General features: G+C 36.5%; 1 protein-coding gene across 1 annotated transcript; it reads left to right on the forward strand.

Annotated features, from left to right (window-relative positions):
• Positions 1-29484: 29484 nt before the first annotated feature.
• Positions 29485-47660, forward strand: LOC130841467 (zinc finger protein 609-like). Its single transcript, XM_057717619.1, is given in 5 exon segments — positions 29485-29533; positions 44596-45966; positions 46325-46608; positions 46611-46860; positions 46863-47660. Coding segments are annotated over 5 exon segments (2457 nt in total). The 3' UTR covers positions 47366-47660.
• The last annotated feature ends 19763 nt before the right edge of the window (positions 47661-67423 follow it).

The raw sequence follows: 67423 nt of genomic DNA on the forward strand, positions 1-67423 counted from the left end.
AGAACTTTCATTATTGGTGGGAATGCAGAATGGTAAAGCCTCTCTGTAAAATAGTTTGACAGTTTCTTATAAAGTTAAACATTCACAGTAATTAGTCTCTACATTGGACTTATGCTTGAAGAAGCATAAGTTCACACACAAAAAAGCTGAATGTTTATAGCTGCTTTATTTGTATTTGCCCCAAATTTGAAACAATTCAAGTGTCCTTCCATACAATGGAATACCACTTAGGAAAAAAAAAGAATGGACTATTTGTATAATGCAACAGCTTGGTTTAATCTCAAAGGCATTATGCTGAGTTAAGGAAGCCATTCACCAAAAGTTACATATTGTGTGATTCCAAGTATATGATGTACTTGTCATCTTACTCCAGTATAAGATGTATTGGTCTGAAGTCTAAAGGACTGAGAACCAGGAGACCTAAAGATGTAGTTGCTGTTTGAAGGCTAGCAGGCTCAGGACACAGGTGTACCAGTTTGAAGGAAATTAAGCAGGAAAAATCCTTCCTTATTTGGAGGAGTGTCATCCTTTTTCTTCTATTCAGACCTTCAACTGATTCAATGAGGCCCACTCACATTAAGGGTGGTGATCTGCCTTATTCAGTCTACTGATTTAAATATTAATCTCATCCAAAAGCACTCTCACAGAAACATCCAAATTAATGTTTGACCAAATATACAGACACTTCATGGCCCAGTCAAGTTGGTGCATAAAACTAACCATTACAATCCACTTCTTGTCAACTTGGCACCCATATGCATCTCCTTAATCCATACTTAATTTCCAAAAAAAAAAAAAATACAATAAAAAAGTGATGATTCTGCCTAATAGGATACAACAATCCTGTGTACAACTGAAAACTTACTAATTCCTTCCCCAAAAGAGGAGGTAAAATCCTTGAGTGATGTTTACTCTAGTTAATATCCCATAATTTAAATACAATAATGTAAAGTTAACAATATTTAAATATGATGATATAAAATCAACACATTGTATGTAACATGATAAGGTGACAAGAGAGGAAAGAAAACAAAGATATTTGTATACGCATACACATACACAATCATATTCATAAGAAAATAAGGAGGAAACACTGATGACAATTACAGCCTTCATTTCTGTAATTGGTCACCTGTTTATAGCTGGTATTTACAAATACACCAGGTAGATGGCTGATCACAATAAGAAATGAAGCAATGGTGCCATATTCAATGTTGGTCTCTGCTGCTGGCAGATTGGACATTCATCAGTGGTCATAGACAGGTCAGCCTTAGTGAATGAAAGTCCATGTTGCTGAGCCAATGTATAAATCCTATCCCTGCCACTCTGGAGACTGTTCATGAACTCATTGGGTGATGTCATGGGTAGCTAGAGAAAGAAGTTAACCAGTATCTACATAATGGGTCATACTATCCATTTGATTATTAAAATCTTCCTCATGATAATTCACATGAGACACAAATTTTTTTGCCCTTTCAGAGATATCTGTCTACATACCTCTTTCTCCAATTCCCTTATCTTAACTTTTCCAATAATGTCCCCTGCAAGTCCCTGACCATTCAACCAAACCATTGGTCACGGCTCATGAGTCAGTATAAAATTGCACATCAGGACATTTCTTCTTCCAAGAAAAGTCAGCAACCAGGTGCATTGTATGGAATTTTTCCCAGTTGGAGAATTTCCCTTTACCATCAACATTCAAGGATGACCCAGAAAGGAACTGGAGTGCTACAACTGTCCATTTATAGTAGGGGGTGCTTGAATATCACACAGAACGATCTGTAAACTAGGCCTGGGTATTGTCTTCCTTGGTGAACTAATCAGGGAATTTCCCATGAGACCATAGATATAGGCCAGCAGAGATAAAGTAGTGTAGCAGGAGTGGGGACCATGAACATTTGGGCCAATTCTTCAGGTAACTTACTTGTGCCTTAAGGGCCTGCTGGGGCCTGACTGTGTGTGTGTGTGTGTGTGTGTGTGTGTGTGTGTGTGTGTGTGTGTGTGTGTGTGTGTGTATGATTTCCACTTGATGATGGAGTGCTGCTGTTCATGGCCAAATTCATGACTTTGTAGGTCAAATAATGGCCAGTATATGATAAGCAGCTCACGTGGCTTGGTAAATTGGTAACTCATAATTAAATATTCAGTCTCTACTAAGGCCCAGTAGAGGGCCAAGAGCTGTTTCTCAGAGGAGGTAGTTAACCCCAGAGGACAGCAGGGTTTTCTCAGAAAACCCTAAGTGTCTGTGTGGTGATTTACTTATTGGGGCCTTCCAAAGGTTCCAAACAACACCCATCTGCCACTAACGCTTCAAGTACCACTGAATCTGTTGGACCATATGGCCCAGGTGGCAGAACAGCTTTATAGGCAGCCTGGATCTGTTGGACAGCTTTCTTTTGTTCTAGGCCTCACTCAATGTTTGTAGCTTTTCAGGTCATTCAGTTAATGGGCTGGAGTGATAGACCCAAATAGGAATATATTGCCTCAAATATCAAAGGGTCCCATTAGGTGCTGTGCCTCTCTTTTGGTGGTAGGAGGAGCTAGATAAAGCAACTTATCCCTCACCTTAGAAGAGGCACCTTGCCATACACCACACCTCTGGACTTCTACAAATTTCACTGAGGTAGAAAGACGCTGAAGTTCTCTCAGATTTAATTCCCACCCACTGATGCACAAATGTCTTCCCTATAAGTCTAGAGTAATTGCTACTTCTTGATCACTGGTCCTATCAGCATAATGTTATCAGTGTAATGGACCAGTGATCTTGTGGAAGAGAAAGGAGATCAAGATCCCTGCAAAATACACTGAGATGTAGATGTGGAGAGTTAAAATATTTCTTTTTTATTTATTTATTTTTATTGAAGTATATTTGAGTCATAATATTATGTTAGTTTCAAGTTATAGAACAGTGATTCAGTGTTTCTGCAGATTATACTCCATTATAGGTTACTACAAGATAATGGTTATAATATCCTGTGCTGTACAGTATATCCTTGTTGCTTATCTATTTTATACATAGTAGTTTGTATCTGTTAATCCCATAACCCTAATTTGTTCATCCTCCCTTCCCTCATCTCTTTGGTAACCACAAATTTGTTTTCTATATCTGTGAGTCTGTTTCTGCTTTGCATATACATTCACTTGTATTATTTTTTAGATTTCACATATAAGTAATATCGTACAGTCTTTGTCATTCTCAGTCTGACATTTCACTAAGCATAATATTTTCTAGGTCTATCCATGTTGCTGCAAATGGCAGCATTCCATTTTTTTGTGACTAATATTACATTGTGTACATATACCATATGTTCTCAATCCAATCAACTGTTGATGAGTACTTGGGTTGCTTCCATGTATTTGCTATTGAAAATAGTGCTGCTATGAACATTGGGGTGCTGCTATGAACATTGGGGTGCATATACCTTTTTGAATTAGTGTTTTGTTATTTCCAGATATATACTCAGGACTAGAATTTCTGGATCATATGGTAGCTCTAGTTTTAATTTTTTGAGGATCCTCCATAGTGTTTTGCATACTGGCTGCAACAATTTACTTTCCCTACCAACAGTGTACAAGGATTCCTTTTCCTCCACATCCTCACCAACATTTGTTATTTGCAGACTTTTTGATGATAGCAATTCAGAGGTGATGTTTCATTGCTGTTCTGATTTGCATTTCTCTAATAATTAGTGATGTTGAGAATCTTTTCATGTGCTTGTTAGCCATGTCTTCTTTCAAAAAAAAAAGTCTATTCATGTCTTCTGCCCATGTTTATTGTTCTTTTTATTGAGTTGTATGAGCTGCTTGTATATTTTGAATATAAACCCCTCGTTGCTTGCATCATTTGCAAATATTTTCTCCCATTCCACAGATTATCTTTTCATTTTGTGGATGGTTTTCTCTGCTCTGCAAAAGCTTTTAAATCTAATTAGGTTCCATTTGCTTATTTTTGCTTTAATTTCTTTTGTCTTAGGAGATGATCCAAGAAAATATTGCTATGATTTATGTCAAAATGTTTTCTGCCTATGTTCTCTTATAGGAGACATGATTTCAGGTCTTACATAGTCTTTAAACCATTTTGCATTTATTTTTGTATATGGTGTGAGATGTTCTAATCTCATTGTTTTACATGTATAGCTGTCCAGTTTTTTCAGCACCACTTATTGAAGAGACTGTCTTTTCTCTATTGTATATTCTTTCCTCCTTTATCATAGATTAATCAGTTTGTAGGTTTGTTTCCAGGCTCTCTATTCTGTTCTGTTGATCTATGTGTCTGTTTTTAAGCCCATAGCACACTAATTTGATTACTGTAGCTTTTCAGCATAGTCTGAAGTCAGGTAGTATGATATTTCCAGCTTTGTTCTTTTTTCTCAAGATTGTTTTGGCAATTCTGAGTCTTTTGTGGTTCCATAAGAATTTTAGAATTCTTTTTTCTAGTTCTGTGAAAAATGTGATGGATATTTTGATAGAAATTGCATTAAATCTCTAGATTGTTGGGTAGCATGGCCATTTTAACAATATTAGTTCTTCCAATCCAAGAGCACAACATACCGTTCCATTCATTTTTGGCATCTTTAATTTCCTTCATCAATGCTTTATAGTTTTCAGAATATGGATCTTTTATCTCCTTGGTTAAATTTATTACTAGGTATTTTATTCTTTTTGATATAATTTCAAATGGGATTCTTTTTTTAAATATTTCATTTCTGATATTTCAGTATTAGTGTATAGAAATGCAAGAGATTTTTTTATATTAATCTTGCATCCTGCTATCCAGCTAAATTCATTTATTTGTTTTAATAGTTTTTGAGTGGAGTCTTTAAGGTTCTCTATATAAAGTATGTCCTCTGCAAATAGTGACAGTTTTACCTCTTCCCTTCCAATTTGGATAACATTTATTTATTTTTCTTGTCTGATTGCTGTGGTTTCCAATACTATGTTAAAGAAAACTGGCAAGAGTGGCCATCCTTGCCTTGTTCCTGAATTTAGAGGATAGACTATCAGCTTTCCTTGAGACTATGATGTTAGCTGTGGGTTTATCATAAATAGCCTTTATTATGTTGAGATATGTTCCTTCTGTACCCACTTTGATGAGAGATTTTTATAATGAATGGATGTTGAATTTTATCAAATGCTTCTTCTGTATCTGTTGAGATGCTCATGTGATTTTTTTACCCTTCTTTTTGTTAATGTGCTGTATCACATTGATTGATTTGCAAATGTTGAACCATAGTTGTGACTCTTGAATAAATCTAACTTGATCATGATGTATGATCTTTTCTGTGTGTTGTTGGACTCAGTTTGCTAACATTTTGTTGAGAATTCTTGCATCAAAGATATTGGCCTGTAATTTTCTTTTTATGTAGTGTCTTTTTCTGGTTTTGGTATCAGGGGAATGGGTGTCTTGTAGAGTGAATTTGAGAGTATTCCATCCTCTTCAACTTTCTGAAATAATTTAAGAAGGATAGATATTAGTTCTTCTTTATATGTTTGGTAGAATTCCCCTGTGAAGCCATCCAGTCGTGGACTTTTGTTTGAGGGAAAATTTTTTATTACAAACTTAATTTTACTTCTAGTGATAGGTCTGCTCAAATTGTCTGTTTCCTCTTGATTTAGTCTTGGAAGATTGTATGTTTCTAGATATTTGTTCATTTCTTTTAGGTTGTCTAATTTGTTGGTATATAACTGCTTATCGTAGTCATGATTTTTTGTATCTGTTTGGTATCTGTTGTTATTTCTTCTCTTTCATTTTGTATTTTGTTTATGTAGGACTTTTTTCTTTGTAGTAAGCTTGGCTATAGGTTTACCAATTTTGTTTATCTTTTCCAAAAATCAGCTTTTGATTTCCTTGATCTTTTCTATTACTTTGATAGTTGAAAATGTTTCTTAAATAGGACAATAAATGTGTATTTCTGAACTTGTCACCTGAAAGCAAAGTGTTTCTGGTGGTCTTTCTTTATAGGAATGGAAAAATGTATTTGGCAAATGAATAGCTGCATAACAGGTATCAGGAGATATATCAATTTGCTCAAGCAATGAGACCACATCTGGTAAAGTAGCTGCAATTGGAGTAACCACCTGATTAAGCTTACCATAATTCACTGTGATTCTCCAGACTCATCTGTCTTCTGCACGGGCCACATAGGCCAATCAAATGGAGGTGTTGAGGGAATCATCACCTCTGCAGCTTTAAAGTCCTTGATGGTGGCACTAATCCCTGCAGTCCCTTCAGGAATGCAGTGTTGCTTTTGTTTTAAACTTTCTTAGATAGAGACATTTATAATGGTTTCCTCTTGGCCTTTTCCACTGTGTAACCATCACTCCACAAGTCAGGAAACCAATATGGGGATTCTACTTCTTGCTAAATATGTCTATTTCTTCTTGTTATTTCTTATTGAGGTATAGTCGATGTACAATATTATATGTTTCAGGTGTGGGAATCAATTGAGGAGTCATGCTCTTGTTTTTATTATTCAAGTTAGACTTTTTCCTCACTTGACCTTGACACTTCCACTATGCAGATTAAGAAATGATTTAGTTGATTTTTCATCTATTTTACTTTTAGGAACATCAAGATAAACTAGCCAATGTCACATATCTCTACTACTCAGACTATTCTGATTGCTGTTTTGATTCTGATATCTAATCAAACAAACTATTATACCCCTTTCTAAGCCCCTGTCCTGCAACATTACACACAAGATTGCTGTTCATTGGACCCATGTTAATAAATTGGTCCTGGTGCAGTTTTATGTTTTTTTTAATATTGTCCACATCCTTAATATCCACTCCCACACATCGTCCCCAGATTTCCATCCATATAAATTGGAAAATCATGTAGTTCTTTTGGAGTACAGTGTACCTCCTTATGGGTAACATTTTGTACTTTACTTTTCATAGCCTTCTTGGACTTGAATATAGCTATAGTTCCAAAAACAAAAAAGGGTTTTGTGGATGGGTTATGAGAAGAATCCTCATTGTGTTGCAAGGCAACTAACTCAGTGGAATCTATCACGGTTTCCTCAGAAAAAGCAGAGTTATTCTCCTCAGGCAGGGGTGGAACAGCTGCTTCTACTGGCAGTGAAGATTAATCAGAATTTAGGGGTTCAGTGTCCTCAGCTTCATTGGTATCTTTCCATACATCTCAACTTTAAGGATCTCATTCCTTCCCAGTCAATGCCTTTACTTTAACATCACACAACTTGAGAATGGAAATTAAATTTGTTTTAATTTAGATACTCACAGGATGAGACTCTGGGTTTGGTTTTCAGCAATCTCAGTGCTATAGTTAGATAAAATAAGGGTTTCTTTTGAGCAGACATGGAACCTTTTATATTACGTATGGAGCATTTGAGCTAGAAATTAGAATTCATGAGCTCAAACTTTTCTTTCCTCACTTTATCCAGCACAATTAGGAGCAAATATCCAATCTCATTATATTCATAAGTTTGAAAAAGATGTTATAAAATGTCAAATGCACGGTGACTCTGAAAATTGTTTTTTATTAGGAGTATACAATTGTAATATTTTGTGTACCTCAATAACCACATCATGCCACAGACTATCAGTGCTCTCTTCACTACTAAAAATAGAGTCTGAGTGCCTTTAAATCTAATCAAATTAGAGAATTAATATCAGAAATCCAAGAATAAAATCAGAAAACTCATCTATATCTATATCTATAACTCATCTATATCTGTATCTTTATCTATATATGTCGAGAGAGATAGAGAAAGAATTTAACTTAAGGAATTGGCTCACACAATTAGTGGAGTTGGCAAGTTCCAAATCTGCAGGGTAGGCTGGTGGGCTGGCAGTTCTGGCAGGTATTGATGTTGCAGTCTTGAGTCCAAAGGCAGTCTGCAGGCAAAATTCCTTCTTCCTCAAGAGATCTGAGTTTTTTCTCTTAAAACCTTCAATTGATTGGATGAGGTCCATCTACATTATTGGGGGTAATCTGCTTTACTCAAAGTCCACTGATTTAATATTAGTCATATCTAAAAAATACTTTCCTGGCAACATCTAGACTGGTGTTTGACCAAGCAGATGGGTACCATCATTTAACTAAATTGACACATAAAATTAATCATCACATAGCTTTAGAAAAGAAGAAAGCTATGACTCAGGAGAAGAATGAGTTTTAATAAGTTAAATAAGTCACTAAAGCCTACTGATGCCTTTAAGCCTCAAAATTTAAAGGTCTGCAGGCTGCAGTGATCCAGGTCCAAACAACAGATAGCTTCTTACTGGGATATAGGTACTCTTTGAACAACTACAGCAATTACAGAGTGTTACCTCCCACTTATTAGCCACAAAATGGCACTAGACATTAAAATGCCACCTTAATATTGTTTTTGACAAGAGTGTAAGAGTTATTATTTTTACAGAAATGTATAAAACTGTGCATTTATGAAATTATATGATGCCTGAGATTTACTTCAATATAATATGAGACAGGTGTGGGGAGGAGTGGAGTATAGATAAAAATAGTTTAGTGATATGTTGATAATTTTTGAGGTTGCATTATAGGTACATATGCTTTTTCATTACTATTCTCTTTACATTTTTATGTTTAAAATTTTCCATATTTAATGGCCCCCCTCTTCCCCCACCCACAAAGAAGAAAGTAATCTGCTTCTTACTACATGTTTTTGCTAAAGCTAGCCTCTCTGTGAGAAATCTCTAATATCAGGATCCCTTTAACTCATTAACTTCTAGTTATGGTTTAAAGCTCAGAATTTGATACATATGTCACCTCCTTTAGGAAGCTTTCCCTGACATTATTTTATGCTAGGTTAAGTGCCTGTACTCTCTATTCCCAGAAGACAATATTCCTTTATATTTAGCTATTGATTTAGTGCCCACCCTCCAATTCTACCTGCTAAACTGTGAATTCTTTGAGGAGAGGGTAGATACTCAAAGAGTTCTGAATAAAAGAATAAACACACTGGGAATCTACACTGATGTAATTGTTATAATTACTAGGTGTGCCAAAGGAAATAAAAATTAAATTGCCTGCCTTCAAAGAGTTTACAGCATAGTGAGGGATTACATGTGAAAGTATATAAATATATAATTGTAATAAATGAGACGAATGCAAGTTGAAGATAATTAGTTAAGCTTTGGATGTGCTGAGTTAACAGAACCTACTGAAAACACAGAGAGAAATGTTCAATGTGTCATATTGTACATATGCAGGTACAAGGGTGAGTCAAAAATTATCTGTGCTCTGGCTGTAGAATTTATTTTAACTTTTAGAAAAAGACAAATACATCATTTTTCAACATAATCTCCTTGCTTTTCAATACACTTTGTCCATCTGTCAACAAGCTTTCGTATTCCCTCATTAGAAAATGTTTTAGGCTGAGCTATGAGCCACGAATAAACTGCTGTCTTCACTTCATCAGAAATGAATCTTCGTCCTTGTAGCCTGCTTTCAGGGGACCAAATAGGTGAAAGTCCAATGGAACAAGATCAGGACTGTAGGGAAGGTGTTTGAACACTTCAAAATGAAGTTTTTGCAGATTGTCAACAGTGTGGGCAAAAACCTGTGGATGTGCATTGTCATGCAAGATCACAATGCCCTCGGATAGCAGCCCTCTTAGTTTAATCCAAAGTTTAGGCTTCAGCTCTTCAATAAGCATCTCACTATAATGAGCACTGTTGATTGTTAAACCTTTTTCCTGATAATGTTTCAATACTGGCCATTGAGAATCCCAGACAACTATAAGCATCAATTTTTCAGCTGATGGTTGACTTTTTAACTTTTTTCTTAGTTGGTGATTGAGGATGTTTCCATTCCATACTCTGCCATTTAGTCTCAGGCTCATAATAATGTATCCACATCTCATCACCAGTAAAGACTCTCTTTAAGAAACTTTCACCTTCCTTAGAGTCCAAATGTTGCCTGCAGATATCCAAATGTTTCTGTTTATGCTCTTCCATAAGTTTTTTTTTGTTTTTCTGTTTATGCTCTTCCATAAGTTTTTTAAGTACTCATTTCACACAAACTTTTGGAAACCTAAGTCTGTCGTGGATTACTTCATTTTGAGGTGTTAAAGCAGCCTCCCTATAGTCCTGATCTTGCTCCATCAGATTTTCACCTCTTTGGTCCCCTGAAAGCAACCTTACAAGGATGATGATTCACTTCTGATGAAGAAGTGAAGGCAGCGATGCATTCATGGCTCTCAGCTCAGCCTAAAACATTTTTTTAATGAGGGAATATGAAAGCTTGTTGACAGATGGGCAAAGTGTATTGAAAAGCAAAGAGTTTATGTCGAAAAATGATGTACTTGTCTTTTCTAAAAGTTAATTAAAATAAATTCTACAGCCAGAGTGCAGATAATTTTTGACTCTTGCAGGAATCAGCATTTTATTATATCATCTAATCTAACACCTGACATTAGCATGATGGGTATTTGACAAGATAGCAAGATAGATGAGTTTTGGGGGGAAAGTCTGGTTTGTAAAGAGAACAATTCAGAGCAAGAAACACAATCTCAGAGTGTAGATGTGAGTGGAGTACTACAGTGGGGTTTTCTTTAGTACTCTTCCTTAGTCTCTGTTTTACTATCCTTCCTCATTCCTATTCCCTCATCCCATGTATGTGTTTTGGTGGTCTAGATTTGTTTTCCATTTTTCTGTAAATAGCCTTCTTCCATGGCTTAACTTGGATCTAAGAATTAATCTTTCTGAATAATAAGTGATATTTAATTTCCACGGTATATTTTTGTCTTGTCTTATTTTCACCATGTATATACGTTTATTTTCTAATTAAAAATGCAAAGAATTTAAAATAACAACAACCATGAAGGGCAATTTATAACAATATAACTTGAGATGTTTTGGAAATGAGAAGTAGGTTTTTCTGGCAGTGCTCCTGTCATTCTATTTAGGCAACTGCTTACTTTCTTAACATATGGAACACTGCAAACAAACTTTGCCTATATTACATTTTAACTTCAGGCTAAGTCAGCTGTGATTAGTAACGGATGCCAGATCTTGTAACTCTGAGTCACATTTTTAGTGTCAATTCCTTAAAAGGAAAATATTGTATAAGAAGTTTAGAAAAACTTAATTGTGAAAAGTAATTTCCTTTCCTTTCCTGAACTTCCTTTCCTGAATAAAGTCAATTTTATAGTATAGTCAGTTAATATGTAAGTAATAATTGTATATACTTATTGATATCACAATAAATTAGTTAAAAAGCAAATAATTTTGCTGTGTGTATATACATTCTATCTTGATCATTAGATACAATTCTTCACAGGAGTGTTTTCAAGATTCGGAGAATTATTTGTAATCAAAAGGTTGTGACTGATTATCAGATATCATGACGTTTAAGAAAAATCACTTCCTGAAATTTTAGCAAGTAAGTGCATTCACATGTCTATAACATTTTTGTGCCCATGGCAAACTTAGATTATGTTTTTTCAAATACTTGAAAGCTAAAACTTCCTAGCTCTACCTCATATTATCAAAGTGGCTGGAACCAAAGGAAACTAAGGTTCTTTAACTGTCAGAATATGAATTATTCTCTATTAATATGTCATTTGTGGTATATGAAGTACTTTGAAGAATAATTACATATGATTTCAGTCCCCAGGTATCATGAGAAATGAACCTTCTCATAAGGCTATCTTATAAGATATATCTTACTGCACAAAGTATTTAAATATCTTTAAATATTTTTCTTAAAAAAGCAAACATTTGGGCAATCCCATTAAAACCATGAGAAATACCACAAAATGAACTAAGACAACATCATTAAGAGAAAATCTACCTATATTAGATCTCATATAGGTATATCAAAATAATATTATAGAAGTGTGTTATTTGATATGACCCACTAAAAATCAGCCAAGTGTGTGTGAACTACAAAGGAAGACACAGCTCTACAGAGTTACATTTAAATAGAAGCTTTACTCAGAATGTTAATATAATGTACTTATAATGTGAAAAGCATGTGCAATCTTTCCTTTTATTTAAAAACAAAAGGAATGGTGAAGTAAAGCTTTCTGAAAAATTAAGACACTATGTCAATATGACAACTCAGTAGGGTAAGTTTAATATTATTTAGATGGATGTATGTAGTTAAACGCACTCATGGATGTGTGAGTAAAATTTAACTACTTACTTAAACTCAAATTCATTACTTGAAAAACAGTCTTTCTTGAAATTTTCACTTCATACAAAAGCATGTAGTTTTTAAATCATAGTCATGTCCCTCTTTATTTGTAAACATATGAGCATTTATGATTGAACAGAGAGAAGCTGAAAGGAAATCTCAGAAGAAAAAAAATCATCAATTTAAACAAGAAAATTATAATATATAAAAGGCATTTTATAACATCAAGCCTTATAAATCATGACTTTAGTTTTATTCTTCTTAATTGGGTGCCTGCAGGAAAAATAATTCCAGACTGGCTAAATGAGTATGATGTGAATTTTCTTTAGAGATTAAACAGTGCAGAGAAAGGGTTCTCTACTGACAGATACATCAGATTCCAAATAGTAAATAACAATAGTAAAAATTCTGAAAGTAGCTTTGGAGAGACACAAAATCCTGCTTCATCATTTCTGTGACAACTTGGAGAAATCTAAAGTTAAGAATATGGCTGCTTAAGACAGAGAAAGACAGATACACTGTAATATCACTTATACATAGAATTTTTAAAAGCTGAACTCACAGAAACAGAAAGAAGAATGGTAGTTACCAGGGGCAAGAGTGGGATGGGAATTGGAGAGATATTGATCAAAAGGTACAAACTTGCAACTAGAAAATGAATAAATTCTGGAGATCTAACAGCCTTGTGATTAAAGTCAATAATACTGTATGATATATTCCAAAATTGCTAAGAGACTAGATCTAAGTATTCTCACCACCAAAAGAACTAATTGTATGACGTGATGGAAATGCTAGCTAATGTTACAGAGGTAATCATATCACAGTGTATAAATGAATCAAATCAACTGGCTGTACACCTTAAACTTAAATATTGTATGTCAATTATATCTCAATTAAAAACACACAAATATAATAAAAATGGTTATAAGAGTAATAAAAAGAATGGGGCTGCCTATTAAATATACAAACTTCAAGTCCTTTTATAATTCAACTCAAAACCAAACTCAAGATTACTTCATTTTAATTCTTGATATTTGTACTCTCAAATTAATAAAGGTAGTCTAGTCTCCCCAGAATAAATGAATCACCCATGGAGTAAAGTGGCTTCACCTTGGAGTCAAATGGTGTAAAAATAGTGGCATACAAGAGTGGAGTTACAAATTAAATGAACAATTTACAAATGACACATCTGGAAATGACATTATCTTTTTTTTTCTTTCTATGTTTTATTGAACCATCCTCATGTAGTCTCCAGGATATATAAATAAATAAACAAATTTGTTAATGTTGTCCACAGACCACTGTGTGTTCTGAACATACAATCTTTAGCATCCTACCACATATTCCATAAACATTTAACTTTGATACTTTGTTCTTGAATTTGTTTAAGCTCTTTATTAGGATATAATTGCTTTACACACTTGAACCAGTTTTTGAGGTATACCAAAGCGAATCAGCTATATTTATACATATATCCCCTCCCTGTCCTGGCCATCTAAGGTATCACCCATCATTGAGTTGATTTCCCTTTGTTATACAGCAAATTACCACTAGCTATATATTTTAAATGTGGTAGTGTATATACGTCTATGCTACTCTCTCATTTCATCCCAGCTTCCCCTTCACACCCCCCCCAACCCCGTGACCTCCAGTCCATTCTCGGCATCTGCATCTTTATTCTTGCCCAGTCACTGGGTTCATCAGGACCATTTTTTTAAATTCCATATATATGAGTTAGTATACAGTATTTGTTTTTCTCTTTCTGTCTTACATCGCTCTGTATGACAGTCTCTAGGTCTATCCACCTCATTACATATAGCTCAATTTCATTCCCTTTATGGCTGAGTAATATTCCATTGTATATATGTGCCATATCTTCTTGATCCATTCATCTATTGATGGACATTTAGGTTGCTTTCATGTCCTGGCTATAGGAAATAGTGCTGCAATGAATATTATGGTACATGTTTCTTTTTGGATTATGGTTTTCTCTGGGTATATGCCCAGTAGTGGAATTACTGGGTCATATGGTAGTTTTACTTTTAGTTTTTTTAAGGAACCTCCAAATTGTTTTCCATAGTGGCTGTACTAACTTACATTTCCACCAACAGTGCAGGAGAGTTCCCTTTTCTCCACATCCTCTCCAACATTTATTGTTTCTAGATTTCTTGATGATGGCCATTTCAACTGGTGTGAGGTGCTACCTCATTGTATTTCTCTGATGATTAATGATGTTGAGCATATTTTCATGCATTTGTTAGCCATCTGCATGTCTTCTTTGAAGAAATGTCTATTCAGGTCTTCTGCCCATTTGTGGATTGGGTTATTTGCTTTTTTGGTATTAAGCTGCATGCACTGCTTGTATATTTTGGAGATTAATCCTTTGTCAGCTGTGTTCTTGGCAAGTATTGTCTCCCATCTGAGAGTTGTCTTCTTGTCTTGCTTATGGTTCTTTCACTGTGCGAAAGCTTTTAAGTTTCATTAGCTCCCATTTCTTTATTCTTGATTTTACTTGCATTATTTTAGGAGATGGGTCAGAAAGGATCTTGTTTTGATGTATGTCATAGAGTGTTCTGCCTATGTTTTCCTCTAAGAGTTTTATACTGTCTGGCCTTACATTTAGGTCTTTAATCCATTTGGAATTTATTTTTGTGTATGGTGTTAGGAAGTGTTCTAATTGCATTTTTTTAGATGTAGCTGTCGAATTTTCTCAGCACCACTTATTGAAGAGGCTGTCTTTTCTCCATTGAATAGTCTTGCCTCCTTTGTGAAAGATAAGGTGCCCATATGTTCATGGGTTTACCTCTGGGTTCTCTACTCTGTTCCATTGATCTTCCTTTCTATTTTTGTGCAAGTACCATACTGTCTTGATTGCTGTGGCCTTGTAGTATAGTTTGAAGCCAAGAAGCCTGATTCCAGCAACTCCATCTTTCCTTCTCAAGATTGCTTTGGCTATTTGGGGTCTGTTGTGTTTCCATACAAATCATAAGATTTCTTTTTCTTGTTCTGTGGAAAATGGCATTGGTAATTTGATAGGGATTGTGTTGAATCTGTAAATTGCTTTGGGTAGTATTGTCATTTTCACAATGTTGATTCTTCCAATCCAACATCATGGTATGTCTCTCCATCTGTTTTTTTTATCGTCTTTGATTTCTTTCATCAGTGTCTTATAGTTTCCTGCATACAGGTCTTTTGCCTCCTTAGGCAGGTTTAGTCCTAGGTATTTTATATTTTATTGTTGTTGTTGTTGCAATGGTAAATGGGAGAGTTTCCTTAATTTCTCTTTCTGCTCTTCCGTTGTTAGTGTATAGGCATGCAAGAGCTTTCTGGGCATTAATTTTGTATCCTGTCACATTACTAAATTCATCGATTAGTGCTAGCAGTTTTCTGGTAGAGTCCTTAGGGTTTTCTATATATAATATCATGTCATCTGCAAAGAGTGACAATTTTACTTCTTTTCCAATTTGGATTCCTTTTATTTCTTTTTCTTCTCTGATTCTTGTGGCTAAAACTTCCAAAACCATGTTGGATAGTAATGGTGAGAGTGGACACCCTTGTCTGTTCCTGTTCTTAAAAGGAATCTTTTCAGTTTTTCACTATTTAGAACAATGCTGGCTTTTGGTTTCTCATATATGGCTTTTATTATGTTGAGGTAATTTCCTTCTATGCCCATTTTCTGGAGAGTTTTTATCATAAATGGATGCTTAATTTTGTCAAAAGCTTTTTCTGCATCTATTGAGATTATCATATGGTTTTTATCCTTCAATTTATTGATATGATGTATTACATTAACTGATTTGCATGTATTGAAGAATCCTTGCATCCCAGGGATAAACCCCACTTGATCATGGTGTATGATTATTTTAATGTGCTGTTGGAGTCTGTTAGCTAGTATTTTGTTGAGGATTTTTGCATCTATATTCATCAGTGATATTGGCCTGTGAATTTCTTTTTTTGTGACATCTTTGCCTGGTTTTGGTATCAGGGTGATGGTAGCCTTGTAGAATGAGTTTGGGGGTGTTCCTCCTTCTGCTATATTTTGGAAGAGTTTGAGAAGGATAGGTGTTATCTCTTCTCTAAATGTTTGATAGAATTTGCCTGTGAATTCATCTGGCCCTGGGCTTTTGTTTATTGGGAGATTGTTAATCACAGTCTATATTTTCATACTTGTGATTGGTCTGCTCATATTTTCTAAGTGTCCTGATTCTGTCTTGGAAAATTGTACTTTTCTAAGAATGTATCCATTTCTTCCAGGTTATCCAATTTATTGGCATATACTTGCTTGTAGTAGTCTCTCATGATCTTTTGTATTTCTGCAGTGTCAGTTGTTACTTCTCCTTTTTCATTTCTAACTCTGTTGATTTGCATCTTCTCCCATTTTTCCTGATGAGTCTGGCTAATGGTTTATCAATTTTGTTTATCTTCTCAAAGAACCAGCTTTTAGTTTTATCAGTCTTTGCTATTGTTTCTTTCATTTCTTTTTCACTTATTTCTGATCTAATCTTTATGATTTCTATCCTTCTGCTCACTTTGGGTTTTGTTGTTGTTGTTGTTGTTGTTGTTGTTCTTTCATTGTTTTAGGTGTTAGCTGAGGTTGTTTATTCGATATTTTTCTTGTTTCTTGAGATAGGAGTGTATTGCTATAAACTTCCCTCTTACAACTGCTTTTGCTGTGTCCCACAGGTTTTGGGTTGTTGTGGTTTCATTGTCATTTGTTTATAGATATTTTTTGTTTTCTTCTTTGATTTCTGCAGTGATTTCTTGGTTGTTTAATAGTGTACTGTTCAGCCTCCATGTGTTTGTATTATTTACAGTTTTTTTTTCAGGTAATTGATATCTAGTCTCATGGCATTGTGCTCAGAGAAGATGCTTTATATGATTTCAATTTTCTTGAATTTACCGAGGCTTGATTTGTGACCCAAGGTATGATCTATTCTGGAGAATGTTCCATTTGCACTTGAGAAGAAAATGTATTCTGTAGTTTCATCACCATTTATTAAAGGGAATATCCTTTCCCCACTGAGTGTTCTTGACTTCCTTATTGAATAGTAATTGACCACATACCCTGCAGTTTATTTCTGGGCTCTCTATTCTATTCCATTGGTTTATGTGTTTATGGTTATGCCAGTGCCATACTCTTTTGATTACTATAACTTCGTAGTATATTTTGAAATAAAGAAGTTTGAGGTCTCCTTCTTTGCTCTTCTTTCTCAGGATTCTTTTATCTTTTTGGGATCTTTTGTTTTTCCATACAAGTTTTAGGATTTTTTTCTATTTCTGTGAAAAATGACGTGGGAATTTTGATAGGGATTTCATTGAATCTATAGATGGCTTTGGGTAGAATGGGCATTTTAAAAATATTAATTCATCCAGTCCATAAGCATGAGATATTTCCCATTTGTTTATATCTTCTTCAATTTTTTTAATCAAAGCCTTATAGTTTTCATCTTGTAGCTATGAGAAAGAAGGAAATTCTTCCATTTGCAACAACATGGATGGAATTTGAGGGCATTGCTAAGTCAGAGAAATCAGACCAAGATAGACTAATACTGTTTGATATCACTTGTATGTGAAATTTTAAAATTTTGTACTCATAGGAAGAGAGTAAAATGTGATTATCAGGGCTTGGGAGTATGTCAATTAAGGAGATGTTGCTCACAGGATACAAACTCGCAACTAGAAGATGAATAAGTTGGGAGACCTAATGCATAGCTTTGTGATTATAGTCAAAAATACTGTTATATATTTCAATGTTGCTGAAAGTCTAGATCCTTACCCCAGAAAATAAATGATAATTATGTAACATGACAGATATTTTACCTAATGCTGTGGTGATTATTTTGCAATATATAAATGTATCAAATCAACACATTATACAACTTAAATACAAACAACATTATGTAAATTATGTCTCAGTAAATAAAAAGGAAAGGAATTAATTGACAATGTTGGGAAACTGATCAAAAGACACACACAAAAGCTGGGATTTTAAAGGAAGTTAAAGTGGCCCCAGGTTTGTACCATCTGACAACCTTCCAGTAGCCCAGAGAGAAAAATAAAAGCATCCCCCAATGTGAAATTCTAACATATTAAGAATAATTGAATATGCATTTATCATCAAAAATCACCAAAAACATACAGACAAAAAATCTACACATTTATACCATCAGGACTTCATTTATTAGAATTATTAGATGCAGAACACAAAATAACTATGTAGTAAATATATAAGTAATAAATGAAATTCCCAAAATGAGTAAACAAAAATAGTCTAAACAAAAAGAAAAAGCATATTAGGAGGAAATAATGTCTAGACATAAGAAATATGGAATTGATAAAAATAAATCTATGGGGTGAGTTAAACAAAATATCAGATACAGTGGAAGAGCCAACTAGAAGACAGAACAAAAAAATTATGCAGATTCCAAAAGTAGATAATAGAAAGAATTTAGGTGAAACAACATATTTTTATGGAGATATGATTGACATATAACATTATATTAGTTTTAGCTGTACAACATAATGGTTTGATAGATATGTATACATTGCAAAATGATTATCACAATAAGTCTAGTTAACATCCATCATTACACATAGTTATGAATTTTTTTCTTTTGATGAAAAATTTTAAGATCTATTGTCTTAGCAACTTGGCAAATATACAATACAGTATTATTAAGTATAGTCACCATGCTGTTGTGTAAATACCCAGGACTTATTTATTTTAGAACTGGAAGTTTGTACCTTTTGACCACCTCCACCCATTTCACCCCCACCTCCCACCCCATCCTCCACCTCTGGCAGCCAGCAATCGGTTCTCTCTACCTATGAGTTCCTTTTTTTTTCTTTTTTTAGATTCCACATATGAGTGAGACCCTATGATACTCGCTTTTTCTTTATGAATTATTTTACATAGCACAATGCCCTCAAAGTCCATCCATGTTGTTGCATGTGCAGGATTTCCTCCTTTTTAAAGAATGAATAATATTCCTCTGTGTGTGTGTGTGTGTGTGTGTGTGTGTGTGCGTGCATGCATACACAAAATGGAATATTATTTGGAGATATATATATCACATTTTCTTTATCAATTCTTCAATCAATGGACACTAGGGAAGCAACGTTTGGTATAGATATATATAGATATAAAGATATCTATATCTATATATAGAGAGAGAGACAGTGACAAAGAGGAGACAGAGAGAGAGAGAGAAAACTACAAGAAGAAATTTGAAAAGAAGTGTAACAGATATGCTTAGAAAGAATAGAAAATGAAATGAATACAATTCTCAATTAAAACCACAGAAGGCAGTAAAAGTGTGAATGACAAAATAAGCACAAAGAACAAGGGCAACACATAGAAAAGAGTAAAAAATATCAGAGATATTAATCAACTATACCAACAATCACTTTAAATGACAATGGACTAAATACACCAGGTAAAAGATGGAAATTTTAAGAGTGGATTAAAAAAAACAATTATATATAGTCTACTAGAAACCCACTTTAAATATAAAGCCACAGTTTGATTAAAGTAAAGGGATAGTGAAAGATACATCATTTTAACACTAATGAAAAGAAAGTTGGAATATCTATATTAATATAAGATAAAGCGGACCTGAGAACAAAAAACGTTATCATGCATAAATAAGAGGATTACATACGAAAAAAAAAGGTTCAATACTCCAAGAAGACATAATAATGCTTAATGTGTATGTATCTAACAAAAGAGTGTCAGAAGATGTGAGGCAAAAAAATGTTAAAAGTGCAAGGAGAAAGAGATGAATCCACTACTGCAGTTGAGAACTTTAAAACCTCTGTATCAGAAATGGACTGATCCAGCAGGCAGAAAGTAAGGATATAGTTGAATTTAACAGCACCATCAATCAACTGGATAGAATTGACATCTATACACTACTTTACCCATCAGCAGCTGATTACACACTCTTCTCAAACTCCCATGGAACATTAACCAAGATAGAACTCATTCTGGGCCATATAACAAAACTTTACAATTTTAAAGAATAGAAATCATACAGTGTCTGCTCTCAGAACACAATGGAAATAAAATAAAAATCAATAACAGAATGATAGCTGTAAAATTCTCAAATACTTGGATACTTTAAAACATACTTCTAAATTAAACATAGGTTAAAGAAGAACTCTCAGGAGAAATTTTAAAATATTTTGAACTAAATGAAAATAAAAATACAACCTATTAAAATTTGCAAGATGCAGTAAATGCAATATCTAGTGAAAAAATTACAGTACTGAATGCATATGTCAGGAAAGAAGAAAATCTAAAATCAATAATCTAAGCTTTTATCTTATGAAATTAAAAAAATAGTAAATTACATCCAAAATAAGAAGAAAAGAAATAATAAATTTAGAGCAGAAATCAATGAAATTTAATACAAGAAATCAGTAAACAAAATCAACAAAATTAAAAGCTGCTTCTTTGAAAAGTTCAGTAAAATTGAAAAGCCTCTAGACAAGGTTAACTGAGAAAAAATATATGTTATTAATTTAGAAATCAAGGAAAGAAAATTACTGCAGAGCCAAAGAATATTAAAAGGATAATATAAGAAAGATAAAATGTTAAAAGGATAACAACTCTACACCTACAAATTTGATAACATGGATGAAATGGACCAATTTCTTGAAAGACACAACCTGCCAAAACTCAAATAGAATCAAATAGAAAATTTGAACAGACCTACATCTATTAAAGACATTGAATCAATAATTAATAACTTTCCAAAACAGAAAACACCATGCCTGGTTGGACTCATTGGTGAATTCAACCAAATATTTAAGGAACAAATTATACAAATTCTCTGCAATCTTTTTTTAAGAGAGAAGCATAGGCATACTCTTACTCTAAGAGGTCAGCATTATCCTAATATCAAAATTGAACAAAGACATTATAAGAAAACTAGAGACAACGATTTCTAAGCATAGATGTAAAAATTCTCAACCAGGCATTAGCAAATCAAATCCAACAATGTATAAAAATAATTATACACCACTATCAAGTGGGATTTATCATAGTTATGAGAGAATGTTTCAACAACCAAAAATCAAATAATATAACCAAACATATCAATATGTTAAAGAAGAAAAATCACACAGTCATGTCAGTCCAGAAAAGGCATTTGACAAAATCCAACATTCATCTATGATAAAAAAAACTTTCAGCAATCTAAGAATAAAGGAACTTCCTCAACTCAATAAATAGTATCTACAAAAAAACCTACAGCTAATATCATCTGTAATGGTACAGAACACCAAACTTTCCCAATAAGATCAGGAATGAAGCAAGAAAATTGCTTCTCACCATTGCTTTTCAACATTGTACTGGAAGTCCTAGCTAATTCAGTGAGATAAGAAAAAGAAATAAAATGTATACCAATCAGGAAGGAAGAAATAAAACTGTTTCTGTTTTTAGATGACATAATCATCTGTGTCAAAAATATGAAAGAATCAACCAACAACACTCCTGGAACTAATAAGCAATTATATATCTTCCTTGACTTACAATGGGGTTACATCCTGATAAACCCATTGTGAGTTGGAAATATTGCAAGTCTTACATGCTTTTAATACAGTTAACCTACCAAACATCATAGCTTAGCCTAGTCTACCTTAAACATACCCAGAACACTTACAATAACATACATTTGAGCAAAATCATTTAACACAGAGCTTATTTTATAATAAAATGTTGCATATCTCATGTGATTTACATGAGATACACTGTACTGAAAGTTAGAAAAAAGAAAAACAGAACAAGAATGGTTGTCTGGATACAGAAAAGGTTGTAATTGTATCAGTTGCTTACCCTTGTGATCTCATTGCTTACTGGGAGCTGTGGTTCACTGCCAATGCCCAGCATCACAGGAGAGTATCATACTGCATATCACTAAAACAGGAAAAGATCAAAATTCAACATTCTAGTATGGTTTCTACTTAATACATATCACTTCTGCAAAAATTATAAGTCAAAACATCATAAAAATCAGACACTGTCTGTATATCAAGGATGCAGGATATAAGATTGATATACAAAGTCAATTGTTTTTCTATAATGGGCAATGAACAAGTGAAATATACAGTTCAAAACGCATTTACACACACCAGCTTTTTCATCACTGTTACTCTTATTATTGTTATAGGAAAAAATATAATTACCACGTGAAAAAAAGTCCAGTTAAAAACAGTGTATACAGGGTCATTCCCCTCTTAAATGTATGTTGGCATAAATATCTGGAAGGCTATAAATAAAAATTTTAAGTGTTACCTTCCAATGGTAGGATTCCAGATGAGTTTTAATTCTATTCTTTTTGCTTACCTTTATTTTCAAAATGAATGCCTATTGTCTATAAGAGAAAAGTTAAGGTTGTACTAAAAAGTGAAGGGAGAGGGCAGATACAGAGGAAGAAAAATATGGAGCTGAGGGAAGAAGACAAAGTTTTTTGAGGTCTGTGATAATCCAGATATTTAATCAAGCTATACATTTCCCCATATTAACTGTCTGCTCTTTGCAAATCAGGGTAGCTATTTGATTACTAATTACAAGTTTTTAAGGCCTCTAATTTTTAATCTGTAGATCTGTTTTTTTAAAACAGAAGTGTACATGGGAATCATCAGGAAAATTTTTTTCAAAAAGCCTTTCTGGGTTCCACCCTAAGAAGTTCTGATTCAGAATGCAAAGGTAGAGCCTAGGTAGGAGTTATTTGAAAAACCTTCCCAGGTGTTCTGATCCTCAACTCATGCTGGTTGAGAATTCTATGGCATGCAAAATGATTTTCTGGGGTACCTAAGAAAAATATTAGAATTTCTAATTCTATCTATTATCCATTTCATGCTTAAAAAACACTACTTGCATATGTATTAATAGTGTATATAGGACACAGATCAAGATGGCAAAGTAGGAGGACATGTGCTCACTCCCTCTTACAAGAGCACCGGAATTACAACTAACTGCTGAACAGTCATCAACAGAAATACACTGGAACTCAACAAAAAAGAAACCCCACATCCAGAGACAAAGGAGAAGCCACAATGAGATGGTAGGAGGGGCACAATTGCGTTAAAATCAAATCTCATAAATGTTGGGTGGGTGACTCACAAGCTGGAGAACAGTTATACCACAGAAGTCCTGAGGGTTCTGAGCCCCACATCAGGCTTCCTAACTTGGAGATCCAGCAACTGGAGGAGGAACCCCCAGAGAATCAGACATTGAAAGCCAGTGGGATTTGATTGCAGGACCTCCACAGGACTGGGGGAAATGGAGACTCCACTCTTGCAGGGCGCACAAAAAATGTGCTCACCAGGACCCAGGGGGAAGGAGCAGTGACCCCATAGGAGACTGAACCAAACCTGCCAGCTCGTGTTGGAGGGTTGCCTGCAGAGGTGGGGGAAAGCTGTGGCTCACCAAGGAGACAGGGGCACTGGCAGCAAGGGTTCTGAGAAGTGCTCATTAGTGTGAGCCCTCCCAGAGTCCACCATTAGCCCCACCAAAGAGGCTGTAAGCTATAGGACTGGGTCGCCTCAGGCCAAACCACCACCAGGGTAGGAACACAGCCCCACTCATTGGCAGACAAGCAGATTAAAGTGTCACTGAGCTCCACCCACCAAATCAGATTAAAGTTTTACTGAGCACCACCCACCCAGACCAACTCACCATCAGTCCCTCCCATCAAGAAGCATCCATAAGCCTCCTAGATAACTTTCTCCACAAGAGGGCAGACAGCAGAATCAAGCAGTATCATCAGTATTTCATCTTGTGGAACTGAAAATCACAGCCACAAAAAGACACAGAAAATGAAAAGGCAAAAGACTTTGTACCACATGAAAGGACAGGATAAAACCCCAGAAAAAACAACTAAATGAAGAGGAGATAGGCACACTTCCAGAAAAAGAATTCAGAATAATGATGGTGAAGATGATCCAGGACTTTGAAAAAAGACTGGATGCAAAGATCGAAAAGTTGCAAGAAAAGTTTACCAAAGACCTAGAAGAATTAAAGAGCAAACAAACAGAGATATGCAACACAATAACTGAAATGAAAAATACACTAGAAGGAACCAATAGCAGATTAACTGAGGCAGAAGGGTGAATAAGTGACCTGGAAGACAGAATGGTGCTAATCACTGATGCAGAAAAGAATCAAGAAAAGAGAATGAAAAGAACTGAGGACAGCCTAAGAGACCTTGGGACAATGTTAAATGCGACAACATTCGCATCATAGGGATCCCAGAAGGAGAAGAGAGAGAGAAAGGACCCAAGAAAATACTGGAAGAGATTCTAGTTGAAAACTTCCCTAACATGGGAAAGGAAATAGGCACGCAAGTCCAGGAAGCATAGAGAGTCCCAGGCAGGATAAACCCAAGGAGAAACACACCAAGACATATAGCAGTCAAACTGACAAAAATTAAAGACAGAGAAAAGTTATTAAAAGCAACAAGGGAAAAACAACAAATAACATACAAGGGAACTCCCATAAAGGTAACAGCTGATTTCTCAGCAGAAACTCTGCAAACCAGAAGGAAGTGGCACAATATATTTAAAGTGATGAAAGGGAAGAACATACAACCAAGAACACTCTAACCAGCAAGGGTCTCATCAGATTCAACAGAGAAATCAAAAGCTTTACAGACAAGCAACAGCTAAGAGAATTCAGCACCACCAAACCAGCCCTACAACACATGCTAAAGGAACTTCTCTAAGAGGGAAACATAAGAGAAGAAAAGGACCTACAGAAACAAACAAAAAAAAAACAGTTAAGAAAATGATAATCGTAACATACATATTGATAATTACCTCCAATAAATGGACTAAATGCAGCAACCAAAAGACACAGACTGGCTGAATGGATACAAAAACAAGACCCATATATATGCTGTCTCCAAGAGACCCACTTCAGAACTAGGGACACATACAGACTGAAAGTGAGGGGATGGAAAAAGATATTCCATGCAAATGGAAATCAAAAGAAAGCTGGAGTAGCGATACTCACATCAGATAAAATAGACTTTAAAATAAAAATGTTACAAGCGACAAGGAAGGACACTACATAAAGATCGAGGGATCAATCCAAGAAGAGGAGATAACAATTATAAATATATATGCACCCAATATAGGAGCACCTCAGTACTTAAGGCAAATGATAACAGCTATGAAAGAGGAAATCAACAGTAACACAATCATAGTGGGGGACTTTAACACCCACTTACTCCAATGGACAGATCATCCACACAGAAAATTAATAAGGAAATACAAGCTTTAAATGACACAATAAATCAGCTTATTTTAATAGATATCTATAGGACATTACATCCAAAAAGAGGAGATTACACATTCTTCTCAAGTGCACATGGGACATTCTCCAGGATAGATCACATTTTGCACCATAAATCAAGCCTTTGTAAAATCAAGAAAATTGAAATTCTATCAAGCATCTTTTCTGACCACAACACTATGAGATTAGAAGTCAATTTCAGGAAAAAAACTGTAAAACACACAAACACATGGAGGCTAAACAATACACTAATAAATAAGAGTTCACTGAAGAAATCAAAGAGGAAATAAAAAAATCCTAGAGACAAATGACAATGAAAATACAATGATCCAAAACCTATGGGATGCAGCAAAGGCAGTTCTAAGAGGGAAGCTTATAGTGATACAATCCTACCTCAAGAAACAAGAAAAATCCCAAATAAACAATCTAAACTTACAACTAAAGAAACTAGAGACAGAAGAGCAAACAAAACAGTGTTAGTAGAAGGAGAAAGATCATAAAGATCAGAGAAGAAATAAATGATATAGAAACAAAGAAAACAATAGCAAAAATCAACAAAACTAAAAGCTGGTTGTTTGAGAAGATAAATAAAATTGACAAACCTCTAGCAAGACCCATCAAGAAAAAGAGGAAGAGGACTCAAATCACTAAAATTAGAAACAACACAGGAGAAGTTACAACGGACACTGCAGGAATAAAAAGCACCATAAGAGATTACTATAGGCAACTATATGTCAATAAAATGCTTAGAAAGGTATAACTTTCCAAGACTGAATCAGGAAGACATAGAAAATATGAACAGACCAATCACAAGCAATGAAATTGAAACTGTGATTAAAAATCTTCCAACAAAAAAAGCCCCAGGCCAGATGGATTCACAGGTGAATTTTATCAAACATTTTGGGAAGAGTTAACACCCATCCTTCTCAAATTCTTCCAAAAAATTGCAGAGGAAGGATAACTGCCAAACTCATGTTATGAAGCCACCATCACCCTGATACCAAAACCAAAGATACTACAGAAAAAGAAAACTACAGAGCAATATCACCAATGAATTTAGATGCAAAAATCCTCAACAAAATACTAGCTAACAGAATCCAACAACACATTAAAAGGATCAAAGACCATGATCAAGTGGGGTGTATCCCTGGAATGCAAGGATTCTTTAATATATGCAAATCAATCAATGTGATACACCATATAAACAAATTGAAGGATAAAAACTGCATGATCATCGCAATAGATGCAGAAAAAGCTTTTGACAATATTCAACACCCATTTATGATAAAAACTCTCCAGAAGGTGGGCAGAGAGGGAACCTACCTCAACATAATAAAGGCCATATATGACAAACCCACAGCAAACATCATTCTCAATGTTAAAAAACTGCAAGCATTCCCTCTAAGATCAGGAGCAAGACAAGGATGTCCAATCTCGCCCCTCCTATTTGACATAGTTTTGGAAGTCCTTGCCACAGCAATCAGAGAAGAAAAAGAAATAAAAGGAATCCAAATTGGAAAAGAAGAAGTAAAACTGTCACTGTTAGCAGATGACATGATACTATACATAGAATATCCTAAAGATGCCACCAGAAAACTACTTGAGCTAATCAATGAGTTTGGTAAAGTGGCAGGATACAAAATTAACACAGAGAAATCTCTTGCATTTCTATACACCAACAATGAAAGATCAGAAAGAGAAATTAAGGAAAGAATCCCATTCACCATTGCAACAAAAAGAATAAAACACCTAACCAAAGAGGTAAAAAACCTGTACTCAGAAAACTATAAGACAAAAATGAAAGAAATCAAAGATGACACAAACAGATTGAGGGACATACCATATTCTTTGGAAGAATCAACATTGTGAAAATGACTATATTACTGAAAGCAAATTACAGATTCAATGCAATTCTGATCAAATTACCAATGGCATTTTTCACAGAACTAGAACAAGAAATTTTACGATTTGTATGGTAATGCAAAAGACCCCGAATAGCCAAAGCAATCTTGAGAAGGAAAGACGGAGTTGGTGGAATCAGGCTTCCTGACTTCAGGCTATACTACAGGGCTACAGTGATCAAGACAGTATGGTACTGGCACAAAAACAGGAATATAAATCAATGTAACAGGATAGAAAGCCCAGAGATAAACTACGGTCACCTAATCTATGACAAAGGAGGCAATGATATACAATGGAAAAAAGACAGCCTCTTCAATAAGTGGTGTTGGGAATACTGGACAGCTACATGTAAAAGAATGAAATTAGAACACTCCCTAACACCATACACAAAAATAAACTCAAAATGGATTAAAGACCTAAATGTAAGGCCAGACCCTATAAAACTGCTAGAGGAAAACTTAGGAAGAACACTCTTTGAAGTAAATAACAGCAAGATCTTTTTTAATCCACCCCCTAGAATAATGGAAATAAAAACAAAAATAAATAAGTGGGACCTAATGAAACTTCAAAACTTCTGCACAGCAAAGGAAACTATAAGCAAGATGAAAAGACAACCCTCAGAGTGGGAAAAAATATTTGCAAATGAATCAACATGCAAAGGATTAACCTCCAAAATATATAAACATTTTATCCTGCTCAATATCAAAAAAACAAACAATCCAATCAAAACATGGGCAGAAGGCCTAAGTAGGCATTTCTCCAAGGAAGATATATGGATGGCCAAGGGACACATGAAAAGCTGCTCAACATCACTAATCATTAGAGAAATGCAAGTCAAAACTACAATGAGGTATCACCTCACACCAGTTAGAATGGGCATCATCAGAAAATCTACAAACAGTAAATGCTGGAGAGAGTGTGAAGAAAAGGGAATGCTCTTGCACTGCTGGTGGGAATGTAAATTGATACAGCCACTATGGAGAACAGTATCGAGTCTCCTTGCAGAGCTAAAAATAGAACTACCATATGACCCAGCAATCCCACTCCTGGGCATATACCCAGAGAACACCATAATTCAAAAAGACACATGCACTCCAATATTCATTGCAGCACTATTTACAATAGCCAGGACATGGAACCAACCTAAATGTCCATCAGCAGGTGAATGGATAAAGAAGATGTGGTACATATACACAATGGAATATTGCTCAGCTGTAAAAAGCAATGAAACTGGGACATTTTTAGAGACATGGATGGACCTAGAGACTGTCATACAGAGTGAAGTGAGTCAGAAAGAGAAAAACAAATATGTATATTAACACATATATGTAGACTATAGAAAAATGGTACAAATCAACCAGTTTGCAAGGCAGAAATAGAGACCCAGATGTAGAGAACAAATATATGGACACCAAGTGGGGAAAGTGGGGAGGACTGGGGGGGGGAATTAATTGGGATATTGGGATACCAAATTGTACACGCTAAATATGTGCAGTTTATTGTAAAAAATTAAAAATTAAAAAATAGTGTATATAATATTATTATAGTAAAACATGTATAATTTGCAAATAAATTTACATATTAGAATAAAACACATTTACATTAGTAATGAAAGTAAATTAAATATGCCCATCCATCAAAATGATTTGAGAGTCTCCCAGAAACTCTAGCTTGCTGACTCTTTCTGTGTCAAACCAGTCCATTAAAACTGGGAGAAGTGCTTGTTTCTTATCATGTATTGACACCAACACAAAGAATCAGGGAAATATGGCAAAACAAAAGAGGAAGAATATAAACATCCAGTAACCAACTTTAAAGAAACAGATATATATGAGTTACCAGAAAAGATTTTTTTTAAAATCATCTTAAGGAAGGTCAATGAGTTACAAGAAAACACAGAAAGACCACTAAACAAAATCAAGAAAATTTATTCTCATGAGTAAATGAGAATAAATACAAAGTGATAAAAACCATTAAAAGAAACAAAACAGAATTCTGGAACTGAAAAATAGAAACGAGTGGGCAAACTTGATCAAGAAGAAAAATGAATTAGTGAACTTGAGTACAGGTCATTTGAAATGATCCAGGCAGAGGAACAACAAAGAAAGGAATGAAAAAGAGTGAATAAAACCTAAGGGATATATGAGAAACCAGCATGGCCATCAATGTGTGCATTACAGGAGACCCAGAAAGAGAAGAAAGAGGTAAAAAGCTTATTAAAAGAAATAATGACTGAAATCTTCCCAAATACGTGGTAAATGGACATCCAGATTCATGAAACACAAATAATCCAAATAGAATGAAACCAAAGAAGACTGCACTGAGAAATATAATAATTTGATTGTCGAAAGTCAAATAAGAGTATTTTCTAGGTCCATCCATATTGCTGCATTATTTCACTCTTTTTTATGGCTGAGTAATATTCCATAGTATATATATACCACATCTTTATCCATTCCTCTGTTGATGGACATTTAGGTTACATCCATGTCCTGGCTATTGTAAATACTGCTGCCATGAACATTGGGTGCATGTATCTTTTCAAACGATGGTTTTCTCCAGGTATATGCCCAGGAGTGAGATTGCTGGATCATTTGGTAGCTCTATTTTTAGTTTTTAAAGGAACCTCCATACTGTTCTCCATAGTGGCTGTACAAATTTACATTCCCATCAATGGTGTAGGAGGGTTCCCTTTTCTCCACACCCTCTCCAGCATTTATTGTTTGTAGATTTTTTTGATGATGGCCATTCTGACCAGTGTGTGATGATACCTCATTGTAGTTTTTTGTCGCTGTTGTCTTTATTGGAGTATAATTGCTTTACAGTATTGTGTTAGTTTCTGCTGTACAACAAAGTGAATCAGATCTATGTATACATATATCCACATATCCCCTTTCTCTTGAGTCTCCCTCCCAACCTCCATATCCCACTGCTTTAGATCTTCACGAAGCATGGAGCTGATCTCCATGTGCTCTGTAGCAGCTTCCTACTAGCTATCTATTTTACATTTGGTAGTGTGTATATGTCAATTCTACTCTCTCAATATGTCCTAGCTTTTCCTCCCCACCCCACAGTGTCCTCATGTCCATTCTCTACATCTGCATCTCTCTTCCTGCCCTTCCACTAGAATGGGTAAAGAAGATGTGGCATATATGCACAATGGAATATTAGTCAGCCATAAAAAGGAACAGAATTGAGTTCATTGTAATTTTTATTTGCATTTCTCTAATAATTAGTGATTTTGAGCATTTTTTCTTGTGCTTTTTAGCCATCTATATGTCTTTTTTGGAGAAATGTCTATTTAGATCTTCTGGCTATTTTTTGGATTTTTTTTTTTTTTTGGATATTGAGCTACATGAGCTGTTTGTATATTTTTGAGATTAATCCCTTGTCAGTTGCTTCATTTGCAAATATTTCTGCACCTTAAACTAATGCAACATTGTAAATCAACTGTACTCCAAAAAAAAGTTTTTAAAAATAAAATAATTTAAAAATTAAAAAAAAAACAAATAGAATTTTGAAATCAGTAAGAGAATAGCAACTTGTCACATCAAGTGAGCCCCCATATAACTATCAGTAAATTTCTCAGCAGAAACTGTGAAGGATAGAAGAAAATGGTATGATATATTCAAAGTGCTAAAAGAATAAAACTGCCAAGCAAGAATATTATACCTGGCAAAACCATCCTGAAAATTGAAGGAGAGATAAAACTTTTTCAGGCAAACAAAAGCAGATGGAGTTGATACCCACCGGACCTGACTCACAAAAAATTCAGAAGCATATTTTTCAATTTAAAACAAAAGGATGCTAAGCAGCAACATGAAAGCAGATGTAAAATGTGACATGAATAACAAACCATGGGGGGAGAAGAAAAATGTAGAGTTTTTATATGTGATTAAAGTTTTCAGCTTAAAATAGACTTGTAAATAAGATATATAAATTATATGGTAAATATAAATAAAGAAAATACCTGTAGAAGATACACAGAAAGTTTAAAGGAGTCAAAACATATCAGTACCAAGAAACCAATGACACTAAAAAGGAAGAAAAAAAAAACAAGAAAGGAGAAGAGGAACAGTGAAATACAACATAACAGAGAATAATTAACAATATAGCAAAATTAAGTTTTCCCTATCAATAATTACTTTCACAATAAGTGTATTAAACTCATTAATCAAAGGATATAGAGTGACTGAGTGGATTAAAAAATTAGATTTAACTATATGCTTTATAAAACAGATGCACTTTAGATTTAAGGACACACATAGGCTAAAAGATATGATGGGGGAAAAGATATTCCATTCAAATGGTAAACAAAAAGGAGCAGCAATAGCTATACCTACATCATACAAAATAAATTCCAAGTCTAAAACAGTCACATTATAGAACATTATATAATGATGAAAGGATCAGTTCATCAGTAAGACATAACAATTATAGATATATGTTCATGCAACATTAGAACACCAAAATATATGAAACTAACACTGAAAGAACAGAAGTGAGAAATAGACAGCAATATACAATAATATTAGCAGACTTAAATATCCCACTTTCAAAAAGGGATAGGCCATCCAGACAGAACATCAACGTATTATTCCATTTAGACTGCTATAACAAAATACCAGAGACTGGGCAGCTTAAAAACAACATATATTTATTTCTCAAAGTTTTAGAGGCTGAAGGTTCAAGATCAGGGTGCCAATATGGTTGAATAAGGGGCTTCTTCTGGGTTGCAGATTTCTTCTTATATCCTCACATAATGAAATAGCCTCATAAGCTCTGGGGTCTCTTTTATGAAGGCTCTAATACCATTCATGAAGGCTTCACCTTCATGACCTAATCACTTCCCAAAGGCCTCACTTCCTAATACCACCACCTTGAACATTAGATTTCAACATATGAATTTTGGGTGTCATAAATTCTCAAACCATAGCAATCAATAAAGAAAAAACAAAGTTGAAAAACACTATAGTCCAAATGAACCTAATATACATATATAGAACATTTCACCCAAAAGCAGCAATACATACACTCTTCTCAAGTGTACATTAAACATTCCCAAAGATAGATCACATATTAGGTCACAAAACAAGTCTCAACAAATTTAAGAAAATAGAACTCATACCATATATCTTTCTGACAATAATGGAATGAAACTAGAGAACAATAACAAAAGGAAAACCGAAAAATGTACAGATATGTGGAAATAAAACAACTTAATTTTGAACAACCATTAAATCAAGAAATCAAAAAGGAAATCAGTATATACTGCAAGACAAAGGAAAACAAACCACAACATACCAAAACTTCTTGGATGAAGTAAAACCATTACTAATACAGAAATTCATAAAGAGAAATACCTATGTTAATGAAGAAGATCTCATACAAGCAACCTAATTTTACATTTTAAGAACTAGATAAAGAAGAACAATCTAAGTCCAACCTTAGCAGATGGAACGAAGTGCCAAAGGTTAGAATAAAAATTTTAAAAAAGAGAATAGAAAAATAATAGAAAGAAATAAGTGAAACTAAGAATTGTTTTTTTTGAAAAGATAAAATTGACAAACTCTTAGCTAGACAAGAAAAAATAGAGATAAGGCTCAAGTAAGTAAAATCCTAAAATAAAGGGGAGACACCACACTGATATATAGAAATAAAAAATCCTAAGAGATTATTACCAATTATATACCAAAAAATTGGATAGCCAGAAAGAAATGGAAATATTTCTAGAAATATACAAACTACCAACACTGAATCATGAAGAAATAGAAAACTTGAACAGATCAATCATGAACAAGGAGTTGGAATTAGTAATCAAAAACCTCCCAACACAGAAAACCCCAGGCCAGATGGCTATATAGGTAAATTCTACCAAATAATTAAAGAAGAAATAATAGCTATCCCCCTCAAACTCTTCCAAAAAAATAGAAGAGGAACTACTTTGAAAAACATTTTATTAGGCCAGCATCATCCTGATAACAAAGCCAAACAAAGATACCAGTAGAAAAGGAAAAATACAGGCTAATATCCCTGATATAAATTGATGTAAAAGTCTACAGCAAAATATTAGCAAACTGTGTTCAACAGCAAAAGTTTCATGGACTAAATGTCTTAAGGACCAAATGCCTTATGGATCTTTTGGACAGGACAAAATGTCTGTCCTGCAAGGACTCAATATTATCTCTATTAAAATCCCGATGGCATTTTTTAAAGTAGTAGGAAAAAATGGCATTTTTTAAAGTAGTAGAAAAAAAACAATTTTAAAATTCGTAAGGAACCACAAGAGACCTTGAATAATCAAAGCAGTGGCATTTTTTAAAGTAGTAGGAAAAAATGGCATCTTTTAAAGTAGTAGAAAAAATTTTAAAATTCATAAGGAACCACAAGAGACGTTGAATAATCAAAGCAGTACTGAAAAAGAATAAAAAAGCTGGAGGCATCATAAATTTTAATTTCAAATTATATCACAAAGCTGCAGTAATTAAAGCAGTATGATAATGGCATGAAGATAGACATATAGATCAATGAAACAGAGTAGAGCTGCCAGAAATAAACCCACACAGCTACAATTGGCTGATCTTTCACAATGGTACCAATAGCACACTATGGGGAAAGAACAGTCTGTTTAAAAAATGATTTTGGCAAAACTAGATAACCACATGCAAAAAGAACAACACTGGGCTCTTATCTCACACCATATACAAAAAATTGATTCAAAATGTACCTAACACATAAACACTGAAACTATAAAACTTCTAGAAGAAACCATAAGGGGAAATTGTAATGACATTGACTTTAGCAATGATTTCTTGGATATGACACCAAAAGCATAAGCAATCAAATTAAAACAAAAAAAGTAGGGCTACATTAAACTAGAAAACTTATGTACAACAAAGGAGTTAGTGATCAGAGTGAAAAGGCCTCCTACAAAAAGAGAGAAAATATTTGCAAATCCTATGTCTAAAATAACTTAATATCTAAAAGATATAAGAAACTTCCACAACTCAATACCAAAAAAAAAAAGAAAAAGAAAAAGACAAATAAGCAAATTAACAAATGATCTAAAGATTTCAATAGAAATTTCTCTGAAGAAGACATGCAAATGGATAACAGGTATATGAAAAGGTGCTCAACATCACGAATCATCAAGAAAATACAAATTAAAATCATAATGAAATGTCACCTTACACATTAGAATGGCTATGATCAAAAATTAAAAGACAACACAGGTGGAGAGAATGTACAAAACTGAAACCCTTGTATACTGTTACTGGGAATGTAAAACTGTGCAGCCACTATGGAAAACACCATAGAGGTTCCTCAAAAAATTAGAAACAGAACTACCGTGTGTTCAAGCCAACCCACTTCTGAGTATGTATCCAAAGGAACTGAAATCAGGATTGTAAACAGATATCTGAACACTCATGTTCATTGCAGCATTATCCACAGAGACAGTATATGGAAACAAATGAATTGTCCATTAACAGATAATGTATTAAGAAAATGCTGTGTAAAAAAGTAAAAGAAAATGTAGCATATATACACATGATATATTATTCAGCCATAAAAGGAGGAAATTCTGCTATAAACAGCAATAAGGATGAACCTGGAGGACATTTTGCTGCATGAAACAAGCCAGTAATGGAAGGACAATACTGCATAATTACACTTATATGAGGTAACTAAAAACATCAGCTTCATATCAGCAGAGAGTAGAATGGTGGTTGCCTGGGGCAAGAAGTGGGGAAAATGGGCAGTTTCTCAACAGGTGTAATGCTTCAGTTATGCAAAATGAGTAAGTTCTGGAGATCTGCTGTACAACATTGTATTTATCTTTCAAAATACTGTATTGTGTACTCAAAAGTTTGTTAAGTTGGTAGATCTCATGTTAAATGTTCTTACCACAATAAAAAAATTCAAAATTAAAAATCTGTGTATTTTTTAGGAATAAAAAGATAAAGGAAAAATTGCTGATGTTGTTACTGAGGCAGCTGTGTAATGTTTGTATCTCTATAACAATCTTCCAAAAAAAACATATTAAAAAACAGTATGAAGAAAGTAAACAGAAATATTGATCACATCTTCAAGTAAAAAATGTTGACAAGAAAACTTTACAAACTCCAGAGTATAAGTAGGTATGGCCAAACCAAAAACAGCTGATGTCCTGCACAATATCAGCAGTTATGTTGTGCAAGGCAGGAAAAAAGTGAAACTGGAAAACAAATTCTACAACTCACAACCCAGAAATATGAAAAAAAAAATCATGCCAATACTCTCTTTAAAAGTGAAAGACCCTATCGTGATTGGAAACCCAGGCATACAGGTCTGAGAAGCAACAAAACTATAAATAGTCTTCATTATGTTCAAGCTGTTAGTGAATGCAAAAACCAACTACCTATGACTGTATGAGGATCAAAAAATATTTGACAGATAAGCTCCATTAAGCTCTGATATACACAAAAAATTATTCTTTTTTCTTCAAGAAACAAATATACTTGAAGCAAAACAATTAAGAACAAAGGATTTAAAAAAAAAGAGTAAGAGAAACTTTGCATTATCAGGTAAAGTGGAGGAAACAAAGGAAACAAATCACAGTGAGGACTCAGTGTTTTACAATGTTAAGAGTTAAACTTCAGGTTAACAGCTAAGTAATTTCATACATACCAAAACTCCCACAGATGACAATTCTAATCTCTTTTTTAAAAGTATTTAGTCAATTTTTAATTGAAGTTAAATATGCATAAATTTACTATTATAACATTTTAAGTGGTACTAATTGTATTTACTACTTTCAGCAACCATCACCATCTATTTCCAAAACTTTTTATCAGCACAAACAGAAATTATAGAAATTCTGTAACTATTGAGCATTAGCTCTCCATTCCTCCCTCCCTCTAGTGCCTAGTTAAATCTACTCTTTCTCTATGAATTTGCCTATTTTAAATATTTCCTTTAAGAGGAGTCATACAATATTTGTCCTTTTGTGTCCAGTTTATTTCTTTTATAATGCTTTTGAGGAACATCTGTGTTGTTGCATATATAAGAATGTAATTCATTTTTATGGTTGAATAATATTCCATTACATGTAAATGCCATATTTTGTATATCCATTCATCTTTTTATGGAAATTAGGGTTTTTTCCCACATTTTAGTTATTGTGAGTGCAATAATATGAATATTATTCTGCAGTGAATATGGGAGAGTAAGTATCTGTTTGAGTCTCTGTTTTCTTTTTTTAACATATTTTTATTATGTAAGTTATAGGTGTACAATATAGTAATTCAAAATTTTAAAGGTTATACTCCATTTATAGCTATTATAAAATGTTGGCTATATTCCCCATGTGGTACAATATATCCTTGTAGCTTATTTTACACCTAACAGTTTGTACCTCTTAATCCCCTACCCCTACATTGCCCTTCTCCCCTTCCCTCTCACCACTGGTAACTACTAATTTGTTCTCTATATTTGTGAGTCTGCTTCTTTTTTGTTATATTCACTAGCTTGTTTTACTTTTTAGATTCCACATAGAATTGATATCATACAGTATTTATCTTTCTCTGACTTATTTCACCTAGCATAACGTGTTGTTGCAAATGGAAAAATTTCATTCATTTTGTGGCTGAGTGATATTCCATTTGATATCAATATATGTACCACGTCTTTATCCATTTTTCTGTTGATGCACACTTTGGTTGCTTTTATATCTTGTCAATTGTAAATAATGCTGTTATGAACATTGGAGTACATGTATCTTTTTGAATTACAGTAAGTCCCCTACATACGAACAAGTTCTGTTCTGAGAGTGCATTCATAAGTCCAATTTGTTTGTAAGTCCAACAAAGTTAGCCTAGGTACGCAACTAACACAATCAGCTATATAGTACTGTACTGTAATAGGTTTATAATACTTTCACAAAAATAGTACATAAAAAACAAACAGAAAATAAGGAAAACATTTTTAATCTTACAATACAGTACCTTGAAAAGTACAGTAGTACAAGCTACATCACCACTGCTTTTACACTTGCTTCCTGACATCGTGGGCTTGAAATAAAGATACTGTGCTATTGTACTCTATGCAGCACTGTACAGAAAATTACACAAAAGCACAACCACTTGTAGAGGATGCATGCATGTGACAATGTATGCCAGACACATGAACAAACTTAGATGACTGGACATGCAAAAGCATGTTTGCATCTTTGAAAGTTCACAAGTTGAAGGTCCGTATGTTAGGGACTTACTGTAATGATTTTGTTGTTTTGGGGGGGATTTTTTTGTTTGTTTTTTTGTTTTTTGGGGTTTGTTTTGTGGGTTTTTTTTTTTTGTTGGGGGGGATATATACCCAGGAGTGGAATTGCTGGGTCATATGGTAGTTGTATTTTTAGTTTTTTGATAAACCTCAATACTGCTTTCCACAGGGGCTGAACCAATTTACATTCCTACCAGCAATGTAGGGTTCCTCCTTCTCCACATCTTTACCAACATTGGTTGTTTGTCTTCTTTTTGATGAGAGCCATTCTGACAGGTGTGAGGTGGTATCTCATTGTGGTTTATTTTGCATTTCCATGATGATTAGTGATGTTGAGCATCTCTTCATTTGCCTGCTGGCCATCTGCATTTCCCTTTAGAAGAATGTCTATTCAGTTTTTCTGTACATTTTTTTTCGGGTTGTTTATTATTTGATGTTGAGTTGTATGAGCTATTTATAAATTTTGGATATTAACTACTCAGACTTATCGTTTGCAAATATTTTCTCCCATTCAGTAGGTTGTTTTCATTTTGTCCATGATTTTCTTTGATATGCAAAACCTTTAAGTTTAATTAGGTCCCATTTGTTTACTTTTTGCTTTTATTTCCTTTGCTTTAGGAGGCAGACCAAAATTATACTGCTGCAAGTTATGTCAAAGAGTGTTCTGCCTATGTTTAACTCTAGGATTTTTATGGTCTCCAGGCTTGCACTTAGGTCTTTAATACATTTCAAGTTTATTTCTGTATATAGTGTTAGAGAATGTTCTAAGTTCATTCTTTTACATATAGTTGTCCAGTTTTCCCAGCACCACTTATTGAAAAGATCATCTTTTTCTCCATTGTATATTCTTACCTCTTTGGCATAAATTAATTCACCATAAGTGTGTGGGTTTAATTCTGGGTTCTCTATTCTTTTCCATTGATCTAAATGTCTTAGAAAGGTAGAGTCTCCCAAGACTAAACCAGGAAGAAATAGAAAATATGGACACATCAATTACCAGTAATGAAATCAAACCAGTAATTTAAGAACTCCTAACAAACAAAAGTCCAGCACCAGATGGCTTCACAGGTGAATTCCACCAAACATTTAGAGAAGAGTTAACAGCTATCCTTCTCAAACTGTTTCAAAAAATTGCAGAGGAAGGAACACTTCCCAACTCATTCTATGAGGCCAGCATCATGCTTATACACAAACCAGAAAAAGATATCATTAGAAAAATAGAAAATTACAGGCCAATATCACTGATGAACATGAACACAAAAATCCTCAACAAAATATTAGCAAACCAAATCCAACAATACATTAAAAGGATCATACATCATAATGAGTGGGATTTATCCCAGGTAGGCAAGAATTTTTCAGTTTCCACAAATCAATCAAGGTGATACATCACAACCACAAACTGAAGAACAAAAATAATATGATCATCTCAATGGATGCAGAAAAAGCTTTTGACAACATTCAACATTCATTCATGATTTTAAAATCTCCAGAAAGTGGGTATAGAGGGAACATAACTCAACATAATAAAGGCCATATATGACAAACCCACAGCTAACATCATACTCAATGGTGAAAACCTGAAAGTGTTTCCTCCAAGATAGGGAACAAGACAATAATGCCCACTATCGTCTCTTTTATTCAACATAGTTTTGGAAATCTTACCTAGCCACAGTAATCAGAGAAGAATGAGAAATCAAAGGAATCCAAATTGGAAAAGAAGGAGGGAAACTGTCACTGTGTGCAGATGACATAATGCTACAGATAGAAAACCCTAAAGAGGCCACCAGAGAACTACTAGGGTGTATCAATGAATTCAGTAAAGTTGCAGGATACAGAAATTAATATACAGAAATCAATTGCATTTCTATATACTAACAATGAACTTTCAGAAAGAGAAATTAAGGAAACAATCCATTTATCATAACTTCAAAAAAATAAAATATCTAACAATAAATCTACGTAAGGAGGTAAAAGACCTGTACTCAGAAAACTGTAAGAAACTGATGAAAGAAATTGAAGATGACACAAACAGACAGAAAGAGATACAATCTTCTTGAATTGGAAGAATTAACATTGCTAGAATGACCATACTACCCAATGCAATCTACATATTCAGTACAATTCCTATCAAAATACCAATGGCATTTTCTACAGAAGTAGGACAAAAAAAAATTAAAATTTCCATGAAAACACAAAAGACCCCAAAAAGCCAAACAATCTTGAGAAAGAAAAGAGCTGAATGAATCATGTTCCCTGACTTCAGACTATACTACAAAACTAAAGTAATCTAAACTGTATGGTATGGGCATAAAAAGAGACACATAAATCGAGTCCCTGTTTTCAATTTGTGTGTGTGTGTGTGTGTGTGTGTGTGTGTGTGTGTGTGTGTGTGTGTGAATGGAAATCCTAATTCATACTAGATTTCTGTGTTTAAACTTCTGAGGAAATTGTAAAGTGTTATCCATAGCATTCATGCCATTTGACATTCTCATATGCAGTGTACATGTGTTACAATTGCTCTATATCTTTACCAAAAACCCTTGTTATTTTTCTTTTTTTCCCCCTTGGGGTAGAGTTGCTATACAATGTTGTGTTAGTTTCCACTGTACAACAAAGTGAATCAGCTATATGTATACATATATCCCCTCCCTCTTGGACCTCCCTACCAAACCCCCATCCCACACATCTAGGTCAACACAGAGCACCGAGCTGAGCTCCCTAAGCTATACAGCAGGCTCCAACTATTTTATACATGGTAGTGTATATATATATATATATATATATATATATATATATATATATATACAGAAATCCATTTGGTAGTGTGTGTATATATATATATATATATATATATATATATATATATATATATACAGAAATCCATTTGGTAGTGTGTGTATATATATATATATATATATATATATATGTCAATCCCAATCTCCCAATTCAACCCAACTCCCCCTTTCCCCCACCATGTCCACACATCCATTCTCTACAGATGCATCTCTATTCTTGCCCTATAATAGGTTCACCTGTACCATTTTTCTAAATTCCACATATATGCCTTAATATATGGTATTTGTTTTTCTCTTTCTGACTTACTTCACTCTGTACGACAGATTCTAGGTCCATCCATGTCTCTACAAATGACCCAATTTCATTCCTTTCTATGCCTAAGTGATATTCCATTGTATATATGTACCACATCTTCATTATCCATTCATCTCTCGATGGACATTTAAGTTGCTCCCAAGTCCTGGCTATTGTAAATACTGCTGCAATGAACATTGGGGTGCATGTGTCTTTTTCAATTATGGTTTTCCCTGGATATATGCCCAGTAGTGTGATTGCTGGGTCACATGGTGGTTCTATTTTTAGTTCTTTTAAAAAACCTCCATACTGTTCTCCATAGTGGCTCTATTAATTTACATTCCCACCAATAGTGCAATAGGGTTCCCTTTTCTCCACACCCTCTCTGGAATTTATTGTTTGTAGATTTTTTGATGATGGCCATTCTGACCAGTGTGAGTTGATACCTCATTGTACTTTTGATTTGGATTTTTCTATAACTAGTGATGTTGAGCATCTTTTCGTGTGACTCTTGGCCATCTGCATGTCTTCTTTGGAGAAATGTCTATTTAGATTTTCTGTTCATTGTTTGATTGGGTTGTTTTTTTTTTTTTTTTTCATATTGAGCTGCATGAGCTGCTTGTGTATTTTGGAGATTAACCCCTTGTCAGTTGCTTCATTTGCAAATATTTATTCCCATTCTGAGGTTTGTCTTTTTGTCTTACTTATGGTTTCTTTGCTGTGCAAAATCTTTTAAGTTTAATTAGATCCCATTTGTTTATTTCTGGTTTTATTTTCATTACTCTAGGAGGTTGGTTAAAAAAGATCTTTCTGCAATTTATGTCAAAGAGTGTTCTGTTATGTTTTCCTCTAAGATTTTTATATTATTCTCCCTTACACATTTAACCATTTTGAGTCTAAATGTCTATTTAGATCTTCCGCCCGTTTTTGGAGTGGGTTATTTGATTTTTGGTATTAAGCTGCATGAGCTGCTTGTATATTTTAGAGATTAATCCTTTGTCAGTTGCTTCATTGGCAAATATTTTCTCCAGCTCCTCTTTAAAAGAAGTCTCTAGTAAAACCCAAAGGCTACAGGAGAAACAAAAACAAGGATTCTAGAGCAAAAAATGTAGCCTCTTCCAACTGCAGCTACAGCAAATGGTAAACACAGACTATTTCTCAGCCAGATAAACATAAAGCCTTGCATTAACATTTATTTACCTCTGTTCCTTTTACCCAATACATTACATCTGAGTTTTAACAAAAAATTACAAGGGCAGGATAAAAGGCAAAAACACCATTTGAAAATACAAAACAAGTATCATAATTAGACTAAGATATGGCAGAGACTTTGGAGTCAAGTGGATTTAAAATAATTTTAATAAACATGCTAAGAACTCTAGTAGAAAAATGGACAATTGAAGATCACATGGGTAATGTAAGAAGACAGATGCAAATGATAAGAAAGAACCAAAACGATATATTATAAATCAATGACAGTATAAAAAGAAGTGAAGAATGTTTTCAATGGGCTCATCAGTAGGGTAGACATGGCCAAGGAAAGACTCAGTGAGCTTTCAGATCTGCCCATAGATACTTCCAAAACTGAAATGAAAAGAAATGATCTTATAGATATATGATAGCCATTTATTTCAAACTAAGAATAGCAACCATGTATTTGGTGATTATAATTTATGGATAAAGGAAATGAATAACAATATTATAAAAGACATGGGAGGGACGGATTGGGAATAATCTGTTGCAAGGTACTTACACTACCTATGAAGAGGTATAGTGTTATTTGAAAGCAGATCTAGATTAGTTGTAAGGGTATAATGCAAACTCTAGAGCATCCACTTAGAATTTATTAAAATAAGCTTATTTGAAATGCTAAGTAAGAAGATAAAAATAGAATCATATAAATGGTCAATTAAAGTGAAAAAAAGCAGAACACAAAATGAGAGTCAAATAAGGGAAATGGATTGAAAATAATTTAAATTGTAGTAGATTAAACCAACTATATTAATAACTACTTTAAGTGTGAATGGTCTAAATACACTAATTAAAAGACAAATCTTTAGAGTGGATAATAAGACCCAACTATATGTTGTATTTTTTTTAAGTTTTTTTGTTTGTTTGTTTGATGTGGACCATTCTCAAAGTCTTTATTGAATTTGCCACAACATTGCCTCTGTTCCATGTTTTGGTTTTTTTGGCCATGAGGCATACAGGATCCCAGATCACCAACCAGGGATTGAACACGCACCCCCTGCATTGGAAGGCAAAGTCTCAACCACTGGAACTCCAGGAAGTCCCCTTGTGTTGTATTAGTATTAAAAAGTATGTACAATATGATTCTAATTTTTTAAAAAGCTTTAAATACATTTCCCTGCCTTTATCTTGATAATAAATAGAAACAAGATGAAAAGATCAAAACTTATTGGTGATTATATATCAGTGGTAAAATTGTAGTCTAAAGTTTTAAATTTTCCTTTTAGTATGTTTTAAAATTATTTTTAATGAGATTATATTATTTTCCTAACAAGAAAAAAATAAATTTTATGAGAGTAACAATGCAATTGGGAATGTTTGTGCATTGTGTAAATTGGCATCTAACTTTTACAAAGTTACCTACTAATTAGTCTGAACTCAACCCAAATAATAAAACATGGCTGACCCTAGATCTAGATTTTCTTAGCAGAAAGCTTACAAATACCTAGATTAATTTTTAAACACCTATAATAACATTCCATAATCATTGTAGCATGATTAGGAAATCAGAAAAAGAAGAAAATTAACTCTATATGCAATACAATTTCCAACCTTAGAGTGTAGCACTTACAGTTTTACAGGTGTCTCTGTGTGTGTGTGTGTGTGTGTGTGTGTGTGTTTCTGTGTGATTATGGCATCCATAGATTTCATTTTCTCTTGATACTAAAATCTACTGTGAACAATATTGCATATTCATTTTTATATAGTTATGGCAAGGATTTTATAGAAAAATTTATAAAACAGAATTACTAAGTCAAAGGGTATGCACTTTTATAAAGCTTTTAAAACATATTGATAAATTATCCTCCTAAAAGTTTAACAATAAACACTATCTACTGCAATGTTTGAATGATTTTTTCACACATCTTCATTAACACTAGAGATAATTATTATTTCCTTTTGTTAATATTGTGAGTAAAAGAGGATTTCTCAGTTCAATTTGCATTGTATTACAAGTGATGTTGGGTATGTTTCACATTTGAATCTTCTAATAAATTAAGTAATCTGTCCATTTTTATTTGACTTTTCTTATTTATTGTCAATGACTTTATATATTAAAGTTACTAATCCATTTTCAGTCTGTATTCAAATATATTACCTGTTATTTTTCTTTAACTTTTGTTTTATATTATGTTTAATATGCAAGTATAGTTTATTGCTAAGGTCAAATCCATAAGTGTTTTCCTTTATGGTTTCTGCCTCAGGAGTTATGCTTAGAGAGGCCTTCTTCACAACACAATATAGATATTAATCAATATTACTTTAATTACTTTTATGGTTTCTTTAAAAAATGAGACAAAGTTAACAGTCATTACATTTGCAAATTTCATGTAGGAACTTTTAAACACATCTTGTAATGAAACAAATGACTGTGAATCTTAAAGAGAATGTTTACTAGTATATTTTTAAAATATTCTACAACTATAAGCATAATATTCTGCATAGATACAGATATACATTATATTTGTATATATGTAAGCAAATCAACTCTTTTTTTCCTCTCCTTTATCAGCATCTATATTGTCAGTATCAGGATATATGCACATACATGTTAATGACATGTGTCTTCACCAGACAACTGATGCTTTAAAAATAATTTTTCACTTGTCCTTTAGTAACTACTTTAGATAACTTGTAGATTGAATAAGCCTGTCCTGATGCGCAGGAGCCAACAGCAAAGGCCATGGGGGCAGCCAGAATTCTTCAGAACATCGCCCACCTGCCAGTAGCACCTCTGAGGATGTCAAGGCCAGCCCTTCCTCAGCTAATAAGTTGGAAAAGAAACCCCTTTCAGATATGATGCTGAATTCTAGCTCAGAGGACTCCAAAGGGAGCAAGCGTGTCCATACAAATTCCATGGGCTCAGCCACTGGCCCCCTCCCTGGGACCAAGGTGGAACCCACTGTTCTGGACAGAAATTGTCCTTCCCCAGTCCTGATTGACTGTCCCCACCCAAACTGCAACAAAAAGTACAAGCACATCAATATACTTAAGTACCACCAAGCTCATGCCCATATGGATGACGACAGCAAGCCAGAAGCAGATGGAGACAGTGAGTGTGGAGAGGAGCCCACCCTCCATGCAGACCTCGGGAGCTGCAATGGTGCCTCTGCCTCACAAAAAGGTTCCTTGTCCCCTGCCCGCTCAGCTACCCCCAAAGTTCAGCTCATAGAGCCCCATAGCCCTTCTCCTTCAAGCAAATTCAGCACAAAAGGCCTCTGTAAGAAAAAGTTGAGTAGGGAAGGGGACACAGATCTCAGGGCCTTATCCAATGATGGCTCTGATGATGGACCCTCAGTAATGGATGAAACAAGCAATGATGCCTTTGATTCTTTGGAAAGGAAGTGTATGGAAAAGGAAAGATGTAAAAAGCCCTCTAGTTTGAAACCTGAAAAGATTCCTTCCAAAAGTTTAAAGTCAGCCCGGCCCATTGCCCCTGCCATCCCACCACAGCAAATGTACACATTCCAGACAGCCACCTTCACAGCAGCAAGCCCAGGCTCCTCCTCAGGCTTGACCACCACAGTGGTCCAAGCCATGCCCAACAGTCCCCAGCTCAAGCCCATTCAGCCCAAGCCCACTGTGATGGGAGAACCTTTCACAGTCAACCCTGCCTTGACTCCAGCCAAGGACAAGAAAAAGAAAGACAAAAAAAAGAAGGAATCTTCAAAGGAACTTGAAAGTCCTCTGACCCCTGGGAAGGTGTGTCGAGCAGAAGAAGGCAAAAGCCCATTCAGGGAATCATCAGGAGATGGGATGAAGATGGAGGGGCTCCTAAATGGCTCCTCAGACCCCTACCAGAGCCGATTGGCTAGCATCAAGGCTGAAGCTGACAAGATCTACAGCTTCACGGACAATGCTCCCAGCCCATCAATTGGAGGCAGTAGCCACCTAGATAGCACTACCCCTACCCAGCCCATGACCTGCTTACATGTAGTGACCCAGAATGGAGCTGAAGCCAGCTCAGTCAAAACCAACAGCCCTGCATACTCCGACATCTCTGATGCTGGGGAGGATGGGGAGGGCAAAGTGGACAGCATCAAATCAAAGGACCCCCAACTCCATTTTTCCTTCTCAAGATTGCTTTGGCTATTCGGGGTCTTTTGCGTTTCCATACAAATCGTAAGATTTCTTGCTCTAGTTCTGTGAAAAATGCCAGAGAGTAGCACAGACATATATATACTACCAACTGTAAAATAGATAGTCAGTGGGAAGTTGTTGTATAACAAAGGGAGTCCAACTCGAGGATGGAAGATGCCTTAGAGGACTGGGGTGGGGAGGGTGGGGGGGACTCGAGGGGGGGGAGTCAAGGAAGGGAGGGAATACGGGGATATGTGTATAAAAACAGATGATTGAACTTGGTGTACCCCAAAAAAAATAATTAAAAAAAAAAGATTCCATCAAATCAAAGGACCCTGAGCAATTGGTTAAGGAGGGGGCCAAGAAAACCCTTTTCCCCCCTCAGCCACAGAGCAAAGACTCGCCATATTACCAAGGCTTTGTGAGTTACTACTTTCTAAATTACGCACAATCCATCCCAGGGGCTCTGAACCCCAGCATCCAGGCAGGAGCGGAGAGCCGGGCCCTGAAGACAAAAAGGGATGAGGAGCCTGAGAGCATAGAGGGAAAAGTAAAGAACGATGCCTGTGAGGAAAAGAAACCAGAGCTGAGCAGTTCCAGACAGGTGCCGAGTGTGGCCGACAGGCAGAGGTGGATCCAATACTCTGGTACCGACAGGAAGCAGAGCCCCAGATATGGATATATGTTTATCCTGCCAAGTACTCGGACATCAAGTCAGAGGATGAGCGGTGGAAGGAAGAGCGGGATCGCAAACTGAAGGAGGAAAGGAGTCGGTGTAAGGACTCTGTTCCCAAGGAGGATGGGAAGGAAAGCACAAGTAGTGACTGCAAGCTGCCCACATCTGAGGATCCCGCCTTGGGAGCAAGGAGCCCCAACCGAGTGTCCATGTGTCTGTGTCCTCTCCCCTCACCCAGCACCAGTCCTACATCCCCTACGTGCATGGCTGCTCGTACAGCCAGTCCTATGACCCCAACCACCCCAGTTACCGGGGCATGCCTGCCGTGATGATGCAGAGCTACCCAGGTTCCTACCTGCCTTCCAGCTACTCTTTCTGCCCATATGGCAGCAAGGTCTCATGGGGTGAAGATGCTGACAAGGCACGAGCCAGTCCCAGTGTCAGTTGCAAATCCAGCTCGGAGTCCAAAGCCCTGGACATCTTGCAGCAGCATGCCAGTCATTACAAGAGCAAGTCTCCCACGTGCCTGATGTCCACACACCACCACCACCACCACTTGGGGTACTCATTGCTCCCAGCACAGTACAACTTACCCTATGCAGCAGGGCTTGCTTCTACAGCCATTTTTGCCAGCCAGCAAGGCTCGACTCCTTCACTCTACCCACCCCCCCGGAGGTGAGAATGAACACCAAGTGCCCGGATAAAGTCAGCTTCACAGGCCCGGACTGGCTCATCCAAGGAGGTGCTGGAGGTTCCATTTAGACATCAGTTACATGGTGTTGATCATCCTGTTTGCCTTTCCCACCATGACTGAAGGCAGACCCTTGGCTATCTCGCCTCCACCAGACCCCCGGACTCCCTGACCCTCCCTCTTCCTCAGGAGCTGGAGAGCCGGTACTTAGCAAAAATATTTATTCTCTTGGCCACGGCCGTGACTGTTGTGGCCTCTGTGGAGATGAAGGCACAGGGAGCAACCAGGGGACCATGGCCTCAGCCCAGAGAAGTCACCGCTCTGTTCCCCAAGCCCCTGGTCAGCTGCCAGAGCAGTACCAACCCCCCCAGGGAGAGATCCCCAACCACTGGGTAAGGTCTGAAGACAGCACAGCAGCTATACCCCTCTCACCACCATTACCACCATCACCAGACCCTGCTTCTCCCCAGTGGTTTGGGCCCTGGAAACTGGCAGCATGTGGAGGAATTAGAATCTCAGGAAAGAAATTGGGGCTGTTTTCTCTGCAGTTGTGAAAACAAGGTCTTCAAACATGAAGACTTCTCCCCTCTCACATAAGCACATGTAAATGCTCAGAGCCCAGCCTGGAAAGAGAGACCAAGGCATGTGCCCCACCATGGCCTTGGGCTACTTGCCAGGCAGAGGGCCAGGGGTCCCAACAGCAGCACAGGGCTCCCCGGGGATTCCGGGGGAGCTGGAGCTGGAGCATGAATGGTGTCTGTGAACTAGAAGCTGCATTCCCACTAAGTCCTGCTGCTGCTTAGCCCCCACTCCTTGCCCTTTTCTCACCTCCCTCCCACCTTTCCTAGGAGGATCCCCACACTGATCTCTCCTCTCCTTTTCCACTGCTTGAGTCTCAGGCAGGTCAGCCCGCCAGGTCACCTGAGGGCAAGCCAGGAGACAGGCCCTGGGAGCACCCAGCACTTCTAAGAGATGTCCTGTCCAAGCAGCCATCTGACTATCCTCCTCACCTAGAGCTATAAGTCTATACAGCCCAGTCCCCTGCACACAACTACACGACTTCATATAGCTCAACCTGTAACCCCATGTGTGCCAATATAAGCTGTGTTTCTTTGCGACACACAGTTTTGTTTCAGGGGCCACTGACCATGGGAGGTTATCTGTTCCTTAGACCCTGGGATACCACATGGAAGCCATTACTCCTTAGAGCCACAGAGTGTAGTCAGTGGGCCTGTGCTTTGAAGCAGAGACATTTCTCCACTCTCCTTAGCAATGCAGTCCCGGTCCAGGCTTTATACTCTTTGTACTGGGAAAGTGACAGTTAGGTAGCTTTACTGGAGTCACTTCTTCCCCCAAGATGTGGGGAGCTTTAGCTTTTACTTTGTTTTTGAGGTATCATCCCTTTGTCCTCCTCCTCTCCTGTCTTTCCTTGACCTTTTGGATTGAGAGAGAGACTGACAGACACCAACCTAGGTTAGAGACAGGTGTTTGTGACCAGAGTGCCAAAAATGAGCATTTAAGAGCAGGGACTTGGCTCTGATGGTTTGGGGCATGGAGATGGAAGATAGTAAGCACAATGCCCAGAAGAGGCTGCTTTCCAGGATCCCCAGAGCCCTTGTCTAGAGAGGCTTTGGGTCTTTTGCCCGAGAGGAACCCCTCTGACCTATAGACATTTCCTCTAGGTTTCTATGTCCTTGTTTTTGTTCAAGTTGGATTCTGAGCCCTCCCCAAAACTCTGCTGATTTAGACCTCTTAGGAAGCCCCAGGCAGCCTCCCTTCCCCCTTCAGTCCTTCTGCCGTCCCAGCAGGCAGTGCTCTGAGCAGTGACTTCCCTTTCACCCACGGAAGTCACTGGTGTGGACACCTTCACCCCACCTCACCTGAGTCATCCCAACCAAAATAATGGCTCTGAATTTCAACCTGATTATGCCCTCCCAGACTCTGTTGGGTGGAGCCAAGGCCCCATCTCTGTTCCTGTTTGTTTTTAAATATTGTTGTATGTTTTGTATCTGTGGCGCTGGCTTACAGCGCGCTCTGTACATATTGTGAAGAAACCGTTTGGAGTAATTTTCTTTCCCGTTAGGCAGGCATGGCCCCTTTCCACTTTGTTCTGTAACAGAGAAGAGGAACTATTGTATTAGCAGGGCAGCCTCAGGTTCTGCAGAAGGGAACAGCTTTTTTTCCCCTTAAAAAACATTTGGCTCTTTGATCTTTATATCCAAGTCTCCCTTGAAAAGCAGGAGCTGAGCTGCTCGGAAGAGCAGATGAAAGCAACAATGGCAGAATGGCACTGCCTTTTCCTGATCCCGGATCCCCAGTGCTTGCCAGGTCCAGTCTTGCCTCCCTGAAGTAACACAAAGCAGCAGCAGTGATGGATGAAACAGAGATCCTTGACAAGTGCTGAGTGAAGGGTTTGCTCTCCACCTCTAGCCTTTCTCTATGGGGAACCTGTGGCTCCTGTGACCCGGTCACAGGGATGAGACACTCAAGGATTTCCACCCCACTTCACCCCAGCAAAGGCTGGAAGTGTTTGCTGCTGAGGGCCGAGACCACCAGACCAAGGCTCTCTCTGAGCTACCCCTGCCCAGTTCTCTTGATAGACATTACTCATCCAGGCCCCCACAGAGAAACTAGAGGGAAGAAGCCTTGTCCCCAGGTAAGACAGCCAAGGCTTGGAGGGCTGCTCTTTAGGATTCACATCTGCTTCTTCCTCATTTAAGTTGTACCAGTTCCCTTCACCCCCTTTCCCTGCCTGTTTATGTATGTATACATGTATATTTTTCTTCTCTTACCTCACCCTCTCCACACATCTCAAGGTCAAAGGACCACATACAGAGGGTTTAGAGGGCCCCCCATGAAATAAAATGATGCTTCTTGAATCTCTTCTTTCCAGGCTCCAAGGTGGGGGTGGAAGGGCTTGGCCGCAGAAGTGGGAGGGTAAGACTACAGAAGGGCTAGAGTGTTATTGTATACAGGCTTTGAGGTCACCCACACCACTTATTACCCATATACCCTATCACCATCTCAATGTCTACTCTGATGCCCTCAAGATTCAACTGGGCAGCTAGTTGGCCCCATAATTCTGGGCCTTTGTTATTTGTTTTATATTTAGGGCATCCCAGGAAACTTTCTGATGATCCTCTGCCATGGGCCCCTCGTAGGATCGAGCGCCTCCCAGGCCCCAACCCCAGCACCTCCTGCCCCAGCCCACCTGCTTGCCTTGGTGCTCAGCCCCCGATTGGGAGCAGGTTGGGACGAGCTGGAGGCCCGGGTTGGAGGGGCAGTGTTGCTGTTCATAGCTTTTTTTCCTTTGGCGTTGCTCTGTTGGATTTAATTTCAGTCTTCCTGGTTCTTCCCTTCTGTAAAGTGTACATTACCAAGTTCTTTGTTTTTATATATATATATACTGTACTCTTTTTGCCTTTGTACATTCAGGCAAGAAGAGAAAATAAATCTTTTTAAGAAACAATCAAAAATATTCTACAACTATAAGCATAATATTCTGCATAGATACAGATATACATTATATTTGTACATATGTAAGCAAATCAACTCTTTTTTTCCTCTCCTTTATCAGCATCTATATTGTCAGTATCAGGATATATGCACATACATGTTAATGACATGTGTCTTCACCAGACAATTGATGCTTTAAAAATAATTTTTCACTTGTCCTTTAGTAACTACTTTAGATAACTTGTAGATCCAATAAGCCTGTCCTGATGATGATGTTGATGATGACTTTTAGCCATTTAGTTAGAGAAAACTAATATTAAATAGATGCTTATGGCTTTGAATCTGTGAGTAACTGGAGCATTTTAATTTTCAAAGTGGAATCACTTAGTACTGGATAAAAATAATAATGAGCTTTGTCTTCAGCTTTTCACTGGAGATTGTTGTGCTGTGAAGAAACTCCTCTTTTTTAGAAAAATAAATCTAAATCCATTCAATACAATCCACTGCTGCAACTTGTCATTAGGTATTGTGAGACAGGCCATGTTACAAATGAATATTTTAAATATTAAATTGCACAAGAAGTAATTCTGTGCAGATGGCTATTGGAGTTATGCTTTTATGGCCTGAAAGTTGCTACAGTGTCTTATGGTCTCTACAAATGTTCTCTCTGGACTGCAGTCACAGATATACACTTTACTCTTTTCTATATTCAGCATTGGGGGCTCCCTCAGATACAGGGTACATTCACTGTTAAAGAAAATCCCGCTGAGAAACATTACTATGATGGAGCTCTTTGGCATTCTTGAAATGGAAGTATTATTCATCATGTGGGGATGTTTTCTGTCAGCCTAATTCACATGGGAGTTACGCAAAGGCAACGTTTGTGTTCTTATTAATTAATTTGAATGTCATATTTAGGAACCAGTGGTTGCTCACTGATAATCTTAATTTGCTCATATTGAATGTATGAAAAACTCAGCAAAACAAAATATTAGTTACAAACCATTTAATTAGGTAAGGTTGAGATATTTGTGCTTTATATCCTGGCCTGTCAATATTTATCAGCAGCAAGCTAATGAGAACTTAGCGACAGATTTCTCCTATAAAGCTTAATAATTCTCTAAATGTCATTTGCCAGTAGTTTGCTGTTTAAAATTCTTCTTAGAAGGGTAAATTAGAAGTCAATGACATACTCACCAAGCTAATATCAGTGCAGTTTAGAGAAATGTAAAGCAAGATTTGAGGGAAAGTACTAAAATTACAGTTGTTGAAAGTTAAAGAAAATGCAGGCAGTTGGCTTTTGAAGTTCTTTATGAAATGCCTACCATTAAACTTTATTTTTAATGCTTAGGTTATACCAGTGTAAATTCGCTGGGGGTTTAGTCATAAGAGAAGATAGTACTGCTCCTTCAAACAGCACTGTGAGAATTGATAAGCTTATACTCAGAGGTTTCATGCTAACAGTTCATAGAAGGTTAACGATACAGATGGGCCTGAACTGACATTCTAGGTGTGTTAAAAAGTTGGCTGCACTGTGACAGAAACAGCAGATGTCATTCCATCCACATTTTCTTTTACTATTTGAACATAACAGGAACACTGACAACTTTGAATTCAGAAGGATGGTTTATACTCTCTGGTTATTTTACTGTGGAATTCTAAAAGCTAGTCTCAACAAAAAAAGAAAAACAAAGCCTTCCGTTGGGCATCTTGTGCTATGGTATTAAAGAAAATCTTGGCCTAAGTCAAAAATCTTTTAAAAACTCCAGCATCCCTTAAGACAGGAATGACTAGAAACACTTGATAGAGACTCTCCTCTCCCTAATATTTTCCTTTTAATATAACTCCATTTCCTTGGAGTACGAAGGAGAACTTCTTCCTTTCAATCCCTCCACCTACATCCTTTGTTTCCTAATTCTGGCTGCAACTAAGAACTGCGACTTTAGGAGGTAAATGAATAACTATTTTTATGAGTTCTAGAAAAATCTGTTTTGAGCAGAAGGAGAAACAATTGGAGTTTACTGCATATTTGTAGCAGTCAATATCAGCTTCAACTGGAAAGCACATCATGGTAGTTAAAACATTCAATCATTCCTTCACAAGTAATACAACACACATTCAAAGAATAAGTACTGTGTGCTGGGTGCTTTGCTAAGTGCTCAATAAAAGCATTAGCTCATTCATTCAGCATACTTTTATTAAGTGTGCTGAAAGCTGTGGTAGATATTGGGGGAGTAAAGATGATCTTTAGTCTAGCGAGGAGACGAATACAACACAAGTAATCAGTGTACAGTCACCCGCTAATAATGGCATTAAAAGCTACCATTTATTGAGTGCTATGCACTGTTCAAATTATTTAGATAATTTTAAGCCTCATACCAATCCTGTGAAGTGGGTACTGTTATCTACATTTCAGAGAAGGAAATTAAAACTCAGACTAATTAAATGTTTTGTCTAATGTCACAGTAATAACATCAGGTCTCAAGCTTGTCTTGCTCCAAAGCCTGTGTACATTAACAGGGAAAAGTGTAAAGGGTTATGAAGTCAATTAAAAAATCGGCTTTGTGAAGAATTTACAGAGAGGAAACTAATTGTGCTGAGTTTCAAAGGATGAGGTGGGAGTTCACCAGATGGAGAAGAGGTATTAGCAAGGCTGACTCTCATATTGAAAACTGGCAACACACTGGGAGATTGGGATATCAAATTGTACACTCTAGATAAATAAATAAATAAATAAATAAATAAATAAATAAATAAAAGAATCATATTAAATAACAAATAAAAACACGCTGTGTCAGGATTAGAGACAGGCCATGGAAGAAAGGAAAAGCCTTTATATGTACATTTAATGGCACTTCTTCTCTGTTTTTTGAACAAGGTCATATATTTTCATTTTTCATTGAGCCTCATGAATTATGTAGCTGGTCCTAAGTGCTAATCATTTTAGGCAGAAAGAACATAAGATATAAGGAAACAGAAGCATTAAATCTTACCTCTTGCTTAGGTTGTGGGTGCTTGCTTGCTATGTGAGAGAATGTAGTAGGAATTGGGGTGGAAGAAGTAAAACTGCTTTGTAGGCCATCCCCAAATAAGGAGAAGGCATTGAAAGTTTAGGAGTAATAATAACATGGCCCAAATAAAATCCTGGAAATATCTGTCTAGTAGGTGCCTTTATGATGAAATGAGTGGGAAAGATTAGAAGCTGAAAGACCAGATAGGCTCTGAAATTCTACGGGTAGGAGAAAATAGGGGTTTGAACTAATACAGTGGCAACTTGGAAGAAAATTATTTTGAAAGATATTTCTAAGACAGAACTGACTGGATTTGCTGATTCGATGTTGGTAATACAGAAAAGGAAGGATTCAGAATGTCTCTGAGGTTTCTACCTTGAGAGACGCAAGGATGGTTATGCCTTAACTAAGAAAAGGAGTATACCAAAAGGAGCATGTTTCAGAGAAATGGTCAAAACCTTTGTTTTGAATATATTTCATGCCCTGTAGAGGTAATGTTCAAATGGAAAAGTCCAGCAGACCCTTGGAAATATGGGTCCAGAAATGTTTGTGTTCCAATAAGACTATGTGTTGAGACTTCGGCAACAATTTTGAGTGATCTATCTCTGATTTCTGGCCATTCACGTTCTTCACATGTAGTTTCTAATTCAAGAAGTGGGAAAATCAGCCTGAGAAGCTAAAATACTGTTCACAAAGTCTCTGAACTGAAACCATACAGTGTATTCCTTTAGGATGTGATCTAAAGTTTTACTTTTACTAGCATATAATCGCCTTGAGTATCCATCCCTGAGACCCATGTCATTCATGCCATACTTCTTAGAGAAAAGTTCTGAAAAGCATCAAGGATGTATAATGAGGAAATATATGGAAATAAAAGAAGTAATATCCACTTAGAAACATGTTGAATAGTTAAGATTAAATGAAATGATGTATGTAAAGACAACTTGTCACAAGCCTACAAAAATATCTGCTATGATTTTAGTCATTTAAGATAAAACTGGTCAACCTCATCATTGAGGATAGAGAATAAAACACATATTTTCTCTTCTCACAGTTGCAAATATCATAAGAAATAAGGATGGGTGATTTAATCTTGGAACTTGTTTGAACCTTGAAGCACTGGAAGCTTTTAGGGGCTTCAGAACCCATCAAGCCCTATGGACTATGGAGTGAGTACCTTGTATTTGGGGCCATCTCTAATTTTTGAGAAATAAAGGATCACAGAGAAGAGAAAATCAAGGGATAAATAGAGATGAGGACACTTTAGGCTTATTTATTTCCTAGAGTATGAAGATACTAAAAAAGGAAGGATTTTAGGGTACAGAGGTAGAGTTTGTCTGGAAAGAAAAATTGTATCTTTGCTCTGATCACCTAGCTAATGGTGCTTGTCCTTCAGGTTGCAAGTGAGATGTCATTTTCTCTGGGAAGTCTTCCTTGATCCTCAGGTCGTAGTTAAATGCTCCCCTTGAAACCTTTAGCCACCCCTCCCAACTGATATCACACAAAACAGTATAATTATCTGTAAGTACTATGAGGTTCCTGCAGACAGGGTCCATTGCTATCTTATTCATTACAACATCCCAATATACAACATAGAGCGTCATAAGTATTTATATGAAAGAATGAATAGATGCATGGAAGAAATGATAATAAATGGTTTATATTGGAGGAATCTGAGTCTTTGCGTAAAAGGGCATATTAAACAGTTGAGACCCACATCAGGAGATTCTGAATGCCACATGAGATTTCAACCAGCAACAAAGTAGGTAGGGGAGAATGGATATTATTAGAAGCAGTCACAGAGACAGTAAAAGTTATAGTTGGCTGCTAGACATAGAAGGAAGCGTCAAGCAAACTGAAATGCTGACTTCCCAGCATGTTAGCCCATAAGAAAAAATAACTTTGGTCCTGAATCATAAAGAAAATATAAATTAGGCCTTATGGGAGGCAGGAGGATGGCAGAGGAGTAAGATGTGGAAGTCATCTTCCTTCCCACAGATACATCAAAAATACATCTATTTGTGGAAAAGCTCCTACAGAACACCTTCTGAACGCTGGCAGGGGACCTCAGACCTGCAAAAAGGCAAGAATATCCCCATGTAACTGGGTAGTGCAAAAGAAAAAAGGGAATAAAAGAGACAAAGGAATCCCAAGGAGACATGCCCCTCTGGGAGGGAGCTGTGAAGGGGGAAAAGCTTCCACCCACTAGGAACCCCCCTCACTGGAGGGGACAGATGGGAGGAGCTTTGGAGCCCCCAGAGGAGAGAGCAACAACAGGTGTGCAGAGGGCAGAGCGGAAAGATTCCTGCACAGAGGATCCAGGCCAAACAGCACTCCCTAGCCAGAGATACTAGTCTGGTCACCTGCAGCAGAGGGTGGGGGCTGGGCACTGAGGCTTGGGCTTTGGAGAACTGACACCAGGGAGAGAACTGGGGCTGGGTGCGTGTAAACAGCTTGGGGGGCAAGTGCACTACAGCTAGCTGGGAGGGAGTCTGAGGAAAAGCCAGTGCCTGACGGAGAGAAAGGAAACCTTTGTTTCGGGGTGCTTGAGAGGAACTTGCTGGTCTGCAAACTCACAGGCTGCAGAACAGCACCTGCGCAAGCACTACCTGAACACACGGCTGCTAAGTCAAAATACAGAGCCTACTGCAGCAGCCACCAAGGGTCCTGTGTGTAAGGTAGGTCATTGGCCACAACCTCCTGGCAGCAGGAGCAGCCTGCCAACACCAAGTGTCCCACATTCAGAACCAATTTCCCTTGGAGAATGCACAGCATACCTCAGGCTCATGCCAAAACCTCTGCTGCTGCAAGCACTCTCGCAAATTACAGTTAGACTGCCATACCCCTCCCTCCCCCCACCTGAATTTGCAAGTGAGCCCCAATCACCCACTTTTGCCTCCTCTTGCCTGGGTGGGGAGCTGACTCCTGATAGCAGCCCACATGCAAAGGGACCAAAACCAAAACTGATTCCCGGGGACTATAGCACCAGAGAAGAGAAAGGGAAACAACCACAGGAGGAGCAGATTTAATACCCACAATAGGCTTGATAGACCCTGCATCTGTGGATCACCTGAATAGATGAGTGTTTCTACAATAGAGGCTGTAGACTCAGGGGGCAACTGTGGACCATGGGGGCAAATACACACAGTCTGAGCTCTCCACAGTCCTCCCCACAGCAGGGGCAGAGCCTACCTAAAAGTATTGGAGGACTTCCTGGTATGTTTGACTCATTCCTGGTTTTATGTATTTGTTAGTTTAATCATTATGTATTTGTATGTGGGTTTGTTTATGGGTTTGATTACTCCCTTTTTTGTTTTCTCTCTTTCATTATTCTCTTTTTTCTCTTCTCCTCTTTTTGCAAGTGCAATTGTGCACATCTCCTTCTGTGATTTTGACCGTTTAATGTTGCTTTTACCACCTATCTAGTTGATTTGTCTGTCCTTTCCCTTTCTTCATTTTTTTCTTTTCTCCCATTCCACCTCCTTTTTCTCCATGCTGTGCAGCTTCCAGGGTCTTGGTGCCCCTGCTGGGGACTGGACCTGGACCTCTGAGGCAGCAGATCTGAGTCCAGGACACTGGACCACCAGAGAACTCCCAACTCCGTGGAATATTAATCAGCAAATGCTCTCCCAGAGGTATCATTCTAAACACTAAGATCCAACTCCAACCAAAGGCCAGCATGCTCCAGTGCTGGATACCTCAAGCCAAACAACTAGCAAGACAGTAACATAGGCCCACCCATTAGCAGACAGACTGCCAATAGTCATATTAAGCTCACAGACACACCCAAACACACCAACAGATGTGGCCTTGCACATCAGAAGGATCCAGCTCAAAACACAAGATCCAGCTCAATACACAAGGTCACAGTCACCAGCTCCCTCCCCAACAAGAAGCCTAAACAACCCATTGGACCAACCTCCCCAAAGTGGACAGACAACAGAGTTAAGAAGAACTATGACCCTGCAGCCTGAGGAAAGAAAACCCCAAACACAGTAAGTTACACAAAATGAGATGACAGAGAAAGACGCAGCAGATGAAGGAACAAGGTAAAACTCCACAAGAACAGGCAAATGAAGATGAGATAGCCAGTCTACCTAAAAAAGAATTCAGAAGAATGATAGTAAAGATGATCCAAGATTTCCAAAATAGTATTGAGGCACAAATGGAGCAAATGAAAGAAATGTTTATTATGGAGCTAGAAGAACTAAGGAACAAACAAACAGTGATGAACAACACAATAACTCAACTCAAAAATACACTGGAAGGAATGCAGAGCAGAAAAACTGAGACAGAAGACCGCATAAATTACCTGGAAGATAGAATGGTGGAAATAACTGACACAGAGCAGAATAAAGAAAAAGCAATGAAAAGAATTGAGGACAATCTCAGCAATCTCTGGGACAGCATTAAAAGTACCAGCATTCAAAGTATAGGGGTCCCAGAAGAAGAAGAGAAAAAGAAGGGGTCTGAGAAAATATTTGAAGAGAATATAGTGGAAAACTTCCCTAACATGGGAAAAGAGATAGCTAATCAATTCCAGGAAGCAAAGAGAGGACCATACAGGATAAACCCAAGGAGAAACACACAGAGACACATGATAATCAAGCTATCAAAAATTAAATACACAGAAAAAATATTAAAAGCAGCAAGGGAAAAGCAACAAATAACATACAAGGGAACTCCCCATAAGACTAACAGTTGATCTTTCAGCAGAAACTCTACAGGGCAGAAGAGAGTGGCAGGATATATTTAAAATGATGAAAGGGAAAAAGCTACAACCAAGATTACTCTACCCAGCAACGATCTCATTCAGATTTGAAGGAGACATTAAAAGCTTTAAAGACAAGGAAAAACTAAAAGAATTTAGCACCACCAGACCAGCTTTACAACAAACGCTAAAGGATCTTCTCTAGGCAGGAAACACAAGAGAGGGAAAAGACAAAAATAATCCCAAAGCAATTAAGGAAATGGTAATAGGAACATACATATCCATAATTACCTTAAATGTGAATGAATTAAATGCTCCAATCAAGAGACAAAAACTGACTGAATGGCTACAAAAACAAGAACCTTATATATGCTGTCTTCAAGAGACACACTTCAGACATAGGGACACATACAGACTGAAAGGGAGGGGATGGAAAAAGATATTCCATGCAAATGGAAATCAAAAGAAAGCTGGAGTAGCAATACTCAGATAAAATAGACTTTAAAATAAAGACTATTTAAAGAGACAAGGAAGGACAATGTAATGATAAAGGGCTTAATCCAGGAAGAAGCTATAACAATTGTAAATATCTATGCACCCAACACAGGAGGAGCCCAATACATAAGGCAAATGCTAATAGCCATATAAGGGGAAATTGATAGTAACACAATGATAGTAGGGGACTTTAACACCCCACTTAGACCAATGGACAGATCACTGAAATGGAAATTAAATAAAGAAACACAGCTCTAAATGAGACATTAGACTATACGGACTTAATTGATATTTATAGGAATTTTCATCCAAAAGCAACAGAATACACTTGCTCTTCAAGTGCACATGGAATGTTCTCCAGGATAGATCACATAATGGGTCACAAATAATGCCTCAATAAATTTGAAAAAATTGAAATTGTATCAAGCATCTTTACTGACCACAAAGACATGAGACTAGATATTAAATACAGGAAAAAAGCTGTAAAAAATACAAAAACATGGAGGCTAAATGACACTCTACTAAATAACCAGGAGATCACTGAAGAAATCAAAGAGGAAATAAAAAAATAACTAGAAACAAATGACAATGAAAATACGAGAGCCCAAAACCTATGGGATGCAACAAAAGCAAATCTAAGAGGGAAGTTCATTGCAATACAATCCTACTTCAAGAAGCAAAAACTAAAATCTCAAATAAACAATGTAACCCTACATCTAAAGCAATTAGAGAAAAAAGAGCAGAAAAATCCCAAAGTGAGAAGGAAAGAAATCATAAAGATCAGATCAGAAATAAATGAAAAAGAAATCAAGGACACAATAGCAAAGACAAATAAAATGGAAAGCTGGTTCTTTGAGAAGGTAAATAAAATTGATAAACCATTAGCCAGACTCATCAGGAAAAAAAGAGAGAAGATGCATATCAATAGAATTAGAAATGAAAAAGAAGTAACAACTGACACTGCAGAAATACGAAAGATCATGAGAGACTACTACAAGCAACTATATGCCAATAAATTGGATAACCTGGAAGAAATGGATAAATTCTTAGAAAAGGGCAATCTTCACAGACTGAACCAGAAGAAGTAGAAAATATGAACAGACCAATCACAAGCACTGAAATTAAGATCATGATTAAAAATCTCCCAACAAAGAAAAGTCCAGGGCCAAATGGCTTCACAGGCGAATTCTATCAAACATTTAGAAAAGAGATAACATCTATCCTTCTCAAAGTCTTCCAAAACATAGCAGAAGGAAGAACACTCCCAAACTCATTTTATGAGGTCACCATCACCCTGATACCAAAACGAGGCAAAGATGTCACAAAAAAAGAAAATTACAGGCCAATATCACTGATGAATATAGATGCTAAAATCCTCAACCAAATACTAGCTAATAGAATTCAGCAGCACATTAAAAACATCACACACGAAGATCAAGTGGGGTTTATCCCTGGAATGCAAGGATTCTTCATTATATGCAAATCAATCAATGTGATACACCATATTAATAAATTGAAGGATGAGAACCACATGATAATCTCAATAGATGCAGAAAAACCTTTTGACAAAATTCAACACCCATTTATGATAAAAACTCTCCAGAAGGTGGGCATGGAGGGAACCAACCTCAACATAATAAAGGCCATATATGACAAACCCACAGCCAACATCATCCTCAATGGTGAAAAATTGAAAACCTTACTCTAAGAACAGGAACAAGACAAGGGTGCCCAATCTCACCACTATTATTCAACATAGTTTGGGAAGTTAAGCCACAAAAATCAGAGAAGATAAAGAAATAAAAGGAATTCATATATAAAAGAAGAAGTATAAATGTCACTGTTTGCTGATGATACAATACTATATATAGAAAAGCCTAAAGATGCTACCAGGAAACTGAGTCAATCACAGAATTTGGAAAAGTTGTAGGATTAAAAAATTAATGCACCAAATCTCTTTTTGGTGCATTCCTATACACCAACAATGAAAACTCAGAAAGAGAAATTAATGAAACACTCCTATTTACCATTGCAACAAAAAGCATAAAATATGTAGGAATAAGCCTACGTAAGGAGGCAAAAGACCTTTATGCAAAAAAGTATAAGATGCTGATGAAAGAAAACAAAGATGACACAAACAGATGGAGAGATATACCATGTACCTGGATTGGAAGAATAGACATTGTAAAAATGATTATACTATCCCAAACAATCTACAGATTCAATGTAACCCCTATGAAATTACCAATGGCAATTTTCACAGAACTAGAACAAAAATTTATACAATTTATATGGAAACACAAAAGACCCCGAAAAGCCAAAGGAATCTTAAGAAGAAAAAATGGAGCTCAAAGAATCAAGCTCCCTGACTTCAGACTATACTACAAAGCTACACTAATCAAAACTGTATGGTACTGGCACACAAGTAGAAACAGAGATCAATGGAACAGGATAGAAAGCCCAGAGATAAACCCACATGCTTATGGTCACCTTATCTTCAACAAAGGAGGCAAGAATATACAATGGAAAAAAGACAGCCTCTTCAATAAGTGGAGCTGGGAAAACTGGACAGCTACTTGTAAAAGAATGAATTTAGAACATTCCCTAACACCATATGCAAAAATAAACTCAAAATAGATCAAAGACCTATATGTAAGGCCTGACACTATAAAACTTTTAGAGGAAAACATAAGCAGAACACTCTATGACATAAATGACAGCAAGGTATTTCTTGACCCACCTCCTAGAGCAAAGGAAAAAAAAACAAACAAATGGGATCTAATGAACTTAAAATCTTTTGCATAGCAAAGGAAACCATAAATATGAGCAAAAGTCAACCCTCGGAGTGGGAGAAAATTTTTGCCAATGAAGCAACTGACAAGAGATTAATCTCCAAAATGTGTAAGCAGCTCATGGAGCTCAGTGTCAAAACAAACAAACAAATAACCCAACCCAAAAATGGGCAGAAAACTTAAACAAACATTTCTCCAAAGAAGACATACAGATGGCCAACAAACACATGAAAATATGCTCAACATCACTAATCATTAGAGAAATGCAAATCAAAACTACAGTGAGGTTTCACCTCACACCAGTCAGATTGTCCATCATCAAAAAGTACAGGAGACAGAGGGAAAAGATAGTGGCAAAGTAGAAGGATATGGAGGGCATCTCTCTCCACAGATACATCAGGAATACATCAAAAGATGCAATAATTCCCACAGAAAACCAGCTGAACACCAGCAGAAGACCTTGCACACAAGAAAGAACTGCAAAGATCCTGACATAAATGCATAGGACAGAGGGGGAAAAAACAGGAGAAAGGGGAGGAGAAGAAAGGAAAGGGATGGGTCCTATACCCTGGAGTGAGGGAAGCTGAAACAGAGGAGAGATTGCCAAATTTGGGGAAACCTCCCTTATCTGATGGGAAAACCCCCTCTCCAATGGGGAATTTGATTGGGTCAGAAGGGAGGCATTTGGGGCTGTCCAAAGAGGGTGAAGCGGCTGACCTGTGGCAGATGGGAAAGAGTGAGAAATGCACAGTGTGCATACCATGGTTCTGCGTGTCCCAGACTGAGACTTGGATTCACAGCTATGCAGGGGGTCTGGGAGCTGGAGAATTTGAACCAGGGAACTGGTTCAGGCTGGCAAACATTGTTGGCTGTGGGGAGATGGACTGAGGGAACAGGAGGGAAGAAATCCACAGTGGAAAATGCCTACCGCAGAAAGCTGGGTAGCCATGGTGGTGGTGTGATACTGCTGACTCAAAAGCAGGGGGGAGGAGCTACTGTTGTAGACTCTCTTTTGGCACCTGCTATGAAAAAAGGGAGGCCCCTCTGGGCCCGGATGTCACAGTTGACAAGGGACAGATAAAGCCCCCTGACAGGGCTGGCCTGGTATGCCTGCTGCTGAGAGCCAGAAGAAGGCCACAGAGAAGGACATCTCTGGAGACATTCCTATTTTACCCGAGCCCACCAACTTCCCTCTGCAATTGACACCACTGCTGTCGCCAGGGCTCCCACAAACAAGGCAGGGCACTACTGCTGGCTCACATGCAGGGGAAGGTGCCACTATAATACCCTGTCTCTCCCCACACACCTGCATCTGCAGATGAACACTAAAGGAAACCCTTAATGAGGCAGACCCAAAGAGCTTCAAGGCAGCCTCAGGACCAGACTCTGGCAGTTAGACCACACACAGAAGCAAGGAAAAACCAAAGCTGAACACCAGGGCCAAGGGGACTAAGGAAGAGGTTCTAAAATCTTTCCATCAGATATACACACTGCAAACTGAATCCCCATGATCAGCTAGGGAGACCCTATGTCTTTGGAATATCAGAGTAGACAATGAAGTTTCCCACAAATGAAAAAGGTATAACTCTGGCAGCTGTGGACTGTGGGAGTAAGCACACACAGGAATTGGGCCAGATCAGAGCCTAAGTGGACCCAATTTGACCACAGCAGGTCCAGAATCCAACCCAGAGGCAGAAGAGGGCCTCTTAGGGAGGTGAAGGTGGCGTGAGGCTCAAGGCATGTACAAGTATACTTACAGCTGAGACCCCAAAGAAACAGAATTATTATTAATTCTATTGATCTGATCCATTCTGTGGTCAGTTCTAGTGTTTTTGTTTGTTTGTTTTTGTTTTGTTTTGTTTTATGATCTTAGTCCTAAGGGATCTTCATGTTTTGTAACATTTTTTATTCTATTTTTTTACATTTATTTTTATTTGCAGCCTTTCTATATCTCTCTATTTCTAGCCAGCTCTTTTGTAAAACTGTGTTTATCTCCCCTATCTTCTTTTCTTCTTTATCTTTAATACAATTCAATTTCATTTTATTTTTTTCTTTTTCTTCTTATATTTCTAGTCATACTATGCTTATCTGTTGCTCTGTGTTCTATCACTTTTTATATTATTTTCTCTCATTATACTTCTAGTCACTATTATTGGTCTGCTCTGTTTCCTTGCTTTATTCTTCAAATGATACACTGCTTTGGCTTTTGTTATTATATTTTGCCTTTATCTTAGTTCTAATTATAATTGCTTCATTTCATTTTGGGGATTTTCAGTCTATCTGGTTGTTCTCTTGCTCTTTGTTATATTTGTTCCCTGTGTCTATTTGGTCCCTCTTATATTTGGTCCTCCTTTACACAATTTCCTTGTTTTTTTTTTATTGTTTTTTTTTGTTTTTGTTTTGAATTTTTGTCGGTTTTCTCTTTAATTGTCTGACTGTACTCTGGGGTTCTTCTGTCAGGTTGTTCTACTGCTCTATGTTCTATTGGGTTTTGTTTTTGTGTTTCTTGTGTATACACGTGTTTCCTTGGTTCAGTATTTGTTTGACTTTACATTTTACCATTAGTCTGGGGCTTGAATAGTCTTCTTAATCCCCTTTTTGGCCAGGATGAATGACCTCTGGGGTGTGGATTCCTCAACCAGAAGTGAAGTCAGAGATTCTGGGGAGGGAGCACCAAGTTCAGGATGCTAGACCAGTAGCAAGGCCTCAGCCACAGGGAAGATTAACCACAGAGAATTCTCACAGAGGCCTTTATCAGAGTCTAAGACCCAGCTTTTCCTGACTGCCTGAAATTGCCGGTGCTGGATACCTCACACCAAACTACAAGCAAGACAGGAACACAAACCCACCCATTAGCACACAGATGACCTAAAGCCATATCAAGCTCACAGATACCCTAAAACACACCACCTGACATGGCACTGCCCATCAGAGGGAAAAGACTCAAAGCCACACACCAGAAAGCAGGCACCAGACCTTCCCACTAGGACGCATTTTCAAGACACTGGACCAACTCCATCACAGAGGGCAGAAAACAGAAACAAGAGGAATTACTGCTAGGCAGTATAGGGAAAGGAGACAGCAAATACTATAAATTAGACAAAATGAGAAAACAAAGAAACATCTTGCAGGCAAAGGAGCAAGATAAAAGCCCACAAGAGAAAAGAAATGAAGAGGATATAGGAAAATTGCCAGAAAAAGAATTCAGAGTAATGATAGTAATGATGATCCAAAATCTCAAACACTAAATAGAGAAAATACAGGAAACATTTAAGAAGGACCTAGAAGAACTAAAGAGCAAACAAACAGTAATGAACAACACAATAAGTGAAATTTAAAATATTCTAGATGGCATAAACAACAGAATAACTGAGGCAGAAGTACGAGTAAGTGAGTTGGAGATAGAATGGGGGAAATAACTGCCACAGAGCAGGAAAAAGAAAAAAGAATAAAAAGAATGGAAGACAGTCTCAGAGACCTTGGTTACAACATTAAGTGCACCAACATTCAAATCATAGGTGTCACAGAAGAAGAAGAGAAAAAGAAAGGGTGTTTGTAAATATTTGAAGAGGTTTTAGTGGAAAACTTGCCCAACATGGGAAAAGAAAAAGTTAATCAAGTGCAAGAAGTGAAGAGAGTCCCATACAGAATAAACCCAAGGAGAAACAAACTGCGGCACATATTAATCAAACTAACAAAAATTAAACACAAACAAAAACTATTAAAAGCAGAAAGAGAAAAGCAACAAGTAAAATGTAAGGGAAAACCTATTAGGATAACAGCTGATTTTTCTGCAGAAACTCTGTGGGCCAGAAGTAAGTGGCAGGATATACTTAAAGTCTTGAAAGAGAAAAACCTACTGCGAAGAATACTCTACCAAGCCAAAACCTCATTCAGATATGATGGAGAAATCAAAAGCTTTACAGAGAAGTAAAAGTTAAGAAAATCAGAATCACCAAACCGGCATTATGACAATTGCTAAAGGAACTTCTCTAGGCAGGAAACACAAGAGAAGGAAAAGACCTACAAAAACAAACCCACAACAATTAAGGAAATAGTAATAGGAATGTACATGTCAATAATTACCTTAATGTAAATGGATTAAACACTCCAACCAAAAGGCACAGACTGGCTGAATGGATACAAAAACAAGACCCTTACATATGCTATCTACAAAAAACCCACTTTAGACCTAGGGACACATGCAGACTGAAAGTAAGGGGATAGAAAAAGATATTCCATGCCAAAGGAAGTCAAAATAAAGCCAGAGAAACAGTAATCATATCAGAAAAATTCAACTGTAAAGTAAAAACTATTATAAGAAACAAGGAAGGAGACAACATAATGATCAAGGGATCCATCCAAGAAGAAGATATAACAATTATAAATATCTGTGCACCCAAAATAGGAGCAGCTCAATACATAAGGCAAATGCTAACAGCAATAAAAGAGGAAATTGACAGTAACACAATAATGGTAGGAGACTTTAACACCCCACTTACACCAGTGGACAGATCATCCAAACAGAAAATAAAAAAGGACACATAAGCTTTAAATGACACATTAGGCCATCTTGACTTAATTGATATTTATAGGACATTCCATCCAAAAACTTCAAAATACACTTTCTTCTCAAGTGCACACATAACATTATCCAGGATAGATCACATCTTGGGGCATAAATCAAGCCTCAGTAAATTCAAGAAAATTGAAATTGTATCAAGCATCTCCTCTAACCACAGTGCTATAAGACTAGATATAAATTATGTGCAAAAAATGCAAAAAATACAAACACATGGAGGCTAAACAAAACATTACTAAACAATCAAGAAATCATTTAGAAATCAAAGAGGAGATCAAACAGAACCTAGAAACAAATGACAAAGAAAACACAACAACCAAAAACCTATGAGATGCAGCAAAACCAGCACTGATGGTAGTTTATAGCAATACAATCCTATCTCAAGAAACAAGAAAAATCTCGAATAAACAACCTAACTTTATACCTAAAACAATTAGAGAAAGAACAACAACAACAAAAAAAAAAGTGAGCAGAAGGAAATAAATCATAAAGATTAGATCAGAAATAAACAAAAAAGAAATGAAGGAAACAATAGCAAAGATTGATAAAACTAAAATCTGGTTCTTTGCAAAGATAAATAAAATTGATAAGCCATTAGCCAGACTCATGAGGAAAAAAAAGGTGAAGATGCAAATGAACAGAATTAGAAATGAAAAAGAAGTAACAAATGACACTGCAGAGATACAAAATATCATGAGAGACTACTACAAGCAACTATATGCCAATAAATTGGATAACCTAGAAGAAATAGATAAATTCTTAGAAAAGTACAATCTTCCAAGACTGAAAAAGGAAGAAATAGGAAATATGAACAGACTAATAACAAGCACTGAAAGTGAGAATGTGATTAAAAATTTCCCAACAAACAAAACGCCAAGGCCAGATGGCTTCACAGAGAATTCTATCAAACATTTAGAGAAGAGCTAACACCTATCCCTCTCAAACTCTTCCAAAATATAGCAGAAGGAGGAACACTCCCAAACACATTCTTTGAGGCCA

The sequence above is a fragment of the Hippopotamus amphibius genome, chromosome X (genome assembly GCF_030028045.1).
Source record: "Hippopotamus amphibius kiboko isolate mHipAmp2 chromosome X, mHipAmp2.hap2, whole genome shotgun sequence".
Lineage (NCBI taxonomy): Eukaryota > Metazoa > Chordata > Mammalia > Artiodactyla > Hippopotamidae > Hippopotamus > Hippopotamus amphibius.